The sequence below is a fragment of the Rhinolophus ferrumequinum genome, chromosome 3 (genome assembly GCF_004115265.2).
Source record: "Rhinolophus ferrumequinum isolate MPI-CBG mRhiFer1 chromosome 3, mRhiFer1_v1.p, whole genome shotgun sequence".
Lineage (NCBI taxonomy): Eukaryota > Metazoa > Chordata > Mammalia > Chiroptera > Rhinolophidae > Rhinolophus > Rhinolophus ferrumequinum.
This window is the reverse complement of record NC_046286.1, coordinates 39356133-39426959: the sequence shown is the minus strand read 5'-3', so window position 1 is coordinate 39426959 and position 70827 is coordinate 39356133. Positions and strand designations below refer to the sequence as shown.

The 70827-nt window shown below is 36.6% G+C and overlaps 1 protein-coding gene and 1 pseudogene across 1 annotated transcript; one reads left to right on the top strand and one right to left on the bottom strand.

Annotated features, from left to right (window-relative positions):
- Window positions 1-5754: 5754 nt before the first annotated feature.
- Window positions 5755-8256, bottom strand: LOC117020293 (annexin A3-like; annotated as a pseudogene).
- A 2754-nt stretch (window positions 8257-11010) lies between these two features.
- Window positions 11011-42034, top strand: ELOVL4 (ELOVL fatty acid elongase 4). Its single transcript, XM_033103175.1, has 6 exons — window positions 11011-11410; window positions 31790-31977; window positions 33145-33225; window positions 36432-36603; window positions 37534-37661; window positions 39961-42034. Exons 1-6 carry the CDS (start codon window positions 11311-11313, stop codon window positions 40231-40233), a joined length of 942 nt encoding a protein of 313 aa, XP_032959066.1. The 5' UTR covers window positions 11011-11310; the 3' UTR covers window positions 40234-42034.
- The last annotated feature ends 28793 nt before the right edge of the window (window positions 42035-70827 follow it).

Genomic DNA, 70827 nt, shown 5'->3' with positions numbered 1-70827 from the left:
TTCTTGCCACTCAAAAAATTTTAATACATATTATTATGTTCATATTTTAGAATATGGAATCCAGCAATGTTTTGTGGTTTATTAAGAATATTTTAATTTATAGATTTGATCTGTATAAGTTTATTAAGAATACTTTAATTGACAGGTTGTTCCATAAGAGTACTCAGTTAACCTATAAAAGACAAACAGAACAAAGTAGTTTTTTGGTCTCTGGGATCACACACATATTTACATTCCATGAGTCTACAGGGGTTAGGCTTGGCTAGGAGGCTGAGATGGCTGGTCTCTCTTTCCATGTGGTCTTTCATCTTCAAGGAAGCTAAATGGGATTCTTCATGAGACCATAGCAGTGGTCTAAGAATTCGATGAGTGGCAAGGCCAGAGCATGAGTGCATGGATATCGTTGGCAGACTGTGAAAACTTGGAATGCACGTTAAGTGCTGCTAATCTTAAAAATTTTCCAAAGTAGCCAAATATCTAGATACAAATTGCAGATTCTTTTAGTTATTATTATTATTTTTATTCTGACTTGACAGTTAGAGATATTTGTGGTATTTCAGTAAATTAGGCTATTTGGTGACCTAAAGGCACAATGTACGAATCCTTAACAAGCATCTGTTTGTACCATGTTGGCTGATGTCCCATTGGCCAAAGCTGACACCTGGCCAAATCAAGTGTGAACTTGGAAGAGGATCCACAAGGGCATGGATGCTAGGAGGAATGATTTATGGGGTATTAATGTGACAATCCACCACAAGGTCTTTGAAAATTGTAATATATAATTATTTGACATAATTATTTGCATTTAATTATATTATTCCCATTTATTATCAATATTATTTTGTGTTTCATTGAATTTATAGATTTCTGTTAAAGCAGCATTGTTTTTTTCTTTTCTTACATTACTCTGCTTCAGGATTTCATTAAATGTAAGCAAGTAATTTAACAGTATAATCATAACAATTGCATGGTGAGTCAAATGTTTTAGTCCTTTAAAAATTTTTCGTTAGTAAAGAAAGTTATTCATGTCAAGAGATCAAGGAAAGTATAATATTTTAAAACAACTTTTATGGGCAAGGTCCTAATTTTAAAATACTATGTCAAAAATAGAAAACAAACAACTGCATATGCCACACTAATCACATCTATAGACTAAACTGGGCCTAGGAGCTTTCAGTTTGCAAACTCTGGCTCCAAATAAAAGTAAATGCTAAAATTAGTATTTTAGCATAACAAGCCAAATTTGCTCCAGATAGGTCTTAAAAGAGTTTAGGATATTAATGTTTTCCACCATCTGCCACTTTCAAAATGAAATTCTCAATATAATTTGGAAAAAAGATCACCATATAGCAGACTGTTACAGAATCATATACATATTCATTAGTGATAAGCATAAAATTGGTTTGATTTAGTTATACAGTTAAAAGCTATTCAAGAAAACTTGAATGCAAGTGTTTTAGCCAGAATGATTATAATTTAGTGCCAATTGATTAAAGTTGGCTAAATCAGGCCTGTTTCATGATTACTGGTAATCACTTTGTTTGTGGAGGTAGAAATGGGATGTGGAGGACCCTGCTACTCATAAGTAAGGTCTGCAGACCAACATTAGCATTACCTAGGAACTTGTTAAAAATGTGAAATCTTAGGCACCATGCCAGACATACTAAATTGGAATCTGTCAATACATTTTGCTGAAACTGACTCCCAAAACTTTTACCAGCATTTCATTTTTGGATTCGACCCAATAGTTTCTCTGAAAGCCTTGTGAAAAGGAACTATGTAGTAGCTTTCTGCTTGCCCTTTCTGACTGCATCACTTCAGGAGGCACATGACATCAGTTTGTCCCTTTATTGGTTATGTTAACTTGATCATTTGGTTAAGATACCATCTGTCAACATTCCGTTGTGAAACTTCCTTTTCTCCTTTGTAATTGATTTGATCTGTGGAGTGATGCTTCAGATTATGTGAATATCCTGTTCCTTAACAATGCGTTGGCCAAAAATTTTAGCATTCATTGACAATTCTAGCCAGAATCACTACAGTGGTTGGAAAATCATGGCTTTTTCACTCTTATTCCATCTACATTTGTTGGTAATCATTTGCGTCAAAAGATACAAATATGGTACTCATTTACATTATTTTTATAGAAGTTATGGAAACTTGCTACCTCTAATGTAAGCTACTTCCATTTATTCATATCTTCTTATTGCATAATAAAGTCTGTGATGTAGGAAGCACTAATTTGGAAATACCAAAATACTGGGTATGGTGCCATTAGCTTCTTTTCTTACTACTCAGTTGCAGCTACTCACATGCCATTTCTGTTGCATGATATCAAGCAGAACAGATGCTTTAACATTCATATTCAGTCAGGGCATAAAAAGTATATTTCAGAACTTGCACATTTCAAGCAATCATTTCCTGGTTCTAGTTGTTTTGTAGTCACAATGTTTTGTTTTTTGCCTACTTATCCTTTTTGACTTTGTTTTTATTCAGCTTTCCTCTTTAGCTCCCACTTTCCTACTTAGAGGAAATAAATGTCTGCTCATTTACATCCGTAATGGTACAAAATTTTAAATCAAATTTTTATGTATCAATTATAGTGAATAAAGATTTTTATTAATATCCATCACACCCTATAATCTACTATTTCTTAGCAAGTAAATTAACAAAACTTAGTGAATTGTAAATAGCAACCTTTATGGTGCTTTGGCTTATTGATTTTTGCCAAAGGATTATCAGGAGAGTGGAGACTGGTACTAGTAATTGGACAAAAGATACAAAGCCTCGTGTGTGTATGTGTAGCGCCTGGACATTATTTCCACCTGACCCTCAATCCTGCCAAGTTAATAGGCTTTCCAGGTGATGCATGCTTTAGTCTATATTTTCTAAATAAATCTATGATATTTACTTATCCATCCATCCATCTATCCATCCAACATTTGCTACCTATATTGAATATCTACTCATTCCCAGACACTGTTCTTAGTACCAAAGATACAAAGATGACTATGATACACTCTCTACCCTTAAATAACTCTTATTCCTGTCTAGGAATAAACTCACCTCTAAGGCAATCTCCTCTCTTTTCTTTCCCAATTATTTCTTCTAAAATGTGAGCATCTGCTTGCCTTTTTCTCCTCAATGCTGGTGCAGATCAAGGCTCATTTTGAGAACTGTTATTCATGTCTGCTGCTTCTGGGAAGCTGAAAATTGCTGTGCAACACCTCGTGAGCTCTCCTATTAAGACCACTTGTTAGAGCAGCTACCATCCAAAGAACACTTTGTAGGTCCTACCAGGTGGCCCCAGGTTGGATACAGATAGTGGCTGACCATAGCCTTTGCTGGAGCCCCTGCCAAGAGGCCCCAGAACCAATACACCAGGTGGCCAACTTCAGATCACACCAGAGTATAACCCAATTAGCGCCACAAATGACACACCCAAAGAGTGGATTCAGTAAGTACCTGAGCCCTGCTAAAGTAAATCTTACTCCATAGGGTCAGCCCCTGCAGAATAGCTTGTCCAATGAAGTCATGGCTAGTCCTCACAGCCAGTCAGCCTGAGGGTCAGTCCCACCCACTAACGTACCAATAGCTATCAAGGCTCAACTACAACAGGATATCACACACAACTCACACAAGGGACACCCCTGGAGCACCTGGCTCCAGTGAACAGGGAGTTGCACTACTGAGCCCACAGAACACCTACTACATAAGGCCACACTGCCAAGACTGGGAGACATAGTAGATCTACCTAGTACATAGAAACAAACAGGGAGGCAGCCAAAATGAGGAAAAAATGAAACATGTCCCAAATGAAAGAATGGGAGAAAATTCCAGAAAAAGAACTAAATGAAATGGAGGCAAGCAATCTATAAGATACAGACTTCAAAACACTGGTTATAAGGATGTTCAAGGAACTTAGGATATGAATAGATGAACTCAGTGAGAACTTCAATGAAGAGATAGGAAACATAAAAAAGGAGATAGAAAACATGGGGGAAAAACACTCAGAAATTAAGACTACAATAATTGAAATGAAGAATACAGTAGATGGAATCAACAGCAGATTAGCCAAAGCAGAGGGTCGAATCAGTGATTTGGAAGACAAGGTAGTAGAAATCACCCAAGCAGAACAGTAAAAAGAAAAAAAGAATTTTTAAAAATTAGGATATTTTAAGGGATCTCTGGTACAACATCAAGCATAACAACATTTGCAGCATAGGGGTACTCAAAGGAGAAGAGAAACAGCAAGGGATTGAAAACCTATTTGAAGAAATAGTGACTGAAAACATCCCTAAGCTGGTGAAGGAAATAGACACACAAGACCAGGAAGTGCAGAGAGGCCCAAACAAGATGAATCCAAAGAGGCCCACACCCAAACGCGTCATAATTAAAATGTCAAAGTTTAAAGATAAAGAGAGCATCAATCCTAAAAGCAGCAAGAGAAAGGCAGCTAGTTACTTACAAGGGAGCTCCCATAAGACTGTCAGCTGATCTCAACAAAAACTTTGCTGGCCAGAAGGGATTGGAAAAAATATAAAGTGATGAAAAGTAAGGACCTACCGCCAAGACTACACTACTCAGTAAGGCTATCATTTACGATTGACAGAGAGAGAGACAAAGAGCTTCCCAGACAAGAAAAAGCTGAAGGAGTTGATCACCACTGAACTAGTATTACAAGGAATCTTAGAGGGACTTCTTTAAGATGAGAAAAAAAATATGAATAATAAAATGACAATAACTACATATCTATCAACAATTACTTTCCATATAAATGGATTAAATGCTCCAATCAAAAGACATAAGGGGTTGAATGCATAAGAAAACAAGACCCTTACCTATGCTACCTACAAGAGACTCATTTCAGATTGCAAGACACACAGAGACTGATAGCAAAATGTTAGAAAAATATATTTCATGAAAATGGAAACAAACAAAAAAAGCTAGGGTAACAATACTTATACCAGACAAAACAGACTTTAAAACAAAGACTATAACAAGAGACAAAGAAGGACCTAGTAATCCCATTTCTGGGTATTTATCTAAAGAAACCCAAAACACTACTGTGAGAGGATGTGCTCATCCATATGTTGATTGCAGGATTATTTACATCAAACAAGATATGAAGCCAACCTGGGTGTTCCTGAATGGATGAATGGATAAAGAAGAGATGGTACACATATACAATGGAATATTATTCAGCCATAAAAAAGAATGAAATCTTGCCATCTGCAATGACATGGATGGACCTAGAGGGTATTGTGCTGAGTGTATTAAGTCAGACAGCAAAAGACAAATGTCATTTGATTTCACTTATAAAGTTGAAGGGATTAAGAAATACAAATTGGTAGTTATAAAATAGTCATGGGAATGTAAAGTGAAGCATAAGGAATATAGTCAATAATATGGTAATAACTATGGATAGTGACAGGTGGGTACTAGTCAGGGGGATAACCTTGTAAATTATATAAATGTCTAACCACTATGATGTACACCTGAAACTAATATAAAATAATATTGAGTATCAAGTCTGATTGAAACATTTTAAAGGGGGAAAAGAAAAAAAAAGAACTAGATGTATTGGCATTCCAAAAATATAACCCAAAATGAAAATATTAGACATGACAAAGGAAGAATACACTGGCAAAAGGTAGAAACATTTTAATGAATTTTTATGCACCTAGATAGTAATATACAAAGTCAAAATTGTTAGAGGAATAAAGAAGTATTAACAAATCAATGTCATAGTGGAAAACTTTAACCTAATCAACAAATCATGCAGGGCAATCATAGTAAAAATCTACAGAATATTTACAAAAATTGATCCAATGATCCTCAAGGGAAAAAAACTCCATAAATTCTGAAAAGTAAATATCAGAGTGTTTATTCTCTGGTCATAATGTAACAAAACTAAAAAGTGACAATCAAAAAGAGCCAAAAAAAAAAATCCCCTGCACAGAAAATATTTTAATACTTCCTTTTAAATAACTTGAATATCAAAGGATATCAAACCTAAAATCTTATACTGTTTTCAAAAGTTCTAGCAGGCAGCAAAATTAGAAAATGTTATCATCTTAGCTAACGGAAATTAAGAAAAACTGGATAAGAAATACTGAAAACAACATAACTTACCATCAGGTAAAAGAAGGAACAAAAAGAACAAAATAATCTGATAGAAAATAAAATAAGTAAATTTCATCTTAAAAAACAAAAACAAAAACAAAACTCCCTGACCCTAAAATTTCCCTTGTAGAAATTTATGCCAAGAAAATAATTAGACAAGTTCACAAAATTGTGTAGACAGGAATATTAATAGTCAAAAAGATGTAACAGCTCAAATTGAAATAATGTAAATGCCCATATACCTATATTGTAGTGGCTAAATAAATTATGGTATATCCTTATAATGGAATATTAAGTAGTTGTTATTCTTACATTGAGAAGTGCTCCTGATCTATTGTTAAGTTTTTTTTAAATTAATTTTTTTTTAACAAAGGCAACAACTTTTATTACCTTGCTTTTGCATTTAATGTTTTAGAACCATACAAAGATTCTCACTTCCTAAACAGAAATATCATTTGGATAATATTAGCAGATGCTTTATACATACCATTTTAAATTTTCATTTATAAACTACTACATTATGATGAGGTGCTCTAACATAATCACTTTGTTGTTGTTATGGAACAATGAAAATTTCAGTTAGGAAAACAGGTTGCTGCTTACACTTGCTTGTACATTTAAATCCGGTGAGAAAGAAGTAAGCAGAACTGTTGGAAAAGTCCATCATGGGAGCAAGCAACCTTTGGAGATGAAATTCTTGACTCAGTCATCTTCTCCACAGATCTTTAAGAGTGTGATTTCACAGTTTCCAGAAGCATCAGATTTATTGCTGAATGTAGGGAATAGCCACACCACTTTTTAAACTCTGCTCCAAAATCCAAAAGATCAATTTCTGATCTGGAAACCATGATTCAGTTCAGAGTAAACTCATCAGTCCCAGCACCCTTCAAAGCTTATGCAGTCTTTCAGCTAAAAAGGCAGGGATGTTCCTTGAACAATGAACTATGGCCATTGGTAAGTCTTCAAAATGCCCAGATAATGCTCCTTTTATGCTGTCCTCAATGTCCTTCTGGCTAATATTTCCGTATTCATCAAATGTTAGTTTTAGTTGAGGAAAGCACCTTAAACACAGGATCTCAGTGAATTTATCTTTGTCTGGGCCCCAACCCTTCACACCAGCATTATAGAGAATCTGGGCCTCCTTTTTGGCCAGATGCTCATCCACTTGCAGGCTTTCATCTCTTCTACCATCTGCGAGTCAACAGAACTTTCTGGAAGTCATCGGATGTTTCAGAACTAATGTCATCACCAAGACGCTTCTTATATACTGTGTAGTAGGCTTGAGAGAACTCCTTCATCTGTCTGCTTGTCCTGGTGGTTAAGATTTCAATCAATGCATCTTCATTTGTTACAGTACCCTTCAAGGATTTCTTCAGCTGCTTCGCATCAAACACTGCTGGAGGAGTCACAAGGGCCACCATGAGATTGCCCTTCAAGAAAATGTTTCAGTTTCTTCCCATATGCTGTTTGATATTCCCTAACAATCAGCAGCCGCTATGCATGCAACCTCTCAGTCAGAATGCTGATGAGCGTATTCTCATCAGTTCCAGTTCCTCTGATTGCCTTAAGAATTGCTTCAGCATCCCCTGATGGGCTAAGGCCTGGATGATCTCGCACTGTCCCTCTGTGTCCAACCCAGAGAGATGTCATGATATCCCTCCCACCTTTGCCTTAAGCTCAGATCATACTAACCCTGAAGCGCCACCGCCCGGACTGGTGTGCCAAAGAACCATGAGCCAGGTGTGCGCACCGCCTTTGGAGCTTGGAGCTCATTCCATATTGTTAAGTTTTTTAAAAGCAGGCTATAGAATAGCACTATAGTAAGTCACCATTTGTGTAAAGAAAAAAGGAGTTCACAAAAGCAAGTAAAAATCTGGAAAAATACTCTCTATTAGGAATGAAAGATGAGATTATGGGGGATTTTCACTTCATTGGATTATTACTTTTCCAATACTCATGAATTATCAGGAGACTATCCATTTACTATAATAAAAATAATTGTTTATGAGGTAACAAAAAAGTAAACATATAAAATATTTTTTAATTAAAGATGGCTGAAGGCAAAGATTGTATTTCCTGTATTATATCATGGATACTACATATTTTTCATCTTTGTGGAGTGATGGGAAGAGTGGTGAAGGGAATAAAAAGACTGGAAATAATAGGGAGCAATTAGTACTACAAATGATTTTCTCCATTTTTTGTAAGTATTATCCACTTAGCAAAATTTACTTCTGTAAGATTTAGGGTTTTCTACAGCTCTTTTTATCAGACTACTTCCTTTCACTCATAATTCAACAGATTTCTAGGTTCATTTTTCTTGGAAAGCATAGATTACTGATAATATTGACAATGTGGAAAGGTGGAAACACTAAGGGAAAAAAATCAATAGCTTGATTTATAGTTAGTTCTGTCTGGGCTGTAAGGCATTTAATTTTTTTGTTTTTATATAAAATCATTTTTTATTATATTAATAATATACTCTCCCTTGGTTTTTGCAGATAACTGTATCTTATTTGTACTCAATCCACAACAAAGAACTCTCTGTCCTCAAAAGTTTTGAAAATACTACAGACGCTTGTATTTGATTTGTTCTGTCACGATGCCACCAAGATCTTGGTTAAATGGCTGCCACTCCAGCTGAGTGGACATGCAAATCTCCTTCTCTTTGCACAAACAGGCTAGGCGGGCTTTGGTTTTGGTCAGTCAGTGGTATTTGTAAACCACTTGTAAATTGAGTACTGGACTTTCAGTCTCCACACTAGGTAAAGGGGCTCCAGAGTGGATAAGTTCTAGGGCTGTAGCTTTTGTGTATGTTTGGAAATCTCATCAATGGAAATAAACATACTACTCTCCAGGTAGAGTATGGAGGAGATGTAAGTGCCATTCCTGGTTTAAATTTATCACTTGTCTAGGATTTTCTATGTGACAGGCGCCCCCTAGTGAACAGTGGGACTTAAACGTTGGCCTGCATTATAAAAGAGGCTGGAGAGATATCTGAAGCTGTTTTAACAATTTCACATTTATAAAACAAGTACAGATGTTGAAGTTTTGTGTGTGTGAACTAGGGTGAGGGTGGAGATATGTTCTCCATAAAAAACTTCCAGGATTTCAGAATATAGGAGCAATAATCAATTTTCTAGATGAAGCTCAAACTAATCAGAACTTTGCTAGGTCATCAAAATACGACATGAATAGATCATTGATCTTTATCCACTCTCCAAATGTAGACTTGACTGGATTTCTTTTTTTAATGTAGCTACTAGAATCTGACTGATACACCTAACTAGGGGTTGAGACTTGGGAAACCATAATTTCAATCCAAAAAATTTTAATCTGGTAAATATATTTGATAAATTATATTTTGTTTGATTAGTTTCAAGAACAGAACACTTAATGAAGACTGGTTGCTTAAATGATACAATAGATTATTTTTAATCACCTCTTCTCTTTCTAAAGCTCTTGCCACTTATAACAGACTTTATTATGTTCTGAAAAAGGTACAATTTTGACATCATCATAAATATTTATTAATTATTACAGCACTGGGTAAAGTCCTCAATAAAGAACCCAAAATAATTCTTATCGTCTAGGATGCTTCCAATATAAAATAAAGTCAAAAAATATATAACTGGGTCAACTGGAAGATAAATCAAATAACTGATAAAAGATAATATCCACGCTGTTTTAACAGTGTCAAAGAGCAGCAATCACACACTTGACTCAGTAACCTTTAAATGGAACATCCTACACCAACAATTGGAGAAAAGGTAAAACAAAAAGTAGGTGACAGGTTTAAATAACTAGTTGAAAAGGTTATTGGACTATTCTCAAAGGTCTTGTTTGATGTCAGAAATTATTAAACTATCAACTATATGTAGTGTACCTTTGTTACCTTTCAGGGGTTCACTTTTCTGAGGTAGATTATCTTGTTGCCTCCCACCTTATTATCTAAATTTTTCAAAATAAAAAAATTACTTTTTCTTCTTTTGCCTAGATTGTCCGGTCTCCTAAGCAATTATATTTTTAGATTCACCTCATTTCCTTCAGATCCTAACTGTAAGGCCCTCTCTTCCTCCTCCTTCGTCTCTGAATTCCTAATGGCTTAATTTACCACAATTATATCTCTGATTATTCCATGTGTATCAAAAGGCTCTACAAAACACATGCAAGCATTCATTCAAATTACAGTTGACCATGGAACAACACCTGGGGTTGGCGGGGGGTGTGGTTAGGGGCGCAGACCACCCACGCAGTAAAAAATCCGTGTATTAAGTCTCCACTCTGTATAGGCGGATTCCCACCGACGATGGAAAACGTGTATCTGTTAATTTGTTAATGAGTAGACCCCAAAATCCATTCTTCATCACTACAGCGTCACTAATTTTGAAGGATAACTTGTGCATTTCCCTTGTCATAGTGACAAACATGTGCTTGTGGGAGTGAAGAAAACAGAACCCAAGGGAAATCACCAAGTGAATGACAGATAAGGACCAAAGCTCCTGGCCTACCTCATCCTTGCCCACAAAATGCCCATTCTTCCTCGTCGCGTTTCCTAAGATGTATCCGGGGCGGATGCGAGGTGACCGGTGGGAAAGCGGTGTACTCCTCCTCAGGGCCTGATGCCGAGGAGGGAGGAGTGGAAGGAGCACCCGAAGACTCGCGGGAGAGGGCGGCAAGGAGCGACCCAGGAGTCACGCTCCCGCGCAAGCAGGAAAAGGGGTAGGGACGAGGGGTGCGGTACAACACGCGCCTGCGCGGACCTGGCTTCCAGCGCCCCCAGAACGCAGCATCCCTGCTCCCGAGTCCCTGCGCGGGGGCGGGAGGAGGGGCGCGCCGGTCCTCCGCCCCACGCGCGCCCACGTGACGCCAGCCTAGGAGATTGGAGCGGCGGCGGCGGGAGGCGGCAGAGTGGTGCAGCGCTCGGCGCTCGCGGCAGGAGCTCATCTTCCTCCTCTTGGGAGCCTTGACGGTACCATCTCCTCTGCCCGGCTCGCCGCCGCCGCCGCCACCGCATCCGTGCCCCTGCGGCGCCCCGAGAAGGAGGAAAAGACGCTGCTGGGCCGCCGCCGCTAGAGGGGTCCCCGGCTGCAGCTCGCCCCCTCGGCCGTCGCCTTCGGTTGACCCTCTCGCGGGGTCTGTGCTTTCTCCTCCCGCCGCCGCCTGCTTGCGCTGACCGCCGCGATGGGGCTCCTGGACTCGGAGCCGGGCAGTGTCCTGAACATGGTGTCCACGGCGCTCAACGACACGGTGGAGTTCTACCGCTGGACCTGGTCCATCACAGGTAACGCCGCTCGCTGGCTTCCCCATCCTCGCCCGGCCCTGCGGGAGATACCAGCCCCCGGCTTCCGAGCGCCCCGGCACGGGCCATAGAGCCCCTGTCCACTGCGGCTGTTGGGATGCTACGGATCCGAGATGCCGGGGCGGGGGACCGCTGTTAATCGGGCACTGGTTAATCTGATCCGAACCTTAGGGCCTCCCCCTCCCCGCGACGCTCGCACGGTTTCCCTCTGAGCCTCCACCATCTCTCATCAGCTTCTCGGATGCTGGAGGTGACACATCAGATGGAGCCTGTGCTGCTGAGAGTTCATCGCTGAAACCGCCCCACCCTATATTCCCATATCTCCCTATCTCATCTGACAGTTCTAATGTATGCAGATGATTGGTTTTAACATTTAGTAATATTCTGTATGGAGAGATGGATGGGGGAGGAGGGACTCCGATGGTAGTTGTCCTTTTGCTTCGGCCTCCTCGTTGCTTTGACACAACCTGCTAACCTGCTACTATTTTGTCTAGCTTGTCCACCTATAGTATAATTTGGAATGAAAAGTAAAAAGCCACCGTTTGGCATCTTGAACCTTGAAGAATGTTAGTTTACGGGGCTTTTTCAACAACAATTATGTTTGAAGTGATTGTCTATAATGGATTTGCGCAGTGCAGTCACGGGGAGGGGAAGGCTAAAACACCGGGAAATAAATGTCTTTAGGAAGGGGGTCTCTACAGCAGCACCTAGAGGCTGCCCCAGAAGTCTACATATATAGTTTTCTTAAATCAGCAAACTTTTCCCTTTAGTTGTTACAGTTTGACAGGACCGGCAATTGGTTGAGTTATGCAGCTCTCCTAGCAGAAGCAAGGGTGATGTTATTTTTACATTGTACCATTATTTTCTTCAGTTGCTTGGGTTGCTTTTGGTTTAAGGCATTTAAAAGTTTTTGAAATAAAAATTAGGTGAACAGGATTTTAGAAATTATGTTATGATTTAAGTTTTTTAATCCTTTTGCAGTATTGCATTGCATTCCAGCAGGGGAGAAAATTAAGGTACCAGTTGTGACTCTGCCTTCCTTCCCTAGAAATGAAAATATATTCCGGTAGTTTTTGTTTGTTGTTAGAGTAAATGGAGTAGTGGTTACAGCATGAATACCGTATAATGCATGGCATATATGTTGTGGAGAAAATGTGTTGCTGGAATTATTTCTGGGTGAGACAAAATGATTCTTTGACATTGAGGTGGTTTTAACTTCTTTAGAAAAGTGTGTTCTTTTTCAGAAGCTCTCACATTAAATACTGAGAAGTAAGCTATTTAATTAGCCATTGCAACTGAAAATGGTTGAAAGACAGTTTTTAATACAGGTTTTCCTTTTTAAGTCTTTCTTCTATGTACTGTTACACTGAAGTTTTACTGTACCTACAAAAGCTGGGAAAGATGCCCTTTCCTTCATCTCTGAAGTAATTTTTGGTTATTTAAACATCGCATCAGTGTTTGCAATTACACAGTTGTGCAGAGCTGAACATCAGACAAGCTCTTTGGCAGGTAATTAATTGCACTCTGCATAGTTAAGAGTTCAGACATTGTCAAGATCCTCCAATCTCCATATAGCCAGAACCACACCCAGGAGTTCTCATTCGTATCTGTCATTCCCTTCCTGGCTCAGAGCTTTCTCACTTCTTGAGTCTCAAAGAGAATTTAGAGCAAAGATAGAGTACACCTTTCTGTGATGCTTAATTCCTTTCTAATGATGTTTGTGTAAAATACATCACGAATGAAATAGGGAACTTGTGCGGTTGCTTTATGTGAAAGCTTGCTACTTTCCTGTGAAGGCATATAAAATAATATAATATTGTGGGCCAAGCCTGAGAAGTGGGAGTAGCCACCAGGACACAAGTGACCTCTCACTAGCAGGTCGGAGGGCAGGCATTCACCCATACTCTGGCTATCCACTTACGAAACCTGAGACTGCTTCCCTGCTTTCTTAATGAGCTAGCTACCCAGCGTAGGTAGATGGTATTTCTTAACTAACGTAGAGGCTTAGTGGGATATAGTCTGTTCTGCCTTGCTGCTGTGTGAGGAGGAATGTTTTTTAGATTCAGGCAGAACAGACCTGACGCCTATGGTGTCCTATTTCCTTTCACTGCCTCACCCCCTCCTTTCCATGCTCCCCAGGTACCTTTTCTTGGACTCATTCACACACTGCTCCAGTTCCAAGAGGATCTCTTCTCACTATAACTTCATGAAAATCTGGGTGAAGGAGTTTCAAAGTAGAAAAGTCGCTTATTAGATGAGCTGAAGAAAATGTTGATGAGTCAGATGTTTGGAAAGAAGGGGGAAATAAAAATGGGTGGAGAGATAGATGGTCTTGAGAAATAGTGGTGAGTGTCGTGAATGGATACAAATTATTCACGGAGAACAAGAATTGAGCGAGGCTCTGTGCCCTTGAGTGCTTTCATTCCCAGGACTATCTTTCTGTTTTATTTGTTCATTAAATATTTCTTTCCACTGAGGTTTCTGAGTGTAAATAGCCAGAATCTACTTTGGACTGTCATGACAGGAATAGTTACAGATTTGTAGAGTATATTTGATGATTCGAGATATTTTTGTCCTAGGGCAAATAGTTACTGCAAAAATATCACTTTGAGCTATTGTATCAAATGGTGCTATTTAATAAAACATGTCCAAAGCACTGTATACAAACAGAGCTTTTCAACAGCATGCCTCTAGCAAATACAGAATATGGCCCATAGTATATTAACACAGAAAATGTTACTTTTAATTTGTATATTGGAATTAAAACTTTGGAAGAACTATATTTTTAGGCAAACAATAAAACATTTTCCACTTTCCTATATTATATTTTTAGATATTTGGAACAAGTTAGTTAATCTTGGTTGATATTATTAATACATAGGAAAGTATAGACTGATATGGGACTTTGTACCAGTTGGTGAGGTAAGAGTAGGTACTTTAATGTCATTGTGTTTATTTTTTTCTTCTGTTCTTTTACTTTATGAGTACATTAAAATTATTAGGACTGGCATCCTAGACTCAAAGTGAATAGCTAATCAAGAAAAGTTGTATGTAAATTTTTTAAACTGATGAATCTAAATAGTCCCCAATCTGTAAATACTCAATTTATCTGCATCATCCATTGCGTTCATTTATTATTTTAACAAATGATTATCAGTAGCCTTTTGTGTAACTAACATGTAGCATGAAAACATCCTGAAGAGTTTATAGCCAGCATGCCCATAGTAAGGCCAGATGTGTTCTGAGCCACCATATTTCTTTTTGATTCCATATGTTTAAATGGCCATTTTTTGTGGAGCATGTATGCACATGCATGTGTATATGTGTGCAGGTGGTTGGCCTTGCTCTCTGTTCACAGATATAGTACCTCACATTTTGGTGAAAAATTTGTGTCTACTTGGGAGTTGAACTTAGAGCATAAAAGGCCAGCCTAGCTGGGTCCTTAAATTCACTTCGGAAGGGGCAGAAGGGAAAAGGTAGTGAATGGTACAAGAGAAAGAAGGATGGTGATGAAATGTGGGATTTAGGCTCATATAATCATTTGGTCTTTCCACATGACTTGCCATGTACAGGCACAGTACTGGGCTCTGGAGAGAGAATGAGGACACTTTGTCATTGACCCCATGCAGCTTATGAAGTCTAAAGAAAAATGACCATGGTCTGAGGGCAATGTGATCTGTCAGTCAAGCCTAGCTTGGGAGTAGGGAAGGTTAGAAAAGCCCTTCTCTACTCTCCTCATCTCTGTTTCCACCTCTACTGCAGTCTCGAGTTGTGCCAAGAATATACCAGCCCTGATTTTAGAATATTTTAGCTGTTTCATCATGTGAAGATGATGTGGATACTATTGGAGAGTACTTCGATAAATAGACTAAGGAAAAGGGTGTCAAAGACTGAAAATCTACAGAAACTGGGAATGTGCTTAAAGGCCAGTGAGCTGTCTGTTTTGCTGAAACTGGGGGCTTGTGGCGGGGAGGTGAGGGGACATTTAACTCAACTCCAATAAGCTGGGCTAAAAGCGGTTCCAGAGATTTCTAGGCCCCTAAGGAGCATGTATGTTAAACATTGTATAGTATATTTATATTAGCTTTATTATTTGTCACAGTTAATGTATAGATTTTTCATTTATGTTATTGTCTAAAATTGGTTTTGTTTGTTTGGATTAGCCTGGGAAACCAGTCATTATTTTTAATATTTCTCTGAGAAAAGACATTTCAAGCTCTAGGCAATTAATGACAAATAAGTGGACCATTACCAGTTCCTAACATGGGATCTCCTTTGGTCAGTGTTTTTAATGAGGTTCTAGAGTTATCCTTCTCTGATAACCTCTCTGGAGCCCCTAAGAGATCCATGCCATTTTATGGTGTTTTATGTTTGTTTTTTGGTTTGTTTTGTTCTTGTTTTTTCCTTCATCACAGTCTGGATTTTGTTTTTGTTTTGTTTTGTTTTTTTGTGGCAGACTCCTGGACTTGAATAGCTGATGTTCTTGTCCATTTCCAAGAGCATATAGCAGAAATCCTATTGCAGATGGAATTCCAAGAGGGTAAAACAATGCCGACTCTAAAACTGGTGTCAGGACACTTTTATACAGTTAGGTTCTTTGATTTAGGGAGAAAAGATTTTAAGAATGACCCAGATAATTATATCAGACATTGCATTTGTAATCTTAAGAGCCACAAAGAAGTTGGTCATCCTTTTAAAATTCAATTTGCTTTTTTCCCCTCAAGTCACATAATGACATTAGTAAATGCTTTAATATTGTTAACGTAAGTATTATTTTGAATTTGAGTCACTTATTATATTGAATTAAACATATATTAGCACATATAGAAGAGCTATGTAACAGAATTTGTCTTTTCTCACTTTAGATGACTCTTTTTTCCTTCTCATTATCAAGACATTTCTCCTGTTTAACAAATCAAGGTGCTATTGTTTTATTTTCCCTCGGAATGAGATTGTATTATATTTTTAAAAATCATGTGAGTTTGGACTTTTAGAAAAGAGAAGAAAGGAAATACATGGCTTTTCAAAACCAAATTTCCTTTCTAACCTGGTCAGTCAGTATTTCCCTGCTCACAGACCTGCAGTCCTAGCAAACTTGGAAAGCTCACCCTTGAGTAAAATATGACTGTGTCTAACTTTGTGTTTCATATCACACTGTTGCCTTTGCCTTTACCCTTCTGTCCCCCACCCCTCTTCCCCCACCATGTACTCTACAGATGGCCTTTCACCAGAGTCCAGTGCAGTTTCCCTTCTTCATGAAACCTTTCTTGGCCGTGGTACCCTGGAACCTTCATTCTTTCATCTGATCTCATTGCCTTTAGCAATTGCTCATGTACTTCCTTGTGCCATTATTTCTGTGATTCTATTGTTGTGAACTGTTTAAACCGTTATTATTTACCTTTTCACATCTCTGTATTTTTCTCCCCAACACTGAGGAGTGGCACAGGTATTTGTTGATATGATATGTATCAAGAGATGACCCCCTTAATCTAGCATAAGTTCAAACAGTGATGTATTTTGTTTACTAAATACTAATAAGGTTTTGGACCACACTAAATTACAGGAAAATATATTTGGTAATTTTTATCACCTTAGCCATAAATTCAATTGATGTTGACTATATGTAATGAAGGAATCAAACTATCAAATTATTAATTAGCAAAAAACAGGGCTGTGGGTGCTTATGCTGTGTCCGTGCAAGTGCATCGATTGTAACAAATGTACCACTTTGGTGTGTGATTCTGATAGTGAGGGAGGCTGTGCATCGTGGGGTAAGGTTGCGGAAGTGGACAGGTGGTATATGCTAACTCTCCACTTTCCACTCAATTTTGCTGTGAAAATTGCTCTAAAAATAAAGTCTATTTAAAAGCAAAAACAAACAAACAAACAACAACAAAACACTTACTTTCAAGAGTTTTAAAATCAGACATAATTCTTCTCCCTTCATTGCCTATGCGGCATTGGGATACATGTGGACGTGAGGCGGGGTAGCATGATACAGAGAATGGGAAGAACACTGGACTTGGATTTAGATGACCGAGGCGTTGGCCCTGGATTTCCCGCTAATTAGCTTTGAGAGTTTGGGCAAGTCCATTTGCTTTTCCAACCTCAACTTTTTTCATCTGTACATTGAGAGACTTGAAGTACGTCATCTCTAAGGTCTCTCCTGGCTCTAAAATTCTAGACAGAGGTGCAACTTTTAAAAATTCTTTAGATAGATAAAGCAATTTCACATCAACGCACATTGATCAATAATTTAAAAACCTCATTCTATGTAATAGTTCCAATTTTTTCCAGCAAAACTGTTATCAGTGCTGCCCAAATATAAAAAAAATTAGATTCCTTTTTTATCTTTTTTACTTTCTCTTTTCTGCTCCATAAGAAATAGGCAAAAGAATAGAAAAACAAAGGGATACAGATATTTAAGCACCTGCTTTGACATAGCACTGTGTTGTTATAAAACTCTATTTATCTAAATGTTCCTTGAGTTAACTATTTTGTCAAAAGTAGTAGCAATAACATTAAAGAATAAGTTTACTATACATTATATACAGAGGGTGCCAAAAAACTGTATACACATTTTAAGAAAGTAAAAAACTATTAAAATTGTAATACTCAATATATACTGATAACAAGAGACGAATACAAGTCATGAATATACATTTTTTTGGCAACCCCGTATAATATGCCACTTCAAGGATGGCTTGTTACATGGTTTTGGGCAAATTATTCATGGTCCTTTAGGTCTTACTTTTATACCAGTGCTGTGAGTGGATTGAAACTACATGATCTCAAAAAGAAATAGAAACTACGTGATCTCTTAAGGCCACTTTATTGAATCTTCATATCTCCTAAAGCAATGGCTTCCATAGACTAAACTTAATCTTTATATTCTATAAAAATGCAAAACTTTATGTATCATTACAAAAAATTTTTAATTGTAGGCATTTTATCTGTGAGCATTTCTAATTTAAATTTAAAAATATTTGTAAAGTTGCTAGAAATTTGTAGGTCTTAGAATATGGGGAAAACAAAAGAAACTAAATGGTTTTGGTGTGTGTTCCTTAACTCAAAGGCTAATTTTAAAAACCTTATTTTTATCATATCTTTTTCTTGGAATATTGTCATTCTTAAATAAATACCTCAATATGGTATTTTATTTGTTTTACATTTTAATTAGAATATAAATCTTGGAATTTGAAAGGCAAATGAATTAATCCACTTGAGGAGTCAATTTCGGTTAGGTGTCCTCACATAAAGGCTTTTATGATTTTGAACGGGAGTAGCCAAAGAGTAAGCTTCTCTGTTTTCATTTTTATTTCTTTGTCAAATGAAAACTTAGGCACAAGATATATATTGTTAAAGAATTTCATATATTTTAGCACACTCATGTTCATAGCAGCACTATTTATAGTAGCCAAGAGGGGGAAGCAACCCAGATGTCCACTGATGGGTGAATGGATAAACAAGATGAGGTATATACATACGATGGAATATTATTCGGCCTTAAAAGGAATGAAATGCTGACCTTGAGGATGTTATGCTAGGTGAAATAAGAGAGTCACAAGAATACAAATATTGATAATTCCACTTATATCAGGTCTCTAAGGGGCTAGAAAGTAGCAGATAACAAGGAAGGCAAACTTGCCTTTGTATTTTATTTTACAGTTTTTACCAAGAACTTCACAACAATCGTGGGAGATAGGCCTGACAAGCATTATTTCCATATGTTTAGAAGTTCCTGAGTGTCACAAAAGCTAAATAACTTGCAGATGAACACGATAATGGAAATGGGCCTAAACAGGTTGTTTTTTTGTTCCCCCATTACACTAGCCAAGCAAGAAAGCAATAATCAATACTCCAATCTATGTATCTTCTCTTATTTTACCTTATCTTATACTGCTATCTTATCTACATAGTATCACTGTTTAGAATACTAATTCTGAACAGTCATAATACCACCAGAGATAATCTAAAGACATTTGAAATGATCAAAGGGAGTGTAAGGGCTGTTGTATGAGATTAAACTAAAGAGTGATATTTATTTATATACATTTATTTATTCATACAATATATATGAATATATAATTTACATATAAAATATAAAAAGGGCTATTTAGCTTGAGAAGATGAAGTCGACCTCCATATGATGGAATGGGCTACCACCAGAAAAAAAGTATATTCAAAGTGAATTATAAAAGTGTTTACCAAATTTCATAATACAAGAACTGAAAACTATTGTTACTTAGTGTAAAGGAATAAATTCACTGTTATAGAACAAAAGAAAATATTTTGGCCAAAGTTCCCATTAAAACACACATGCACACTCTGTATCCTCAGTCTTCTTCTTCTTCTTCTTCTTCTTTTTTTTTTTTTTTTGCCAAAGGAAACACCATTTCAATTTTTTTAAAGCCTTAAGATCATTGGCAGCACCAAAGGGGGTGTTTGGACTCTGAACTTCCAGGGATGAAGTTTTATGAATGCTTTTTCTGAGAAGCCCAGAAAAATATGAAAACTGGGTGAGAAGGAAACTACTTACCAGCATTCTATCTTGGCTTCCAGGATATGAGGCATTATTCTTTTGTAACAACATTTTATATATATATACACATATATGTATATATGTGTATCTATCTATCTATATATATATAGATAGATACACATATATGTATATATATATACATGCACATATATACATATATATTAATAAAAATATATGTAATAAAAAATATATCTAAATAAAATATGTTCCCCCAGACCTCTTCTTGCTCCATCACCCCATTGGTATTGTTTCCCTTTTCCCTATGAACTGGCTTTTATGAATAAGTCATTGTTTTTAAAACCATGAATTTAGATACCATCTACACATGGTGAAACTCACAGCTATTTACTGAGCTTCTAGTAGGACCATTATGGATTATAAAATGCTGTAATATGCCTTTTATATACGTTATGTTATTTGATGTTCATAGCATCCCTATAACGTAGGTATTACTTAACCATTCTATGATGAAGAAATAGAGTTAAAAATACACGGCTAGAAAAGAACAGATCTAGGATGATTCAAGATCTTTCTCCTTCCCACATGAGTGACCTTTTCCTACAGCAGTACAGCCTCCCTATTCATCCAGCAAATAATGTTTTATTGCTCAGTAATAATAGTGAACCTTTATGGCATGCTTACTGAGTATCAGGCACTGTGTCCAATGCTTTCTATGTATTATCATTTAATTTTCATTTTCCTTTGGGCTAGGCACTAGTATCCTCACTTTCCAAATACTGAAAATTTAGAAAAATATTCTAAAATAATTTAGAAAATATTTTTTTCCTAAATACTGATTTTCCCTGGATCTTATTCATCTAGTACTAACCATCCCCAAATCAATCTCAGAGTAATCAGTTTTCAGCTTGAGTTACACATTGATTTCCTCACCTCATCTATGTTACTGTCTTTTTTCCTTTGCAGTCTCTGACTCCATCCCTATTTACTTTTCTTTCTATGGGAAATTCTGTAATTTCTCTCACTTTCTACCTTTATCATGATCTCTGTTTAGGCAAACTTGGAACCAAAATTATTTTTTCCTCTGCTTTTTAACATCTTCATTCTTTCAGGGTCTTGGGTGACTATGGTACAACTGAGTTACATAAAACATTTTTGCTCTCTTGTTCCCAACCCTGCCCCAGACTCTGAGGCCATTTGTTCTCTCATACCTTCAGACACCGTAGCTTACCCTGGCCTTGCTGGTGAAGGTCTCCATTCCTTCCTGCCTGCTCATCACACTCTGACCTCTTCGTCATTTTTTAACCCAGTTTCTGGCTAGTTCACTTCTGCATTCTGCAAGAACTGACCTTTTCTTATTTTCATCCAGGCTCTCTTCCAAGCTCAAACCATCATTCTCTTTCCTGAGTACATTGGTGGTTAAAGCAGAAATTCCCCATGCTCATCAGCCTGATTCAACAGGAAACTGATCTCTCATTTATCCACCACATTCAGAACCTGCATTTTATTTTTAGAGTGTATCTCAGATCGTTCGCTGTATCATTGTACTGAGTTGTGTGATCCTTTCTTCTCTACTTTTGCCTTTTTCACCTCACTGATACCCACGCTGTTAATTGGCTTGGAGAATATGTGAAGCACCATAATTTAGGCTGGAACCTGGAAGAGGCCTGATGGTATTATTTAGTTTATCCCATTCCCAGAGATAAGATCTTTCTTAAACTTTTCTTAACAGTTATCTACATTTTTCATTAAAAATTTCTTTTAACAAAAGTTTAAGGCTGCTTATATACTAGGTAGGTATTGTTATAGAGACACAGCAAGGACTTTGGCCCTGGTCCTCACCATACTTACAATAAATGGAGGAAGACATGACTACCTCCTTAAGGAAAGGACTGCAGTTTACCTTTGGGGTGCTTTTAGTGTACAATATGGCATTGAGTAACCATTATTTTTGTGTGATCAGTAAAGGCAAATGGATTTTTAACAACACCACTTGTACATTAGTGATTAGTGGCTCAGCGTGAAGAAAAGATGGAGTTGATTTGCCACTGTTGGTGCTAACTTACTAAAGAAGGATGAATCATTTTAGAAACTAATATGTCGTACATACTTCTTGATGTCTTGAATATACTCTGAAGCTGCTCACTATCTCTAGTTGGTTGTTAGGCTTGTATTTTTCTTTTGTTTATGGTAGGTTAAATAGATGTAGGTGTTGTTAGAAGAGAAACAAGTGGCTGATTTATTCAGGTAGATTCTAGGAACAAATTCGTCAAACTTTCATGACTTGACTATGTGTTATGTAAAGTAGGCCCCCATTTCTGAGCAGACTAGAGCAGTTCTTAGATTTTAAATGTGTAAATCACTTGGGAATCTTATTAAAATACAGATTCTGGCTTAGTAAATCTGGAGTGAGGCCTGAGATTCTGCATTTCTAGTGAAATTCCAGGAGACGCTTTTCTGCTGGTGCCTGGACCACACTTTGAATAGCAAGTGAATGGAGTATTCCTAACTTCTTTGATAATCTGCTACTGTGTACTACTATGGAAAAAGAAGAATTTAAAAATGATCTTCAGCTGTTGACTTTAAAATTTATTTAAGAAAATCAAACAATGACATGGCTTTTGTAGAACATTTCATTGTTTTTTACCCCAACAGAGACTTATATATCCTTTAGAACCATATTGATCAATAACTGTTGCTTTTTTTACCTGAATCAAAAGGGCAGTTTTGAAATGTCCTGAATGTGTATAGTTGCAGCAGCTATACATAGTAAATTTATTTTCTAAATACTTTGTGATTTTCATTCAGTCTGCTAGGCCTCAGTTGAGTGCATCCATTTGCTGAGTGCATACACTGTGCAAGTTTGTGCTGTAGAGATAAGGGATACAGCCTCTTCCCAGTCAGTTGTGGGACACAATTAAGCAAACAGTGATGGGATAGGTGCATGGTATGACAGATGTAAACACTTTCAAGTGAGCTTTAAAAGTTTTACAAAAAGTCCATATTTAATACTTTCAAGGACAAAAAGAGTTCACGTTGGAGGGGCTTCCTTCAGAGGGTTTTCAATTTGAGCCTCAGAACAACTCCTGTGGCTTGGTAATCTTATTATCGCCCTTCCCCCCATCTTACCTAGGAGGAAATTGTGGCTCAGAGTTTCAGGTTCACAATCTTTGGGCTCGGAAATGACTGATAGAGCTGGAATCCAGTTGTTCTTCCATCGGGTCCTGTTCCTTGCCCCTGTGCCACACTCCTTCTGCTCCACGTGACTTCCCAAGTCCTCACCCAACTAGAATTATTTCCTACTGTAATCTTATGCTCTTTCTTGTTAATTCTAGGAATTTTTAATTTGGAAAATTAAAAATTTTATTAATTTTTTTGAGGGGAGACGCTGACCAGTTTAGACCAATTGGGGAAGAAGGCTCATGATGACGGGTGGAAATCCTGAGTTCTAAAAAATGTTAAAAGATATCAGACTTTCAAAAAAAAAAAAAAGAGGTCTATTTAGAGACTTTTAAGGACATTGCTTTAATGTACCTAGTGGTAACTTTTTTTTAAATTAAAATTTATTGGGGTGACAATGGTTAGTAAAATTACATAGGTTTCAAGGGTACAATTCATTTATATATCCCATTGTGTGTTCACCACCCAGAGTCAGTTCTCCTTCCATCACCATATATTTGACCCTGTTCACTGTCTTCTACCTCCCCCCTTACCCTCTGGTAACCACTAAACTATTGTCTGTGTCTGCAAGTTTTTGTTTGATTGTTTGTCTTGTTCCTTTGTTGCTTTCAGTTTTATATCCCACGTATCAGTGAAATCATATGGTTCTGGACTTTTTTCTGTGTGACTAATTTCACATAGCATAATAATCTCAAGATCCATCCATTTTGTTGCAAATAGCACTATTTCATCTTTTCTTATGGCAGAGTAGTGTTCCATTGTGTATATACATAGTGGTAATTTGTTGTAAGAATTATAGTTGTTTGTATGTAAGTAGAGGTTTCTAAAAGACTTGCACTACTTTAAAACTATCAGATGGATTACAAGTATTATTTATTAAAATCTGGTTTACATTTTCTGTAAAAAGAGGTTTTTTTCCCAAGCCTCTCTGAGTAATTCAAAATTCAGAGTTAGACTTGTTATGTATTTGCTCTCATGAATATATTATAAAATGTGCGTGTCTTCTCAGTAGGTAAGTTATAAAATGTTCTGTCTTCTCAGTTTAAACTCTTTCCCTAAGATTAATTATTGATGGTAGTTTTTCTTTAATTTGGTTTAACTCTTGGAAGAGAGCAGGATTTAGTGGTTGGATAATTATCAGTAATATTTGACAATGCCAACATTTGTTGAGCTTTTATTCTGTCAGACACTGTATATATAGCATCTTATTCCTCCCAACAACCTCCTTTTATCATCTATAAGATCAAAGAGACTAAATAACTTGCTCAGGTTTATTCAGGTAAATGAGGGAGCCAGGATTCTAATTCTGGTAGTCTGATGCGAGAGAGTCCATATTCAGAACCTAGAGAACTCCTCTAGATCAGGAAGAAAAGGTCTAGAAGACATCGAAGGGCTTGATTTTTAATGGGAGGGGCTCAGATTATTCCTGACATGAGACATTTGTGTGAAGATTTAGACTGGAGAGGGAATAGCAGAAGTAATGACTTTGTGGCATCCATGTGTGCTAGAAACTTTCACATTTAATCGTCACACATCAACCCTATCAGATATTATTTCCTCATTAAAAAGGAACAGTTGATTCTCCATCTATAGAATCTGTTGCCTACCCCATCATTTTGGAAACACCTTACTCCCTTGGTCTTCATGACCTCATTTTCTATTTTCTCTTCTTTCCTCTCTGGCTGCTTTGTTGCCATTTCTCCCATTCTTCCTGTAAGTGGTCCCCAGGGTTCAGTCCTTGCTCATTTTATTCTCTCATTCTATGTGCTCTTCCCCTTATGACCTCCAACTCTGACGTGGTTTTCATTGCCAGTGACTCCTCTGTGTTTCTGCAGCGCTGGCAGCCCTCTGCAGCTGAGCCTACTGGCTACCTCCACCCAGCTGTCCCACAAGTACTTCAAACCTAAGATGTTTAAAAATTCACCTGGTCATCTCCTTCTAGATCTGCTCCTCTTCCTTTATGCTCTGTCCTGGATCATGACTTCACCATCTGTGCCACCAGCCAAGCTAGAAATCTGGGAGTTCTCCTGAACATTTCTTTCACTCTCACCCCTTACATCTAAGTCTGTAGATTTACTTTTGTAACTTTCATATTGCCCATCTGTTCCATCACCAGTAGAGCCCCCTGAATCCAGGTTTCCATCATTTCTTGCAATCTAGTGGTCTCCAACTCTGGCTGCCCATCAGAATCACCAGGGCACTTTGAAATCATAGTGTTGGGCCCCACGCACAGAGATTCTGATTCAGTAGATCTGGGGTAGATTCAGTAGATCTGGGGCCTAGGAGTTTATTTTTTAATAAGCAGGTGATGCTTATGTGGGCAGCCTCGCAACAGACAGATGTTTGAGAACCACTGATCCGACTGATCCCTCCCTCTTGACATGTCCTCTTCAGTACTTCTTCCACTGCCTCCACCATGAACTTTTAAAAGCCAAATGTGATCCCCTATTTTTAACCAATTAAGTATCTCCCTATTACCTACAGGATAAATTCCAACCTCTTCACCATGGTTTGTAAGACTCTCCCAGTTCTGATCTGACTTATAAATCTTTAGTAATTCTTGCCATCTTTCATTGTATATCTCTTTCTCTTTAGGCCTCCTTGGTTTCTAAAATAAGTGTTTTATTTTTTGCTTTGGGGCTATTTATACATACCTATGGTTCTCTCAGGTAAGAGGGAGGGCCTTCCTCCCTCCTTGTCTGCTTGGCAAATTCCTCTTTTATTTTGCAAGAAACAGTTAAAAGGTCTGTTCTTAAAGTCTGCCTTCTCTCTTCTCTCCTGTCCTAACATTGTTCTTAAGACTGGCCTCTGATTTTGCACTCCTTTTCCTGCAAAGCGAATGATTTTTTCATGTCTGTCTTCTCCTCTAATAGACAAGAAGTTTTGAGAGGTTAGGGACAAAATAACCTGCCCCAAATCACTTAGATCAGAAGAGGTAAAGAGTCTGACTGTTCTATCTACCACGCTATGTGATTTTAAGATACAAATCAGGTTAAGAATAAAAACCTATTGGTGGAGGGTGTTCAAGACCAGCCCCACTTTAGGTGGACGATTTTTCTTCCCATTTTTTATAAAGGTATAATTTATACATATAAAATTAACTATTTTTAGGGAATTGTTTGTGAGTTTTGACAAACACATATAGTTGTGTAAACAATACATGGCCTTTTAATACAGATAAAATTGCGGGCTTGCTGACCAAACTAATGTTTGTAAATACATCAGTCCTACTTGGCATGAGCTTTATGAAACAGTCAAAATGTTCTAAATGGAAACTATTTTCCAAGAAAGAGTTAACCCTTAAGGGTCTAGAGGATTAAGGTAATGTGTCTTGGTAATTATTATTAAAATAAAGTCTCTGGCTCCTGAACTTGATTTGCTTTGATATTTAGCTTTAGATTTGCTTAAATTTAATTTAAAACTAGGATAGGGAATTCATTTTGAAAAAGACAGCTCTTTCTGCTTACACAGCTCTTTCTGCTAAAGAAAGACCCAGTGGTTAGAAATTTTCTGAATTTAGATATGATTTACCTCCCCAAAACTTCTTTTCGTTGATTCTAATAATATACTCCAGAAATAGAGAATAAATTGGATCTTTCTTTAGGTCTATTAGTATTTGATGAGGCCTCTTTCTTTTTTCCAGGCTAAACATCCTTAGTCCTTTCCCACAACTCCTTGTGTCATGGTTTCCAAAGTATTCATGATCCTAGAATAGGTCTGCCAGATACAGCACCTAAGGAAGTGTGAAACTTGGTTTGTTTGAATATCTCTTGTCCTTTTTTCTGCTAAAGAAACTTCTGTAGGTCTCTCTTATTTTCTTTCCCTTGCAGGAACATGATTGATAGTCACAATTCTATTTTAAAGTACCATTTGTACCTATAATTTAAGAAGAAATTGGGACATTTTTCTCCCTTAAAATTAATAGACATGGTGACTGAGTGGTACTGGAATAGTGGCTAGGATACATAAAGCAATTGTTCTACCTTCCTGGGCAAGTCTCTATGAATCTCATTTTAAAATAAAGGGATCATTTCTAAATCTAAAATTCTATAACTCTAGTTTAGATAAAGGTTTACATGCAACATGAGAGACTTAATTAAATAGGTTCAAAATAAGAGCAAAATCACTAACATACGAAGGCATAAACATATTAATAATACACAAAGAAGACAATTTGACAAACAGTTCTACTAGAATCAATTTATATCTGTGCCATATTGATCCCCTCCAAAAAAGCTTTTCAAGCAGAGAATTTTCAAGAATGTTACATAAAACCCATTTGAATCTTGGTATTCCTTCATGACAGAATTTGACTCTAGTGGTGGCAGGAAGGATAGGGTTTTAATAGAATGTTCTCTCTCTCTCTCTCTCTGTCTCTCTCTCTCTCAATAGATTAATGGTATGTATTCCCACCCATACCTGTGTACAATTAGGATGTTGAAAACATACTTGAAATGTATTTTCTCCTACTCTAACATGCATAATCTACTTTTAGATTCAGTGCAACTGAAATGAATAGGGCATTTAATTTACTTTTAAAATGTTATTAAAAAACAACAACAACACTCAAACAGAAAGAGATCAGACTTGTGGTTACCAGAAGTGGAGGGTGAGGAAATGTGAAATTGAAGGAAGATGGTCAAAGGTACAAACTTCCAGTTATAAGATAAATAAATACTAATGATGTAGTGTAGGAAAGTTAAGAGAGTAAATCCTGAGTTCTCATCACAAGGAGAAAGTTTTTTTGTATCTATATGAGAGGATAGACATTAGCTGAACTTACTGTGCTAATCATTTCACTATACATATATAAATCAAACCATCTTTTTGTATTCCTTAAATGTATACAGTGAAATATCTCAGTTATTTCTCATTAAAACTAGGGGGGAAAGCAAAAAAACAAAACAAAACAAAAAACACAAGCAAATGCACACATCTTTCTTAGAAGGAAGGCAACATACAAAGTTATTTTAACAAGTGCATCAATGAAAAACTGGATAATCATTATTTTAAGGTTTTATAAATTATGTAAAGCTTCAGTACTCATGATTTCCATTTGCTGTTCTAATCCCTCACTTTTTTTTCATTCAAGACTTGGGTAGGGGGACCTGTTTAGTAATGGTGAATTTTCATATCATTGTATGACACTATTGTGATGCACTCAGTCCTTTTTAGTGAAAAGAGAACATAGAAAAGAAGTATAGGATATTTGAACCTTGTCAGAAGTACTAAAGGAAATATTACTACAAGTAGTTCAAAAAGACACAAGTAATTGCAAAGAGCTGGAGGAATTCATAGAAATATTTTCACAGGATGGGAGTTATGCTGTGGTTCAGGTCTCTTGACAATTATTTACTACAATTTCCATAAGAATCTCTGTAGGTGGAATTTTTGAGAACACTCTGACCCTTGTAAACTGTAAGGGCTAATTTGAGAAGGGTGTGGTGTGAAATGTGGGCTTCTATAGGCTGAAAACAGGGCTTAGTTTAGTGGCTGCTGAATGAATGCATGACTTGCATTGCTGGGCAAAGAAATGAGGGCATTGCCTTTCTGTCCCTGGAGAAAGCAGTGCATTTAAGACACTGAGCCTAAGAGAGCATACATGTATTCACTAAATACAGGATGAAGTGTCGTTGACTTAGGTTGAAGTTATATCTGAACCAACCCAGAGGAGGATATGGGAAGAAGCTGTAGGAAAGGATTGCTATATACTGAAGAAACCTTGAATATAATAAATGTACTGCTGGATTTCACTGAAGGGATAGAGAATGAAGGACTAATATGAAAAAAAAATTATCCCCTCCTCATTTATTCGTCAAATAAATGTTGAGATACCTAGATAGGCCTTGCAGTACAAGAATGAAAGACCCAGCCCCTGCCTTCAGGGTGATTACATTTTAAAGGAAGGTCGCTGGACAGTGTGATGGGTGCTGCAAGAGAATAGAGACCTATGCAGGTACTCTGGCAACACAAAATGGGTCCCCTGATAAGTGAAAATTGCCTGTTTTTTGGATCCAGTTTCCCTCATTTTCAATTCCATTCTTCCTACTAATTATTATTTGAAAAAGTAACAATTTTCAGAAGTTAAAAAAACACCACCACAAGAAACCTTAGGGATCACCTAGTTTCTTGGTACTGAAAAGGGGGTCCATGGAATATTGTCATAGCATCAGTTGGAGTTTCCAAGAAAATGCAGAATCTTCTTAAAGATGGGCTGTACCCTAGACCTACTGAGTCAGAACCTGCATTTTAACTATGCCCCACCAGTGATTCTTCTTCTCCTTAGAGTTGGAGAAGCACTAACATAATTCACCTTCTCTCTACCAGGTTTTGTAGGGGACGAAGACAGCCTGTGCCCTATGCACAGTAGCAGAGCTGGCATTAAATCTCAGTCCATCTGTTTACTGGTGGTCTTGCATGATTTCTCTGATAATTTGACAATTAGACAAACAGATCTACTAGAATCAATTTATATTTGTGCCATATTGCTCTCCACTTTATCTATTCCCCTCCACTTTTTCTATTCTCTTATTGGTCTCTGTTAGTGTTTCATATTGTCAGATCTTTAGCTTGTTACTCATGTCTCTTTCTCTCTTTGTTAGTTCTCTCTTTCAATTTCTCTGTTGAATGAGAGAATGGCACATTATACGTCAAAAATAATGCATTTTTATTTATTCTTGATTTCAGGGAAATTTTTGGACTTGTTGCTCCAATTTTTTCCTACTTGCTGCTCAGAACTTCCTTTGAAGTTAATAGTAATTCTGTATGTAGTAAAGAGTGACAAATAACTACATGATGTTAGAAATTAGAATCTCCCTACAGATGAATCTATCTTCCTTTTTTTGTTGTTGTTGCATAGATGATCCCTTAAAAGAGTCCTTTTGCTCTTTGTATCAATCTCATGGAAAAAACAGTACCTGCCCTTTGGTTTGTGGACAGGAATCGCATGCCAAGCAACTCCTTCTTTAGTGACCTGAAGTAGAGCAGGGCTTTAAGGTTTAGGGGGTTATGTATCAGCTTGTTTTTTCCTATAATAAAGAAAAATAAAGTAGATAAATAACCCATGTTTTAAGGGGACCTTCAGCGTGGAAAGATAGGGTCATAGAAGTATAATAGGACAACATTAAAGAAAAGTGAACAGCCACTGATGGGATCACAGCGACACAATGCCTTCAACAAAAGCCGGCCACTCCCTCCTTGTGAGAGGTTTACTCTCTCTCCTGTCTTTTAAGTATTTGAGTTTAACTTTGGAATATGTTTTGATTTAAGTGATAGAACCTTAATTTCCATGGATAGATGGATAGAGGGCCTCCTCTGTAAACTATGAAATACAGATAGTTTTTCCGTTTTTCATGTCCTCATACATGTTTTTCTTTCAAGTCACTATCCCCCCTTTCTAACAACTTTGATTTCATAGAAATCAGAGTTATTATGTCACTTCCTGACTTTGGAGATTATGTGATTAAATATTGTTCTACTTGTGCTTCATGTCTTTAGATTCTATTTTTTGTTGACAATATACAGAAACAGATTGATTTATTTTTAAGTAAAGTATTTTGAGACACAATTATCTAATCCAGAGCTATTTTGCATTTATAGTTTTAGTAACAGTGTCAGTTTAAGTAGGGAGACCTTGTAATGAGCAATTAAGTGAAATTTATTTAGGCTAGGTTTAGGAACTGGCTGAAAAGTAGAACATTTTTTTTCTATTTTTACTATTTTAAAAACATATGATATTCCTCAAAATAGAACATACAGATGTTTTGCATTACCAAGAATAAACTAGACATCAGATTCACAACCTTTTAAATGCTGATTAGCTTTTAGAGATATAAAATTTAATTTCAATATCTTTTTGTAATGTATTTTTGTTATCCCCATATTTCATTTTCATGCTTCTCTTAGAAATGTTTTACTTGTGACAAAATTCTATTATAAAATTGATTCATGGTTGCATATTTGAATATTAAAGATAGTTGGTTCATTTTAAATGAAATAATGTATTGCTATATATATATTTACATATATGTAAGGTGAAGGATATATGCTTGAGAGAAAAAGCACATTAATTGGTTATATTCTTGGGTAAAAAATAAATAGACTCATGTTCTCGAGGAAAAAGTTAGAAAAATGTGTTGAATGTGGTGATTACCATTTAAATAAATCACAGAACCGTAATGATCTCTAACATAATCCCCAAAATATAACTGTGCTCTTGTCTTCAGTATCCAGAAATATCCCAGGAAATGGCTTCCATTGCCCCTCCCTCTTCAGTGTATTGATTCATTTCTGCTTTAGGCATAGGTAGGAGGGAGCAGGTTCCAAACTGCGCTGAAATATTTCACATGCTTAATATGGAAGACAGGTTTCTCCTTACAATAATATCTATGGAATCTTTCCTCCCAAGCTTGTCCTGAGTTGTTTTAGTGAGCTGTATTTGTTGTCTTTACTCTCTGGGTTCTCTGTAAACATCATGTATGCCATATGTAATGAAACTTCATTTTCAAAAACTACTCACAAGAATTGGTCTCGTTTCTTTGGTTTTTATGCCGTGCATTTTTGTTGGGACTCAAAAGTCAATGATCTGTACTTGGTCAAACTAGGAAAAATAAGTTGAAATGTTCATTTTGTAAAACATGTATTGTTTAATGAAATTTTATGTTATTTTGTTCTCTCTGTAGATAAACGTGTGGAAAATTGGCCTCTGATGCAGTCTCCATGGCCTACACTTTGTATAAGTACACTTTATCTCCTGTTCGTATGGCTGGGTCCAAAATGGATGAAGGCCCGAGAAGCTTTTCAGATGCGCTTAGTGCTCATTCTCTATAATTTTGGGATGGTTTTGCTTAACCTTTTTATCTTCAGAGAGGTAGGTAATTCCCCAGGGTTATTGGAAATTAAAAAATGAGAATATGTAAAACCAGCAATGTAATAGTGTACCCTAAGATAACTGTTAGCTACTCTAAAGGTAAGTTTTATATTATTGACATTTTTCATTTTTGGATAACAAAAATATGAAACATACATCAAGTATAGGACGGTTTAAAATGGAATTTGAAGCAGACAGATTGGATTCTAAAATAACCCTTATTAGCTGTTCTGATATTGGAAGTTGACTTTTCTGAGACTCATTTCCCTCCACAAAACGGGATAATACCTATCTTGTTAGGATATCAAAGATAAAGGTGAGATAATTTTTGCATAGTGTTTAGCACATATTAAGCACTCAGTAAAAGGTTGCAGCTATTTATTTATAATTCCTATTCAGAAGTTTCAGGTTTGTAAATGATCTACTTATGCAGATGTAAAATACCAATTTCAAGTTAAATCTTATTACATAATGTATTGGGGTTGGAAGTAAAATGAGTTAGCTGTTATACAACCGGTGCTACGAGTCATCATATAGTTTTCTGGGCACCAGCAAATTTTCCGTGATATTTCGTAAGGAAATCCTAAGGCTAGATTGACACAGCCATATTTTCAGTTAAGAATGAAAGGCATTTGTTTCCCAAAGACTCCTCATTAACATTCTGTATGTTAGTGCACCAGAGAACTGCACTGACGATGCCAGGAAAATAAATAGTATTCTCTTTTAAAAAAAAGTTCTTTAATTGTCATCTTAGCCTACAGAATCTTAACTTGGTAAAAACAAACAAACAAACAAAAACTTCTATTTATTTGAAAACTTTTACCTAATTTGTTAGATGCAAACTACTCTGGATCAAGAATAGAAATCAATGCAACTCCTATATCTGAGTCATGGTCAATCAAAATTTCTCCTAATATTGTGAAGTAGATAGAGCTTATGTCTCAGTACAAAAGTTAAATGTGATTTTTAATTTAAAATAAATTGACACATTTAAAAATAAATTGACACAGTACATTTTAGAAATTCCAACACATTAAATGTTTAATGCATTTGAAATTTTTGAAGATAATATTGCTTTTTAAAATAATCTGAAAGATTGCGTATTATATTTAGCATTTTTAAATGCTGTATCTATTTTACTCTAAATATTATTCCCTTTTTTTCCAGTTATTCTCAGCATCATATAAAGCAGGATATAGCTATATTTGTCAGAGTGTGGATTATTCTGATAATGTCAATGAAGTCAGGGTAAGTACATTAAAAATATTCTTAATTAGTCGAAGTGGGTTTAATTTTATGGTCCCCGATCTGTGAAAAATGTACTTTAATATAGTGGTAAGAATGTACTGGATTGTTTTGAGTCAGTAAAACTACGCTTTTTAAAAAAGCACATAATTGAAAATCTGTTTTCATACATGAAATCTGTCTTTCATGTGATGGTGTGAGAGTGAATATGTGTTGGATTACTAGAATGCAGTACTTAAAAAAAAGTTCAATGTTGAGTGTAAATATGATATTTTATATTTTTGTTGTTTTGGGTCAAGAATTGAAATTCAGAAAGAGAGTCTAATTCATTTGTTAAGAAAGTGTGAGGGAAAGCACATTTTATAAACTATATAATGTTTCTTAAATTAAGTATAGCACAATTTGTATAGGTGTAGTGTCAATTTTTATTATATTTGCAGAAAAAGAAATCACTAGTAACGTAATGGTATCATATTTTACCTGCCAGTCACCTATATTAGTAAAATTACCATTTTACTCAGGTGGAAGAAAAAATAAATTACCTTATTTTATTAAGTATGTATTGAACTCCTCTTGTGTACTGTGGTTCATATTAAAAATTATATACACATAAAATATATATAACATATATATGTCTTTTGTTACATGTACTATACATATAGTAATAATATAATATGTATTAGCTACCCTTGAAAAAAAATAGCCTTTTGGGTTGGACAATATAAATACCGTGTTTCTTATTGTACTATAATATAAGACCGGGTGTTATCTAACATAATATAATACAAGACCGGGTCTTATATTAATTTGTGCTCCAAAAGACGCAGGAGAGCTGATTGTTCGGCTAGGTCTCAGTTTCGGGGAAACACGGTAGCAATGTTCATCAAAACCCAAGACCAACAACCTGCCTTAATGTACTTACGATTGTACGTCTTCACTTCCCTATTAGCTTATGTGCTGATGAGCAAAGTCACTCTTTTGGTTGACATACTGGTTTTATTCATTCACTGTATATGTACTGAACATCAGTCATAAGCAGATAGCGTGAGGGGCACTGGGGACACAGGTGAAAAGACAGAGGAGATCCCTGTCTTTGTGGAGCTGACATTCTAGTGAAGGGTCAGAGAGGCAGACAATAGTCATATAAACAAATGGTTAACAAGAAAATAAAATGTGTGATATGACCAAGAGAGAACGAGAGGACTACTTTATTCAGATTTGCTGGCTAGGAGAAATTTTCTTCTGATAACCATATGGTCCGAGAACCTCCTCAGTGAAGAACTGACTTCTGTGGTCTCACTTGGTTTGGGGAGAGGAAAAGGAAAAAGTGTTTAACTTGCTTTCTTTTATGGGACTGCACTTAGAAAAAACCCTTGGGTGAAACAACATACTAATGTTTTTAGGATAAAGTTTTAAAAACACCACTCTGGTAATTGAGAACCTACCCTCCTGGCATGCATAAACAGTCAGTTCTTTAAAAAATTAGCTATTGTGAGAATTGTAATCTAGGAGAAGAAAGAACCAGAGATTCACAACAGATTACATTTGAAATTTTCATCCCTTTGTCTTCTCTTCTCTAACATTAGATGTAGTAGAATAAATGACTCAGGACTCATTTTTGTATTCATTATAATAAACAAGAAGTATCACTTTTCACTTTGTTGTAGCTATTTAGATATATCTAATGCAGTTTACAAACAAAAGATAAGAATTATTTATTACTATGCATGAATCATGACTAATTTAGAGGCCCACACGGGGAAAAACATAAGACATCTCTTCTAGATAAAGCTTACTATACCAAAATGGTTATAGTTACTTTATTTTAAAGTATTAACATAATAGTGGATATTAAATACAGTGTTGCTGTGAATAATTAACTATTTCAAGCCTATTTTCAACTTATTTTATCATTTTCAACAATATTATTACCCAAGCAAATTCAGTAAATAATTCTCAACCTGTAAATACAAGACTTTATTTTTTTCTTTGGCCTTTCTCTTTCCTCTTTGCCCATACTTAATATCATTTTGCTTTTTTAAAGCAAAAACTGAAACCAAAACGAACAAAAACCCGTGGTATCCAACATATACAAGTATAAAACGAGGAAGGGATCTATCAGCTCTAAAACATGTAAGCCTGTCTCTGAATGAATCTCTCAAACCCCTGACATACAGAGGTTTCTTCAGATGTGTACTGCCTTCTTTGTTATTTGTACATAGGACATATATGATAGAAAATACTTGACTTAAAGAAGTTCAGTTTAACTTAGTATTACAGTAAGATTCTTGTAAAATACTTTAAACATGTAGGTCACCTCTCACTGGATCCTTGTATCCTTAATCTCAGCACATATAGTAAGTAATCTTTCTGTACCATCTGGTGTCTTAATTAGAGCCCAGGAAAAGAAAAGACTTATTCATGTAAGCAGGATTATATTTATGACCTAGGAAATATTTGTTGTTTTTGTTTGTTTCAGTCTATAATTTTAAAGATTTTACTGCCTAATAAATACTGTGTTTCCCGGAAAATAAGACCTAGCCGGATAATCAGCTCTAATGCATCTTTTGGAACAAAAATTAATATAAGACCCGGTCTTATTTTACTATAAGACCCGGTCTTATCTAACATAATATAATATAATACCGGATCTTATATTAATTTTTGCTCCAAAATACGTATCAGAGCTGATTGTCCAGCTAGGTCTTATTTTTGGGAAACACGGTACAAACTACTGTGATTAGGTATTTACTTTGCTGCACATAATGAAGTGACACAGAGTCACTAACAGAGACCAGTTGCTACACATAAACATGGTTGCAGGAATATCTGAAGTATAATATAAGCTAAACATGAACAACTGAAATACCTTTACAAAGTAAGTGCCTCAGGTTCTCTATGAAATTGGAAAACAGCAGTGAGAATGTGAGAATATATTCTGTATTCAGTAGTTTGGTCTCATGGGAATCCGACTGTATGACAAACCAAAATTTTCTCTAACTTGTTGGTACAGAGTAGATACAGATTTACTCTTTCATTTTTCCCCATGGATAGATGCCTAGGTTTCACACCTACTTAGGCAAAAATGATTCCATGACTCATACATTTTTGTGCAATGAAAATTATTTAGGATTTATTTACAATGGGTTGAAAACTATATGACAGTGTCGTTCTGGTGTTTATAGCATGCTTTTCCTTTCTTTTTACAGATAGCTGGTGCTCTGTGGTGGTACTTTGTATCTAAAGGGATTGAGTACTTGGACACGGTGTTTTTTATTCTGAGGAAGAAAAATAACCAAGTCTCTTTCCTTCATGTATACCATCACTGCACAATGTTTACGTTGTGGTGGATTGGAATTAAGTGGGTCGCAGGGGGACAAGGTGAGCATTTTCAGGAACACATCTGCGTGTTTAAATTATGTAACTGTTATGTGCAAAGTAATGAGAACCTGGGAATTTGACTTGGTTTATAATTTAACTTGCTTTCCTGGTTAATTATTTCCATGTTCATTTCATTTTGAAGAAACTAAAGCTTTAGCTTTTTATCTATGACTACTTTAAAAGCTAAAGGTTTCCCCCAGAGATGAGCATAAACTAACCCTAAATGCAGAGGGTAATATTTTGATGGGGAGCACTTCTAGTGATTCTGATCCAAAGGATACCAAGATAGAACTTCTCAGTCTGAAGGCTCTATCCCCAGTCCCAGCCCAGAGCCCACTCCTGCTCTAAAATAGGCCTTATGTCAGCCTGTTTGTTCTTACTCAAAGGAAATTGTATATAGCCTTGTAGATGTTCAAAATCATCTGAATTCACAGTTGAGGCTCATTCTTTTAAGTTCACCTTGCTACTTTCCATTTAACATTATTTAGAAGCCTAAGAAGTAAGTACTGTTTTGTTGTAGATATGTATATTGGCACATCTAAAGGCAATGAGACATTTACAGATGTACTTAAACAATTATATGTACCATGACATTTTCCCCCAAGAATGATAGAATAAAAAGTAATAGTTCTGTATTAGGACCTACTTAAACCACTGGAGTACCCCATTTAAAAACTTGCCGCTTTGAAAAATTCCCTTGCATTTAAAGAACTGCCCTTTTTATTTATATGTTTAAGAGACTGAATCTGAACTTTAAGCATACCTAGCATGATCTGAAGAGAAGGCTTTTCCTTTAATACTATTTTATAATTTGTATTCCTAATCTGTATTCAAAATTTTTAGAAAATAATATGGATTCATTTATTTCATGTCCAAATGGTTTATTGCCTAATATAGTTTTCTGTATCTTGTAATTCTGTTTTCCTAAAGCATTTTTTGGAGCCCAGATGAATTCTTTCATCCATGTGATTATGTACTCATACTACGGGTTGACTGCATTTGGTCCATGGATTCAGAAGTATCTTTGGTGGAAACGATACTTGACCATGTTGCAGCTAGTAAGTTAAATGCTAAAATTTCTTATGGTATAATACTGAAAATGTTTGAGTTTATTAATTGTGAAGTTCTGAGTCATTTTGGACAATTTTCTATTACAAAGTCGACTATTTCTGTGCTCCAGCTGTGGGAGTTGAGACTGCTTTGCTCTGAGCTACCTGCTCATAGACATAGTTGTCATGGCCACTTGCTTTTTAAACATCCTTAAGAAGCTAGACACAGGTCTTGTCTAAGAGAAACATTCTTTAAAAGTATCTGTGAAGTGGATGAGTAAAGATCTAAGCACACCACAAACTACAGACTCATATGTAACCAGAAAAATAATATAACTTCTTTCTCAGGTGATTTCTTTTTGTTAACTTAAAATATTATTATTACCACCCTTCATCCTGCCCTGGCTTAAATTTTCTGTTTGCTGTTCTATTTTTCAGTCCTTGTTAATAGATCCCATACATTTAGAAAATAAAAGTTGAAGAAAAGGCATAGAGCCAAGAAAGGGGTAGGGTAAAGGAAGGGAAGAAGGACCAGAGAACTCCTCTTAATTTTCTAACACACAGTACTTAAAGAGGAGAGCTAGGTATTTTCAATTGCTAGTCTTTAGAGCAGACGATTTTCATTCAGCACATACCCCTAGCAGGACTTCATGTAGGATTTGGGTGCATCAATGTAACATTCAGAGCTAGGCACTAACCCAGTAATCAAACTGGAAATCCAAAACCAACCTGGTAGCTATTCTTTAAGCCTCGGAATTTATTATAATTTACTTTAATCATAGTGTGTACATAATTTTATCAGTGGAATCACATTTGGAAATATTCATCTCTGCTTTAAGTTGCTAAACAGCTGGCTAACCAGACAGGAAACACAACTTTTGGGGAATGCTAGCTGTGAAGAATTCATTTGTAACTAAAATGTTACAAGAAGCTTCCTCCAGTTTTTGTGTGAGCTGTTTGTAGTTTGTGTAATTCATTTCTCTTAGTAATTAATAAATGGTTCTGAGAAAATGAAGAGATGACAAAAATCACGTGAATTATTTATATCTATTTTGTTGTGTCCTGCACCTGACTCCTTGAGCGATTCCATACGCAATCACACCCACATACACACCCTGTTTTGGTGATGCAGGTTCTAAGAACCATTGTGAAATCCAAAGTTCTTAAAATCTGGATTTTGCCATGGAAAATTTTAAGTTGTTTAGTCAGATATAAATTTGGGGCTTACATGGAATAAATTATTTTAATAATATTCAATATAATAATTAATACTGATAATGCTACCCTAAAGAGAAACCAGAATTGCTCATTCCAAACAAATGTTAAATTTTATGAGAGGTAGTATATTTGCCAAGCCAGAAGTTCTCACAAGTTTATCATGTAAATTAATCTTGTGAAAAGTTAACCCTTGTTAACACCATGGAATTCATAATATTTATTTTGAGACTCATTCATTTATTGACATACTAGAATTTAAACTTATTTGCCTCATTAATTAAAAAGATCTTAATTTTGGCTTTTGTCCTTTAAAAACTCTTAAAGTTAAAAATGATTCTCTCTTTTTGCAGTTATTCTCAAATACCTACTAAATTTTCCCCCAAATCTTAATTTTTAAAGGATAATGTTACTTTAAATGTACATTACCTGTCTACCATTCTGTAAGAAACAAATAGTGAACCATTTTGATAAGTTTATTTTTAAATGTATGTATACCAGCTTACTCACATTTTTGTGGAAACAAATCAGTCTAAAATAGGGGAGGAAAACAAAAATTCAAGAGCCCTTATAATACTGTTTACTCTCTTAGGCCATTGACATTCCTTCTCGTTAGATGATATTATTCAGTATTATCCAACGAATATTAACTGAGTCCAGACGTTGTCCCAAAGACTCAAGAATCATCAGAACAACACAGGGCACTTCCCTTTGGAATTACATTCTAGTGGAGAGATAGGTGATCCAGAACTCACCAAATACAAAAGACAATTTCACATAGTTGTAATTCTTACAAGGAAAAAAACAAAAAACCCATACAAAACAAAGACCCTTTGGTTAAGGGGATTGAGAGGACCCACTGCGTGGAAGTACTTTAGTTCTAGTCATCAGGGTGCCCTTGCTGAGGAGACAGCATTTGAGCAGTGACCTGAAATGAGAAGGAGCCAGGTGTGGGAGCCAGAGAATTATTAAACTTGGGATAATGTGGCAAAATCGGGGCCCATCTTAGCTAGATAGAAGATTCTGATGTTGTTAAAAGTGGTCTAGTATTCCCAATAAACACATCCTGCGTTTTTGTTCGTTTGCTTTTCAGGTTCAGTTCTTCGTGACCATTGGACACACAGCACTGTCTCTCTACACTGATTGCCCCTTCCCCAAATGGATGCACTGGGCTCTAATTGCCTACGCAATCAGCTTCATATTTCTCTTCCTTAACTTCTATATTCGGACATACAACGAGCCTAAGAAATCAAAAACTGGAAAAACAGCTGTGAATGGTATCTCAGCCAATGGTGTGAACAAATCAGAAAAACTAGTGATAGAAAATGGAAAAAAGCAGAAAAATGGAAAAGCAAAAGGAGAGTAAATTGAACTGGGCCTTAACTGTTGTTGACAGTGAGGAAGCTCCCATTTCATATACAATTTCAGGGAAAACAAGCAGATGAGGGTTTGGGAGTGGGGAGAAAAAGGCAAATATGCTCCTATGTATTAGTAACCTTTAGATTGAGTAAAGTGTTAAGTACGGTATCCGGATGTTTTATTTATGAAGTTTTTATTTTAAACATTTTTTTAAAAAATTAGCTTTGTTGTCCAGACCAAAGCAATCATTATGTGACTTTGGAGGCTCTCCCTCTGCTCACAGCCATTTGTCTAACGCATGAGCTTTTTCATGCATCTTATATGCAGTCATTCTTTAGTCTGATGATCACAGAAATATGGTCTTTATGAGTTTTTTGGCTGAATTACTAATTACCTACTGATTAAAATCCGTTACCTTTCATTTTCTGGTCCAAAGCTGGAAATACAGATAATTTAAAATTTGCACATTTGAATTCATTTGCTGACTGGAATGGTTGAATCTCTCCACCTCTAGTCTGAATATACCCTTTTGGTTGTAATTCAATTTTTAAAAATCTCATGATCTCTGTAGAGTTTTAGAGGCTTGATGATGATGGTGTTGGTGAAAATAAGAAAGAATTATGGTAAAATCCTGTCTGGCGACCCAAAGGTCACCATGACTTATGGCACAAATCACTGTGGGAAACAATTTTTAATGAAAAGGCAGCCTTTCAATACTTCTATTACTACCAGAAACATTATGAAAATTAAGATTATTGTCTGATTGGAACATAAAACAACTCATGTCCTTATTAGTAACATCATAAAATAGTTACATTAATGTGCTTTTAGAAGACAATATGTTGATACTTATCAGACTTTCCTTGTTTTGATTTGTGGCTGTTACCGATTTTTCATACGTGGAAATATACCTACCTCTTCTGTTGGAAAGAACATTTAAAATTAAATAAATTTTAATTAAAAAATCAAGGAGTCCTCTAATGTAAATTTTGATATTAACTTTCAAATTCACTAGTTTTTGTTTTTTGCTTTTTTACAAATAGCATACTTTTCTGTGAAACTATCCTTCTCTTTCAATGTGTTTAATTTTGGAATAATATTTTCCTTGTGACAAAGTTGCAAGACCTTATTTATTAATGAGATGTGAAGTGTAAACCCATTTTGGTGCAATATTCTTGACTCCTTGGTGCTAAAGATCATTAAATTCAGTGCTTGGTTGTTACAAGGTGTTAACCGTAAAGACACAAAATGAATAAAAGTGGGAGTAGTCAGAACCAGAAAGTTAAATTTGCTATTTACAAATGAAGTATTTCATGTAATGTAAATGAACAACTGGAAATTCACTAGGAAAGAGAACTTGTACTGTGTCTTATTACATAAGTTAAATTGTTAGGGGATATTGCACAGGGATCATTATAGAAAGAGAAAATGTGACCAAAAAAAAAAAAGAAAAAAAAGCATGAATATTTCTAAGTATCCCAACATGTCAAATCGTCATGTGCAGAATGTATGCTGTTTGTGCAGACCAACTATTTCAGAATATTTTGTAAACTATAAAATATTTATTGTGCATTAAAATTACACACCCTCTCCTCCCCCCCAAAGGCATGCAGTCATGAGGCCTACAGAAAATTTGCGACACATATGTGGTTTGGTCTAAGAGGATTCAGCACCTTTGTTTTTGCTGCACAGTGTGTAATGACTAGAGATTTGTAAATCTTTGTGAATATTCTGTACTAGTTCCCCAGAACTATTCATTCCCTGCTACCTGATTTCAGCACAATAAATATACTACTGCAGTGGGAAAATGATATTTTTGTTAATCAGTTTATTATAACGTAAATTATCTGCTAGATGCTTATTTATTCGATTCAGTTGTTAATACTCTAAATTCTGCTGCTAATTTCTAATATAAAAAAGAAATTAAATGAGAACTTGGGTGTCTACAATTTCTGGTAAAAATTTATTTTTTTATGGTAGCATATTTTTACTTCAAATATTAGTTGCCTTTGGAAGAACTTTTGAGTCCAAACACAAAACATACCATTTTCTTCTATTCTTACATTTGTCATTTCAAATGTAAGCTTTAACACTTTTTAATGTTGTGCTTTTTTTTGTTGTTCTAAAAATAAAGTGGGGGAGCTCTTGTGTTCTTATGTTTAAATCATTCAGTCCTCACTGTACCTAAGGTTCTTTATCAAAGATGATTTTAAGATGATAAATGTAGCCTTTTCTAGTAGCTTTCATAATTTCTCTATCATCACACTAAGTTGCATGCCTCAGACCTAAAAATTCAGTGAAGTAGGATGGCATCCACTTTTTCATAAAACTTTGTCACTAAAGAAAAATTTTCTTAACATAGAAAACAGGGACTTCATTAAATATTTGCAATGACCAAAAATACCTAAGGTATGTAACAGTGCATTTTCCAATAGAATCGAAGACTGTAACTCTTCTTTTTTCCTCTTTTCTGTGTTACTCTTGACTCTGTTTTGCTGATGGACACTGACTGATGACTAGTGTCAGTATTAGCATTATTACTTTAGTCATTCTCTTTTTCTCTCCACACACTCTCTAGGTATTCAAAAGTATTTTCACATGGATTATTATACTCACATTTTAGAGCATAGAGTCTAGCTGTGTTTTATAGATTATTAGGAATATTTTGATTTGCAGTTTTGTTTCATATATGCAACTCAGTTACCCTATAAATAAGAAAGAGAACCTAGAGGTAGAAGTGATTTTTGCTATCTTATCCATTTGATGATAATTTAACAATTCAGGCATTATGTATTGACCATTGGGGCTGAACTTTTGAATCTCATTATCATTAGAATGCAACATCACGCTGAGCTGTTCACACTCTCGCAGCTCTTTCCTCGTTATAGCCTTAATTTCAGCCAGCCATGTTCATAACACTGTCCTTACTGAGAAAAAGACGATTGCAGATGTACGGAGTGTACAGTGGACACCCAGTACAGACCTGTCCCCCACCTGGGGGACTTAGGTGTAACATCCTGCTGGATGGTAAATAGAGCTGCAGACTTGACAGGCCCTGTAATGCTGATCTCCGTACACAGGAGCCCAGCACCTGAGCAGTAACCACAAAACCTGCGGAATGAGATTGGTCACCTGCCACTCAGCATGCAAGCAATTTTGACAAGTAACCGTGGAAAGCAAGTGCCTGATAGTGTGTTTTGGAATCCATGTTACATCTTAGGTATTTTACTAGACATATGACATCTGAACATTAGCTGTGAAAAGGAAGGAAAATAGACACAGATTCCTTGTTTCAAAACTCAATAAATCAAGTAAGTATTAGAAGTTAGTTTTCCTAATATAAAGTACAAAGGGAAGGCACAACTATGAATAAAAAGACACAGCTTTTTAGTATTTTTCAAGTTTTTAAAATAGGAGGGTGGAACATAACTCTACGTTCCTTAAGGAGATTGATACATAATTAATACATAGAATGACTACCAGAATAAGACAGATTATAGAATATATCACTAAAACAGCATTGTGACTTTATGAAGAAGGTGGTCAAAACTGTCTTTAGATGATGATTAATTAACAGGAATTTTAGGTAGGCAAGGAGTGATCTGAGTTATCCCTTGGAGTTCTTTTAGACTTACAGGTCTAGGTTTTGCTGTATCCTTTGAGAAATTAAATGTTTTTTCTACCTATTAAAAAAAAAAAAAAAGCCCAGGTCTTAAGTCTTCTTTTTTTCTTTGTCTTTTTCATTTTACCACATAAAGCCATGTTTACATGTTCACATGTGAACAAATTTTTCTTCATACTTTTGTTCTTTGGAGATCCATCTGATCTTAAATAGAAATTCAACTACAATTTTATTCTTCCCATTCTCATAGGTGAGGTTTTCCCAGGGAATGTGTCCTTCAAGTGGTATCTCCTTTGAGAATAAATACATACTGAACCCACACCACTTGATATCTATCTACCTAATTATGATAATCTAATGAGCTCTCAGAAGGTCACATTGTAATCGAACATCTACACAGAGACTGTCTAAATTCAAAGACATTCTATAACTAAAAAATCTTGGAAGGTTTAAATAATATAGCCATTTCTAAAAAGATTGGGTCTTGAAATTATTGGATATGTCCCAATTTAAGTACAAGACTGTGAGTTAAAGAGTATTTTGTCTGTCCATATACTCCGTCAGTCTCCAGGTATCCTTGAATCCTCTTCTGCAATTGAGAGAAGCCAGTTATGTTGTTCCTTTTCTTAGTCGTATAATTTTTCTTTGAATTTGCCAGGGGGAAACAGGAAACCATCTAGTTGAAATTCCTTCTTTGTCATCCCTGATGCACTATAGTAAAACTGAGTTTCTCCTCCCTGTGAGGAAGCTCTCCTAAGAACCAGTCTTTCAAGAATAATGATTACCTAGCTATTTGGTAATGAGAGGGTGGGTAGGTTATGAGTCTTGCATGGCAGGTAGCATTATGTTAGTGACATTCACGCCTCAGCTTTGAATGTGGCTTGTGTTCTAATTTCATTAATCTGGGAATGAAATACAACATTTACATTTTAATAAGCATACTATATAGTTAGGATTTATCAGCTGAACACAAACAGTTGGATTTCAAATATTTTCTGAGTTCAGTTCTCCTAGTGAATAATAAAGATGTTATACGGTCACAAAAGAACAAATAAATGCTCATGAAAACTATTTAACAACAAATGCTTGAAACTACAGGTACTACTGAACCCTATATATACTGGTTTTTCCTATACACACATATCTATGACAGTTTAATTTATAGATTAGGCACAATAAGAGGTTAACAACAACTAATAATAAAGTAGAACAATTATAGAAATATACTGTAATAAAAGTTATGTGAATGTGCTTTCTCCTGTAATTTTTCTATTTTTCAGTTCAAACCTATACCTAACTTTTAGCTTTACCTGCAGTAAATGGCTTGGTGTCACTCGTTTCAGGGAATCCCTTGCTGAAGTCTTTCTATAGGCTCAATGCTTTCTTGCTCAACACGTCATCAATCACATGTTTTCTATTCATGTCTTCCACAGATTTAATGCCTTTTGCTTCTTCACTAAGCACTTATCATTCACTGTGGCCGTAACTTTTGCAGTTTGGTGTGTGACAGCAAAACTAGCAGGAATTTATTTTTCTTCCCAATTTCACAGATGGAAGATTCATTTTTACCACAGATCTTAGCAACCTCAGCGTATGATTTTTTTTTTCTTTCCTTAATTAGAGAACTTTCACCCTTTTACTTAAAGGAATCACCTTACAGCTTTTCTTTTCCATATCTAAATTGCCCAGCCTCGCTACTCTCACTTTGCGATCATTAAGGAAAACAAGGTTTGTTTGAACACAAGTACCCCGATAGCATGACAGGCAGTTTGATAATCGGGAGGGCTACTAAGTAATTAACAAGGTGGGGAGCATGTACAGCATGGATACACTGGGCAAAGGGATGGTTCACGTTCTGGGCAGGCGGAGTTGACTGTGTGAGATTTCATTATGCTACTCAGAATGGCGTGCAATTTAAAATTTATGAAATGGTTATTTCTGGAATTTTCCATTTGATATTTTTGGACCATAGCTGACAATGGGTAACTGAAAGGGCTGAAAGTGAAACCGTGGATAAAGGGGGACTACTATAGCTATTGAAACTAAAGCTTTTGACAGATCAAGTGGCTGCTGCATTATAGTATTGCGATGGAAATGAAGACTATAAAGCCTTGAGTGAGATGGCTGGTTCTGGTTGCCCCGCAGAGCTTACAGAAAGAAAATTAGCTTCTGTTTGAAATTCTTGGCTACCCTAAGAGGCCCAGTTCTATCTCGTTGCTACCGATCTGAAATGTCTTAAAACAAGGTCCAAAGTTTGATCCAAAGTAGCTTGCAGAATTACAACTTAAGTTCACAGCCTCAATAATTTGCTAAGTGAAAGTTGTGGCATTAATTGGGAAAGGATGGGACACAAAGAATTGGAATGGGGACACTTTGGGTAGATTTGGACAAATCTGAGAACCTGAATCTCTAAATCCTATTGAATATCCCTAGCCAAGAAAAGCAGCCCTCTTCCCTTATCAGATGTCATTAATCCTTTGTTGCTTGAGATCCTATAATGACTTCAATCAAGGTAGCTACCTTCCAAAGGGAGTCTGATCTTCCTTACGCCTGCCTTTTACCTTACAATACCATCAAGTCTGTAAGGAGAATTAGACCACAGCATGCCCCAGGGGAACAAGTGCAAAATCTGCCCTGAGAGGCCATAACTTAGAATTACAGAATTTGACTAATTTTTACCTGTAGAAATGTGTAGGAATAGAGTCTAAAAGTGCTAAGAAAGCAGAAAGAAACATCTCTAGTTGGACTAAAATTATTAATAGAGGTGCTCTTACGAGAAATTCTCAATTTGAGGATATAGAACTACAGTGAGGAATAGCTTTAATGATTTGTAAGTTGTTCAACTAAAACCTGGACTCACTGGTGACCTACATTAAATTGAGATATAATTTAGAAATTCCTTGAAATAATGGGGAGGGGAGATCCAAAGGCTTAGGGAGTTAGGAATGTTGGAGATGATTTATCACGTGCACCTCAGTTGATGAGCCCCTCACTGTTTTGAGAAATGCATTGATGAATGTACGTTGGTAATTCATCCTTGAAAAATTCTGTAGTGGATATTTTCTGCAGGTTAGGGTTGCTAGAGGCATTTTTCTCTACCGTCTTAGGTTTGTAACCGAAACCTGAATTAAATCTTAACCGAATTAAATTGTAACCGAAATCAGTGAATTAAACTGATAAAATACAGATTACCAGGAAGAAAGTTTGTAACCTTTATTGATGTTAATATTTTTATTTTTACATACATGGCGGCTTCACGGAAAAGAAGTGAAAACCCAAAGAAGTGGTTAGACTCACAGGTATATATACCATTTTAATAAAAGGCAATAAATTGTGGCAAAGTGACTACAGACAAAAGTAAAGGAAGTCTGGGCTTCTAGGGCTGATAAAGTGCGGGAAAGTAAGTAGGAAATATAGGGGGGAAACTAATGGTAGATAAGGGTTATTTCACAAGTTTTATTTATGCAGACTCAGTGCCATTTCCATTGCTAGTGACAAGGGGAGGGGAACAGCTAGCTCCACAAGGAAAATTTATGCCCTTCTGTTAGGCCTTTTAATGGCAGGGCAGAGAGCTCTTCCTGTACCTCTTTTTTATCAATTGCTCAAAGTAATCTTTATGTCAAAGTGGCATATTTTGGGGTGACACATTCTGACCCCCTTCGGGATGATGAGGGAAGAAGGATGCTGTCTCTGACATGGGTTCCCTGACTTCAGTAGGAATGATGGTATTACAGATTGCCAGAGGGCAAAGGGCAGTGCTGAAATGCCAGAGACACAGTGCATATGGTTACAGTAATAAGCAGCAGAGTCAGAGTGGTTATTAGATTGGCTTAATCCATGAGTATTTATGGTGGTGGCTAATTTATTACGATGTCTCTAGGACTGAAATGGATAGGCAACTTACTTAAGGCCTACTGGATCTGACTCTAAAGTTAGTGAACACAGGCCTGGCTTGAGTCACCACAATAGAGAAGCATAGCCCCTCACCAATTTCCATATCGAAGTCAGTTCATAGACCCAGAGCTCCTTAAATAAATGAAATCTTGGGCTCCCTTGAGGAAATTCCCTGGGAAAATGTCGCAAGAATCTACTATAAATCCTCCTCTTAGCTTTCACCAAAAGGAAAGGAACATAAGCAGACTATGAAGGGATGCTGATTTCATGCTCATCATTGGGCACTCAAATTGCTATTGTGGTCACCTTCAAAATGGGTGCATATATCGGCTAGATGATAAATGCAGTTTGGACAGAGTCCATTGCACAGTGGGCCCAGTGGGTCCCCAAACCTACCCTCTCCAATTCCTGAATGTAGAGTTGGATTAGACAAACTCAGCCTCTGGCCGAATCTCCATATTGGTTTCTTATAGAATGAGGGCTATTATGATATGAAGGCCCAAGTCAAAGCTCCTAACATATCTCCTCCTTTTTGAAACAGTGGATCGAAAGTAATGTCACATTTCTGGGTGAATGTCAGAGGTTCATGCCAGCATCAAAAACATGAACGATTCAGGGGTGATGTCTTTTTTTAATCGTATACCCATTTAACTCCTGTTTGACCTGAGCAGAAATTGGAGAGTCTTGGAGAATGACAGTGGATTATCGTTTACTTAATCATGTAACTCCAAGTTTAATGGCCGTTCCAGATTTTTTCAATTAACTGAAGCAAATCAACATAATTTTGGTATCTGATATTCAGCTATCAATTTGCTAAACGTTTTTCTTTTCCTATTCAATAAAGCGATAACAGAACAGTTTCTGTCACCTGTATTCCTTCAGTCTTACCTCAGGATAATGTCAATTATGCAATATTCTGCAATGATCTAGGAATCTTGTTTGTCTCATCATGACATAAAATATTGCTTTGGTCCATCATGTTGATCGGATGTGGTGAGTAGGAGGTAGCAAGTACCACAGATTCCTTGGTAAGGAACATGTGTGCCAAAGAGTGGGAGGGAAAAACAACAACAATGTAAATTCCAGGGTTGTGACTTGGTAGTCCAGTCGTCTGCAGTGGGTTGCGATTTTTCCTCCTCAGTGAAAGACAATTGCTACCTTTTGTCACCCATCATTAAAGAGGTGAATGATTGGTAAATCTCACTGGACTTTGGAAACATATATATATATATATATATTATATATACATGAGAGTGCTGTACTGACCCACTCACCAAGTAGCTGATAAGGCTGCCAGTTCTGAATGGGACCAGAGTAAAAGAAGGCTTTGTTACTACTGTGGACTGCAGTGCAAGTTACTCTGTTATTTGAACCTTAAGATGCAAGAGATCAAATGGTGCTTGAAGTGTCTAGCAGAAAGCAATCCATTTAGGGGGCCTCTGGTAAGCCTTGATTTAGAATTACAGTGCAGTCCTCTAGGGTTTTAGAGCAAAGCCATGACATATTCTCCAAATAATTATTCTTTTAATAAACAGATCCTGGATTGCTTCTGCACCATGGTAGAAATGTGTCATGCAGGGTGTCATGTGGGGTCTCTGGTTCCACTCCCCACATAAGAACAAAGGACACGGTGAGGCCAAAAAGGAACACCCACGGAGCCATAGGTAGGGGAGTCATATCTCTGTACTCTCGCTGGTGGCTGGGTTGGAGACACAGGAACCAGGAGCAACACAATTCTCAACCCTCACTGTGCCGCTTGCAGGCTCAGCCACCATCTTCTTGCTAGCTCCTATTTTCTGCTAGCCTAGCCACGGCAGTTATATTAGTGCCCAATGGCTCACTGGTTACAGCTGATGGCCAACTAGCCACAGCTGATGGCCATTTGATCACAGTCGATGGCCATTTACTACCTGAGCCAGCACCTTTCTGTGTGAGGCCGAGAGCCTGGAAACTGCTTTTTAGGGCTCTGTCCCCACACTCCACTCCTACAGGGTTTCGCCTCACAATCTACGCGACAAGCGTCTTCCGCGAGGGGCCCTGTGCGAGGAGCTTGGAGGTGAATGCTATTTCCTGGACACAGCCATGCTCTCTGGTCACAGCCGGAGTTTCTCAGGGCACCACCAGTACTTCTGGGCACAGCCAGACTTCCTGGGCTTCTTAGGGTACCACTAGTCTCCCTGGGCACAGCCAGGGTTTCTCAGGGCACCACCAGTACTTCTGGGCACAGCCAGACTTCCTGGGCTTCTTAGGGTACCACTAGTCTCCCAGGCACAGCCAGTTTTTCTAAGGGCACCACCAGTACTTCTGGGCACAGCCAGACTTCCTGGGCTTCTTAGGGTACCACTAGTCTCCCTGGGCACAGCCAGGGTTTCTCAGGGCACCACCAGTACTTCTGGGCACAGCCAGACTTCCTGGACTTCTTAGGGTACCACTAGTCTCCCCGGGCACAGTCCCGGTTTCTCAGGGCACCACCAGTACTTCTGGGCACAGCCAGACTTCCTGGGCTTCTTAGGGTACCACTAGTCTCCCAGGCACAGCCAGTTTTTCTAAGGGCACCACCAGTACTTCTGGGCACAGCCAGACTTCCTGGACTTCTTAGGGTACCACCAGTCTCCCCGGGCACACGAGGGCCTCTCAGGGCACTGCTACTCTCTTTGGGCACAGCCAGACTTCCTGGACACAGCCAGGGCTCTCAGGGCACTGCCACTCTCTCTGGGCTCAGCCAGACTTCCTGGACACAGCCAGGGCTCTCAGGGCACTGCCACTCTCTCTGGACACAGCCAGACTTCCTGGACTCAGCCAGGGCTCTCAGGGCACTGCCCCTCTCTCTGGGCTCAGCCAGACTTCCTGGGCTCAGCCAGGGCTCTCAGGGCACTGCCACTCTCTCTGGGCCTCTCAGGGTACCGTGCTGGAACAACAGCGGCTCACAGTCAATGTGCTTACATATTCTTGATGGCGGCCGGTCAAGACACAAAAGCAAACATCCGCCAGTTCCACTACATGGTGGTATGTTCCCAAACAGTCAAGTGGTCCATTAAATTAGGGATGGAAGGCAATTCCCCATAGTCCATAGTCATTCGCCAGGGCTGTCCTGGGGGGTGAGGGATGACCTTGACCTCACCCTCAGCTCCCACGGAGGACTCAGCAAGCCTTTCCTCCTGGGACTACAAGTCCTGCATCCCGGCTGCCTCAGCAAGCACTTTCCAGCTCACAGGGCCGCAAGGACCTTCGCTTTCTCCAGCCTCCGCTGGTTGGGGAACCGTCCATGTCTTCCCACCCCTCCACGGGGGTCCAGCTCTCAGGCAGCTGCTTCTCCTAGTCTTCTTGCAACTGAGTGTTCATAAGCACAAACTGCTCCACCGTCCTTCGGAGAGCTTTGGCTGACACCGTACCCTGCTCGCTGCGCCATGTGTCGTGCAGGGGATCCTGCCGACTTCGCCATGTGTCATGTGGGGCGGCCTGCAGGGTCTCAGCTCCCCACACAAGAATGCAGGACATGGTGAGGCCAAAAAGGAACACCCACGGAGCCATAGGTAGGGGAGTCACACCACTATACTCTCGCTGGCAGCTGGGTTGGAGAAACAGGAAACAGGAGCAACACAATTCTCAACCCTCACTGCGCCGCTTGCAGGCTCAGCCACCATCTTCTTGCCAGCCCCCCTTTTTCTGCTAGCCTAGCCACGGCAGTTATATTAGTGCCCAATGGCTCACTGGTTACAGCTGACGGCCAACTAGCCACAGCTGATGGCCATTTGATCACAGTCGATGGCCATTTACTACCTGAGCCAGCACCTTTCTGTGTGAGGCCGAGAGTCTGGAAACTGCTTTTTGGGGCTCTGTCCCCACAGGAGTCACACCACTATAGTCTCGCTGGCGGCTGGGTTGGAGATACAGAAAGCAAGAGCCACATTATCCACAACCTGCCATCCGCTTGTCTGCGATCCGCAATCCACACTCTGCCGCCCTTGCTAGCTCAGCCACAGCAGTTATATTAGTGGCTAATGGCTGACTGGTAACAGCTGATGGCCAACTAGCCACAGCTGATAACCATCTACTACCTGAGCCAGCACTTTTCCACGTGAGGCCGAGAGCCTGGAAACTGCTCTCTGGGACTCTGTCCCCACAAAATGTATGTTCTGACCATGGAATATCAAATGATCATATAAGTTGATCTGCCTGCCATGGATTCGGTATTATCTGATCCACCATGTCATAAACTACGATGTGCACAGCAGCATTCCTCTATCAAGTGGAAGGTTACGAATGCACAATTAAGTGACATGAGCAGTACTTCAGACTACCATTGCATCACTCCTGCTACATCACCACTTCTTCCTCAATCCACATCTTTGATCTCTTCAAAGTTCCTATGACTTGTTAGCCGATTGTGTCTGTACACTTCTGATCCACTGTGCCTTGTTTGTGTCCTAGGATCTTGACCCACTCGGGCACTGCATTGCCTTGGCTCTGTTGCCAGCTGGCTTCCAGTTGGGTCTAATCAATAGGAGATCAACAGGTGGATGAAGAGAGTGAGTACAACATCTCTTTCATGCTCTCTCCCTACTTTAGTGTTGCATCTCTGACCCTAGCTATCTGTCTCCATAACCACAGGCCCTGCTGGAAAGACTTTCATCCATTGTTTTAATTCTTACTGAACTCCAGGAACACTGTTTTCTTCTCTTGTATCTTCCCTTCTAGGGGGATAAGAGCATCGCACTCTTGCTAGTGTCTGGGTAACTCACCATCCTCTGTTCCTTTAACCTTACCTATACTCTAAAAGCAATCTCTTTATTAAAAGCTCTTCATTTAAATCACCTGGGATGAAATTTTAATTCCATGACTGGGAAACTGAAAGAAAATAATTGAGCCTGGTTTATAAACTATTTCACATAATATGCAAACAGAAGCTGGAAATGGACTGTGGCAGCATTATAGCTTCCCTTACGAGTGGCCCTGAAAGCTGTGTGGAAGGAAAATCTTCCCAATGAAAGCACTGTGGGAAGTACATCTGGTTGCCCACTTTTACTGGAAATTTATAATGGTTTGGCCAGATGTTCAAGGATTTGGAAGGAGTAAAATTGAGGATTGGTGACAAGAAGTTCTGAGAAGCTCTGAATATGACATTTTTGTGTTCCATGAAAATGTCCACCAAAGGCACCCACTGTAGAACAGGCTTTCAATAAACAGAGGAACAGCATGACCCATTCTGTGGATATTAGTCAGACTCTTTTCCTAACCATCCCATGTTTGCTCAATGGGTTGATAAACAAAACGAGCAAGATGGAATGTAATGGGTTGAATGGTGGCCCCAAATCAGGGCCTAATGCCTGATCCTATAAATGTTACCCTATTTGTAAAATGGGTCTTTGTAGATGTGATTAAGTTGAGGATCTTGAGAAGATAACCCTGCATTATCTAGGTGGGTCCTAAATGCCATTACAAGTGTTCTAATAATTTGGAGCTAAAAGACACACAAAGAGGAGAACGTGATGTGAAGACAGAAGCAGAGATTGGAGTGACACAGGTCAGGAATGATGACAGCAACTAGAAGCTAAATGGAGGCAAGGAATGGATTCTTCCCTAGAACCTCCAGAGGGAAAATGGTCCTGCCAACACCTTGATTTCAGAATTGAAAGAAAAAATGTTTGTTGTTTTAAGCTAACAGGATTGTGGTCATTTTTTCCAGCAGCCACAGGAAAATAATATACACAGAGAGGGAGTTTAAACAGGGGCTCAAACAATACAGACGTCTCATCAAAGCTGATCTGGCTAAGGCCAACAGCAGAAACAAATACTGACCTTGTAATATGGAACCATGCTTGGAACAGCTAGTCACTTGGTAACTCCTGTTATGAAGAGGGCATTAGTTTGTTCCTACTAGAGTAACACTTACTCTGAAATGGATTTTCCAGCAACACCATCCATTTGTGGACTTACAGAATGCTGTATTAAACAGCATGGTATGCCATAGAACATTGCTTCTGATCTGGAAAATAACTTTACAATAAAAGAAATGGAGCAATTGGTTTACACCCATGGGTTTTAATTATATATCCATGTATTAGTCAGGATAGGCTAACTACTGTAAAAAAAAACAACAAAACAAGTGAAATGGTTTAATATAATAAACACAATAAGTTGATAATTTTTAAAATTCTACTTCAGATGCACTTCACAGTTCAATAGAGGTCCACAGGGCAAAATGGAAGGCTTTGCTCCATGCAGTCATTCAGGGATCCCAAGTCAACTTTGTGCTGTGTTGGTTTAGAGATCTTAGTTCCCAAAGAAGGAAAGTTTCCACTGGGGGATACAATAATGGTTTCCCTGAAGTTAAAGTTGATACTGCCACCTGGAATTTGGGGATTGTTGTACCATTGCACAAATAGGCAAAGAAGAGAACACAGTACTAGCTGGGGTAATTGTTGCTTGGAGGAACAAAATGGAGGAAGATAGGTATATGTCTGTAACCGAGACCCTCTTTGGTGCCTCCAAGTATCACATGGTCAGTGATAAAATTTAATGGATGCCTTTAGCAATCCCAAAGAGACAGGACTATACCTTTCAGCAACGAAGGTTCTGGTTACACCACCATGTAAAGAACCTTGTGCAGTTTAAGTTATGACTGAAGCAAAACACAGAATGAGCTGTGGAAAATTAAGTTAACCACGCTATTTATGGTTTTATGACTGGTTGCAGGAACATGATCTGAGATCATTTTGCATATTTTTTCTTGCTTTTTGTTTATATTTGTATAACTTAACCTAAAATGTCCCCCTTTCTCTTTCCCTTCCTATTTGATATAAAGCATATCAATGGTGGTGAAATTTATGATTTATTCTTTAAAGGATATCAAAGTGGGATTATAACTGAACTGGAAGAGAAATGAACAGTATCACTAGATGCAGTGAATAGACTTTGAATCTTTTCTTTTCGGAGAGAGTGAACACATTTTTGTTTATATGAAGGATAATTGTATTATGCAAGATTGGGAGCATGTTATTTTTGCTCTGGTTTTTGTTTGGAAGATAAACACGGGCAGAAGATTATGGATCCTGGGTAGAGACACAGCAGACTGTGCCTGATATTGTCTATTGTCATGTTCACCCCTTTCTTATTCCATCTCCCAGAACACAGATTGCACGGGGTGGAGTGCTAAAAGCCACATTTCCAGACTTCCTTGAAGCTAGAGTCCTGGATCTGGCTAATATTATGCCAATGAATTGCATTTAAGTGATTTTTTTGGAGAGAGAAGGCAGCCAAAACAGCTCAGCCTTAACAATGAAAGCAGCTGGATCCCATGTTCCGTCATTTATCATCAGCCTCCTTAGTGTGGCGTAGCTGTGATGTCATTGATGGTGGCAGCAATGGCAGAAGCAGTTTCCTGACCTCTGACTCCCAGCCACAGTAGTGGTTCATTAAATTACAAAATATTTGGTGGCTTCTTGATTTCTGTTCTTCCAGATCTACACCATTATGTAAGTACACAATTTCCTCTACTAAAACCCTTCTGTTTGGAAACATTAGTTTCTGTTTCCTGCATGGAACCCTGAACAGTACAGATGAATACTAAGAAATTTCACAGGCACCTAAATTAAGTACAATATGATATAAAATAGTATTATTCTAAGAAAGCAATGGCAGTAAAATGTCATATGGCTCTAGCATTCTAACACGATCATTCTTATCTTTGATATGCTTTTTTCCCTTCCTTTGCCCAGGCATTCTTCTAACTAAATATTGAAGAAACGTTTCTCTATACTTGAAGGGGTACCAAATAATTGGTCTGACTTGGGCACACACAGCCCTGATTTTTAGACTTCTTGTGCCTTATTTTGGGAGTTTCTTTAAGATCCTAAGACAAGGTCTTGGATGCAGTTAATTTGAGCATTGATTCCAGGAAGCTGGAGTAAAAATGGGAAGAGAGTAAGATAGGGAAAGAGGGAAAGCCAATAAAGGGTATATTTTAGTTTAGTTACCACGGGGGCAACTGAAATACAATTCTGTTGGGAACTCTCTGACAAAGCATAAAAAAATGCTAGAATTTTGTGTCTGGAAAATGGAAGACTGAGGTAACCATCTAAGATTTCTGTCTCTTACTATTTACCCTGGGGAGTATTAACTGTATCTGCACCTTCCACCCCTGACTTCTGGGATATTCCTGTTCTTAGGCCAAGCAGCCCTGAGACAGAAGATGAAGAGAAGCAGCGAAAGCACTTGAAATGGGACACTGCCAGTTTTCATGGGACTCTGTTACAGCGCTGAAATGAGAGGTAGGTTGAGGGAATGTGGTTCTGAGCAACAAACACTTGTACATGTGACTTGGCTCTCAAGAACCTTCCCTTCTTTTTAAAGATTACTCTCTGTTTACAGTATTACTTTAGCATGTAAAGTTGTTCACAATATTCTCTAGGCACACAATTCATTGTGTAATCCAGGGTGCTTTTTTAGAGTTACATAGTGATGTTATGATTAGCTGATTGCTTAGAGAATTTTTATAACTCTAATTTGTTTCTTGTCAAGAGTAGTAATCTGGTAGAATCGAATACTTAAAATTTTCTAAGATATAAGTGTGCACATATAAAAATAAAAAAGTATCCAGAATCTTATAATGGAAATCATCAACAGTCTTTCTCACTCCATTCCTCTCCAGCCTCATTTGTGTTCTCCAGAAGCAACCATTTTTAACTCTTTCCGGTTTGATTTCTTCTGCTAGTCTCTTATTTGTAGTTCTAAATATCCTCTATCTTCTGGTAGTCTCTTATATATATTTCTAAATAATAAATACCTGTTTCCTGCTGTTTCTAGATTTGCCAACTGGAGGTGTTATATATTGAGTTCTGCTACCGTAAATGAGAATTCAACTCAGTTATACCACACCCACCTTGCTTAAGTCTAAACGATATACTTGTACCTCTACTTTTCCCATGAGCTACAAAAAGTGTCTTTTCATCTCACACTTTGTAAGATGCTAATATAAATGCTCCCATATTTCTTTTCTTTCCATCCCTCCTTTCAGTTTGTATTCTTTATGTGTATTTTTAAATTCAATCCTGTAAATAGTGATACTATTACATTCTATTCAGTCATCATAATTGTCATCTATACTTTGTTTTCAAGATTATTCTAAACGTTGACAAATCAACAGAAGGCATTTGCACTGTTTAGACTATGTAAATTCTGTGATCTTCAGAACCAAGTACTGGGCCCTGATTTTTCCTTTCTTGGACAGTTGTTGTTTTTCTTAGATTTTTGGATTGTCTTTCTGTTTCTTGATTTTTCTCTCTATTTTTCAATGACTCAAGTATACTATAAAATCTGTAGAATCTCCTTTTCTCACACTTTCAAATATGAAGAGTGTGTTGCTCTCTAGGCCTGTTGTACAGCTGTCATTCTAGTAATTCCCTTCATTTTTCATAGCAATTGTAACTGCTACTTTAGTCATAGGTTCTTCTTTATTCTCTAGTTTTTCTGCTTTATTCCTTGCTTTATTCTCTAGTTTTTCTGGATTATATCTTTTCCTAAGACGAGTTACATGGGTGGTATATTTTCTGAGTACTTACAACACACAAACTGTCTATTCATGTGCTTCATAATTTGGCTAAGGGCACAATTTTAGGTTGAAAGTCAATATTTTTTTCTTAGAAATTTTTGGGAAAAAATATCATTATCTTCACATGACTAATGTTGTTTAGGGAAAATTGAATGCCAGTCTGAATTTTATTCCTTTGTTAGTGACCTGTTTTCTCTTGTCTGTTTTCTTCAGGTTTTTGAAATTTCACATTGATTTCTCTAGCTATAGTTATTTTTTCATGTATTCTTCTACACACATGGAAATCTCTTTTAATTTAAAAAAATAGGTCTTTCTTTAATTCTCTTCTATATTCCTACAATTCCTTCCCCTTTTATTTTCTCGGACCTTTCTTTCCAAAAATACCATTATTTGAACATTATAGTACCTGAATTGGTCCTCGGAATCCCTTATTTTTTCACTAATATTTTTTTGTCTTTTATTTCATAATTCCACAACCTGGGAAACTTTCTTGACGCTATATATTCCAATGCATCTGTTGCATTGTTTTTTTATCAATCACATTTTAACTTTCTAAGGATATTCATATTCTCTGATTTTTATTTTCCCCAAAGAATCTTATTTTTGACTTATGGGTGCAGCATATTCTCAAATATTTCTAACATTCTTATTTAGAGAATTTTTCAAAATTATTTTTGTTCCCTGAATTACCTTTGTTTCCTTTAGGGTCAAATTTTCATGTACTGTTGGTCTTTCAATCTCAGAGCTGTGTAACCATGATTGCCATTTATATTTGAAAATGGCATAAGACAAAGGCTAATTTGCAGCTATTTCTAAAATGGTTTTGCTATAGTTAGAAAATGGTAGAGCCTTTCTTGTGAATTGATTATATTAAACATTATTGAGATAACATAATACACTGTATCTATTAATTGCTTAGAAAAGGATTCAGTGCATTGTTACTTCTACAGCATAGCTAGCATATTATGATTTATCACAAACCAGTTACAGTGATGCTCTGAATTTGGGTCCCTTTTGGAAAATATTTATAGTGAGATACAAGTAAAATCTCCAATGCAGACGGAAACCTTCCAATTAAAGAGTTTTGGGGGGTATTAATTGTACCTCTGCTGTCGTGATACTGTTGATTGTGGATTAATATACTATAATTTGAATTCAGACAAAGAATAAAGGAACCAGCATGACTTCTTAATCAGGTACTGAAGCACTTCAAAGTTCATTTAATAGCACAATAAATTTAAAGAGCTTTCTATGTTACCTCTTATTGTTTCATATTATGAATTAATTTGCACTTGTTATTAGACAGTCAGTGCTAGAGTGCTCTGGTTAGAATAGAAGGAGAGATAATCAGATTTAGGGCTCATGATGAGACACTGTGACAATAATAGAAATTAATGACTTTAAATCCAGAGGGGTCTGCCATGGGTCCTTAGATCAAAGTACAGTACTAATACTATGTCCATCCTAGTATACATCTATAAATCTCCTATAGTTTGAAAGTACATGTAATTACAAATAAAGCTACTATAAACATCCATGTGCAGGTTTTTGTGTAGACATAAGTTTCCAACTCTTTTGGCTAAAAACCTAGGAGCAAATTTGAATTATTTGGTAGGAGTATGTTTGCTTTTGTACGAAACTGCCAAAGTGTCTTCCGAAATTGTTGTACCATTTTGCATTTCCCCACCAGCAATGACTGAGAGTTCCTGCTGTTCCACATCCTGTCAGCATTTGGTATTGTCAGTGTTTTGGATTTGGGCCATTCTAATAGGTGTGTAGTGGTATTTCATTGTTGTTTTAATTTGCAGTTCCCTAATGACACGATGTGGAGCATCTTTTCATATCTTTATTTGCCATCTGTATATCTTCTTTGGTGAACTGTCTGTTCAAGAATTTTCCCCATTTTTAAAAATCAGGTGTTTCTTTCTGTTTTTTTTTTTTTGGGGGGGGGGGTATTTCCTTATTATTGAGTTTTAAAAGTGCTTTGTATGTTTTGAATAGCATACATGTCCGCAAATATTTCCTCTCAATCTGTGGCTTGTCTTCTGTCTTGATAAATCGTATCTTTTTGATTAAGTAATTTATCATTCTTTGGGGCATACAAACTGGAACAAATATATCCCCAAATTGTTTCATTCTTGTTTGTTAGAGATAAATTGTGATTTTATAAATATATTGTCATAGACTGTTATTAAGGCAATATCACTTGCTTGTCAGAATAATCAGTCACAGACATTTGAAATTAATTACTTACGTTTCTCATGTGTACAATTTGTTTCATTTATATACTTGTTTCATTTATATATATCATTTTTATTCCATTAATGTGCTGTAGACTGAACAGAGAAAGGAGAAGGAGGAATTCTTTTTTCGAATGAGAAACTTAGTTCACCCCATATTTCATTTCTGTATTTAAAATTCACATCAGTTTGCCCACTTCTCTGTCATAATTGAGTGGCCAGGTTTTCGTGAGGATTCAAGGAGATACTGCTTAAAAGCACTTAGCCTAGGGCCTGGCACATATTAAATATTTAATAAATAGTCAGTATTATCTCAGGGTTTCCATTATATTATTGTCACAATAGTAATCCTTATTATTATCATCATATAATTGTCATATAATTATAATGCAACATATTAGTTATTTTGACTTATAACTGGTCTCATTTTAATTTATATTTATCAACAATCTTGGGAAGCAGTGCTTACTGCTATGGAGTTCACAGCATCACATGTTCAGCTCAGTTCAGGAAAGGGCTTGCCTTCATTGTACCCTGGACTGGAGCTTATTTTAGGCAGCAGCCTCAAGAACAATTAGTAAGCAAATCATATGCAACTGGAAGAAAGATCTGGTTTTCCTATTTATGGAATTATAGAGAGTGGATCACCATGACCTAATGGGATTTCTTACCACTGTGGGTGTGGAATATTAACTATTTTCTATAGTGTGACATGAAGAGAAATAAAAAGTTAAGGCAGATATTCAGGTTATGTGATACTTTTCTCATAGATTTACTAAATACTTAGTATATATTAATACCTTCGATTTTGGTCTGAAAGTTTTATTTACATATAAATTAAATCTTGATTTGAAAGTTTCATTTATGTATATATAGTTGACCTTTGAGCAACATGGGTTTGAACTGTGTAGGTTCACTTATAAGCGGATTTTTTTTCAACAAATACTGTAGATTCCTTTTCTTATCCTTATGATTTTCTTAATAACATTTTCTTCTGTCTAGCTTACTTTATTGTAAGAGTACAGTATATAATACATATAACATAAAAATATGTGTTAATCAACTATGTCATCAGTAGGCTATTAGTAATTAAATTTGGGTGGAGTTATGATAAATTTATGCGTAAATTTTTGACTTCATGCTGGATCAGCACCCCTAACTCCTGCATTGATCAAGGGGAAACTGTATAAAAAATTGTGGTGTAAGTGCTTCTTAAGATACCTAGACATGGCTATGGAATTGTACCACCACCTGAAATTAACTGTCTTTCAAAGACTTAATTTTAAACATCTTCAGCGATGATTAAAATTACAATAACTTATAAAGTTTGTAAAGTTTTTATAAAGGTTATAAAGGTTAAAATTACAACAATTTATGCATTCTTTACCCTTTCACATTCAGATTTTAAGTCAGAGGTTTCCTAATTGTAACTATAATTTATGTAAACATTTGGGGGACAGTAGTGTAATTCTGCAAACAAGACATTTCCTTGTCAAGAAGTAGTGTGATTATACAAAGAGAAAATACAAAGAGAGCTTTGCCTATCATTTTTATGGTAATTATACTTCTGTCCTCTTAGACTACTGTTGAATATATTCATTCGACTAATATTTAATTAAGTCTTTCTATGTACCAATTATTGTGCTAGCCTCAGGGGGATAATAACATACATTCCAAGCTGGTGTGCCAATAACTTGCGGGGAAGAGGGGCAAAGAAACAAATAATTATAAAAAGTGTGAAAATTAAGGTCTAGACAAAGATGAGAGAGAGAGTTAGAATTACTTCATAAAAGCTTACTTCTAATTTGTAAAGAGCTTTATGGAATAGTGTTTTTGTGTCTAGACTTGCATAGACTTGCCCTTAGCCTTTTTAGTATCCAATGCTGTCTTAGATGTGACACTACAGAGGGTGCCAAAAAAATGTATACACATTTTAAGAAAGGGAAAAGCTTTATTAAAATTCTAATATTCGATATATAACAAAAGATGAATACAAGTCGCATTTGATTTCTGCAATTACAAGAGGTGCTCAAAGTGGTTACCATCAGCATAATTTTAATACAGTGTTTTCCCTTCTTAAAATGTGTATACATTTTTTTGGCACCCTCTGTATATTAGAAACTCTTGATACAGTGTAAATAGAGCATACGACTTCTCTGTACATTGACTGAAGAATTCATTTCTGAAACATGTGCTATGGAAACATGAGTCTGGGAAGATGTTTAATTTAAAAAGTACCTTATTTTGACTATGCATATAAAAATAATCAAGATACAAACTAGAAAAATTTGACCAAATTCTTATAGCCACCCAGAACCTGAACTAGAATCCAAGTTTCCTCTTTTCTATTTTATACTGTCATCGTTAGCAGTTAGAAGCCATTAGAATATGTGAAAGAGGTACATAAAATAATAAGCTCAGAGAAGTAGATGATTTGTGGATTTTTACTATTACTTATAAATTTCTAGAGTTAACGTTGCACATATAAGATTGTTAATGTAGTGCTGGAGAGTGCACTAAATTTTAATCCATTTCTTTAACAAGTAGATGTGGTAAAATGGACAAATGCCAACATATCACTAGAAGAGAATACATAATAAATACTCAACATTAAGGAAATTCTTAAACATGTTAAAAATAAGAGCTAGTTGAGACCAAGTTGAGCCAGTTCACGTTGTAATTATTAATTTATGCAATAGTAACTAACTAGATGTTTATTACTCATAAAAATGATGACGGAGTTTGCCTTGCTAAATAAGTTTGAATTCATCACTACCAGTGTAAGTAGATACTCTGGGAATGTTCCCTAGACATAGTGATGTTACACAATGTACTGAACATCTATATCGGTAGTTACCCAGTTATTATTCAGTTGTGTTTCTTGTACTGCATTGGTGGTATAGTGGTGAGCACAGCTGCCTTCCAAAATGTGTTGATCATTCATTTGTTTGGCCCTCCAGCTGAAACAATGTCATACACAGGTATTAAACCTCAGGCCTACTCACAGGGCCACTTGGACTTAAAGTTCATCTGGAATAAAAAGTTGTATTTGAAACCTAACCCTCAAGTAAATCAGCAGTATTTACCTGGGAAAAGGCTTTCAGAGTTCTGAGTAGAGGTGCTATTTCCATGGCTGACATCTCCACCACAAAGGAAGCAATGAGCTCCAAGCTATTGCTGGCAGCTCTAACAGCTGAGAGAAGGACCAACAAAGGCCAAGGGCTGAGGGTAGAGGACCGGGAGGCAGGGAGGAAACAGGTCAATGGGAGATAAACACCTCCCCAGCATGGCCAGTGCTTTGAGGGCGGAGACAATATCTTGTTTGACTTTGAATGAATATTTCAAGACTTAGGGTTTGGAAAAAGTAGGCATTTAAAAACAGCTGTTGTCATTTGTCTAGCAGTGGCTCAAGTCATTAATATACAGTTCATCCCAGGAGTGATAGCTTGGACTGTATCCATGGACTAAAAGAAAATTAGGCATCCCATTTACAGAAAGCTTCAGATCTTGGAAATAAAAATCAACGTTTCCTGAAACACAGTGAATAGTCAGTAAACACTAACTATTCTTATTATTTCTACTGATTGAATACCTGCTGTGGCCCTTTGCAATGCACCTCTAATAACTCTGCCTATCCCAGCAATTTCAAATTGTCCCCATAATTTAGCATTTCCTTTTATAAATATCCCAGTTAAATAAATACTTCTTTCAGACCAATACATATCTGTTGTTAATTTCCTTGGTAAAAAAATGCTGCCTAGAGAGTAGGTATGTTCAGCCAGTGAAACCCAAAACTGCTGGTATAGGTATGTTTGGCTGCAAGTAAGAAAAAACACAATAGTGGCTTAAATGAATTGCTTTATTTTTTTTCTCACATTATCCGAAGTCTCAAAGCAGAGAGTACAGATTTGGTGCAGTAGCCATTTTTAGCATGTTGAAGAATAAAATTCAAATAATTTTTATCCTTTTTTTCTCTACCGATCTCATCTTTATTTAAAATTCTGATGTTTTGTTCATGGATTTTTTTGAATTGTGCTGATTTCTTAAAATATTGCATTAAAATATTAATTTTGATTACTGGGGGTTTTTTGGGGTGGGGGTGGGGGTGGGGGCTTTAGTATACTCTTGAATTTTGTCCCTGAAAAAAGAGCATCACTTGCCTTACCCCAGTCCTGGCCCTGCCTATTTCAACTACTATAACAATCGTAAAAGATATACATTCCTTACTTTTAAAATCTATCCCTTGGATTACTATTAACTGTTCTGAAGCTTCAGACAAGTGAATATATTTTAGAAATAAAATCAAATAAACTGGAGTTTGTGTTTTCAACTATTAGAAATGAGACCAGAAGGGCCCAACCTTCTTGAAGTGTTATGCACTGGAGTGTCATAAAATGTAGCTGCATGCAACAGGGGACTATTAACTAAAAGACGGTTTTTTGGCCCTTAGAAGCTGTGAGCCAATAAGTCCCAATTCTCTATTGGCCTCAGTTTCTTCATCCCTAAAATGAAGATAATAAAATCTGCGTTGCCTATCCCTCAGAGTTGCAATAAAGATCTAATGAGATCAAGAGTGTGAAAAGGCTTTTTAATCTGTAAAGGTATGAAAGAACTTTGTAAACCGTAAAGCACCCCTTGAGGAGGTGAGGTTGGGACCGTGTAAAAGCAAACAACTAGAGAATCAGAGGCATAGAATGAGGGCCACAATGAGGCCAGCCCTCTCATTCTGATTGTGGGGAAAGTGAGGACAGAGAGCGCACACCTCTCACCTACTTCAGACAGATCAATACTGACAGAGATGGAGCAGGGCCCAGACCTCCCAAGCCTGGTCCAGGTCCTGGGCTCTTTCTCTTACTCTAATTATTAGGTTGGTGCAAAAGTAATTGCCGTTTAAAGGGTTAAAAATAATTTCAAAAACCACAATTACTTTTGCACCAACCTAATATGATCTCAAAGACATCAGATTCAAGATAGAATCAGGACAGATCCTTCTAGAAAAGGAGAGACCAAAGTCGTGCCCTTAACGAGAGAGGAAAGTATTATACAAGGCACACAGGGAGAGAGGAAAGAGATGGGAGATGAGAGGTTCCATTTCTGAGGTGTGGATAATTTCGACTGGGACTAGCAAAACTGGCATTTCCAGACTCCCACTGTGAGGTGTGGCCACACAGACAAACCACAATGAGTTAGACTGAATGGTTTTTCAATCTGGTTGGTTTTGCCTGTGATACATAGACAGTAGCTTAACAAAGAGGCAGAAATAAAAAAGGAAAACCATGATGTAAGAATTAGTCATTTCTGTTTACAAATAAACTATCTCTGAAAATTACATTAAAATATTATGGCTCTTATACTAGTAATTTACCTTAGAAATTAAAGAAAACACGTGGGAAATGATCCATGGGGGCTCGGAGTGGGTAATAAACAAAATCCCTTCTCTAAATTTCTTCATTCTCATGAAATTAAAAATTTGCTAAGCTCCACCCAATTCTTCATTGCTCTGTACCTGACTCATCAAACTAATTATTAGCTTTTACATCGTACAACACGCACTCTAATGGTATAACAAGTGAGTTTTTATTGACATTAGTCTTAAATAAAAAAAAGAAATTATGAGAGGAGAGAATACAACAACCAAAGTTTTAACAATTATGTCTCATAGAACACAAATAAATGGTTCAAAAATCAAGGATAAATGACATCATGTCACTATTGGGATCAATGATTTCTAAGGGAACAAAAAAAAATTATCTGCATCTTCTCTAAGTCATTCCTAAAATCGCCTTGTTCCTTGAAAGTATAACATGCCAAAAAGCACTCAAACTGTTTTCTGGTTAGTGTAAACATTTAGCTTGTTTCAGCGGGACTCCTCCCAAAAGACCAATTAAATTCTAGTGACCTGTTTGAAATGATTATGTTAAGCCTCCAGAAAAATTACTACATCTTACATTCTTACATACAGTCTTAGCAATGTCAAATTTCCTAAAGCCTGACTACTCCTCATGAAAATATTAGGAATCCTATGTAAATTGTTTTGTCACAGATTAGTAGCCACTATTCTTCATTCCTGGAAAGGGTGGGTGCACTCCATGTGAAGGGAAGTGCTAGGATCTATGCTCGTAAGATAATGGCTCATATGCATTCTGAAATTTAAAAAGAGAGATGTATGCATCTTCTGCAGTCATAAGATGGGACTTTTTAAAGATGGTAATATTGCAGAAAACACACTCACACAAGACTATTTTAAAAGTAATGTTTTCTGAGAAGGTGTGTTCATGGTTGCAATGGTCCTACATCAAACATGGATAGAGGATTCCCCAGTGAAATGGACAGCCTTATTTTTCTTCCTCAGAGCTTGGGAATCTAATACAAGAAAAGCGTCACTCTGTGGAAGAAATATTTAAGCCATAATACAATGTTGGTGGTGGTAGTAATCTTTGGACGAGGAATCGAGGAGGAAGGGAAGAGCAAACAAACTAGGTGCAATTGAAAGATAATCTTGGTTACCCAGTTCAATGCTGGATTTAAATTGTATTTAAAAGAATTGTTTATATTCTCCATTCATATGAAATGAGAAGTAGATGAGGGTAAATGGGATCAAATTTATGGTGATACTGACTCTGGGTGAGTGAACATACAATGTGATATAGAGATGATGTATTACTGAATTGTACACTTGAAACCTATGCAATTTGACTAATCATTGTCACCCAACAAATTTTAATTAAAAAAAGAAAGGAAAAATAAAGTAAAAATAAGCATAAAATATTATCCTTTAGGAGGAAGATGGAATCATACCTCCTATAAACTCCATCCTACACTTTCCACCTCTTTCTTTCTCATTCCCTGAGCCTAACATTCAGACCCCACACACCTATTGCTTATCTAAAGGGAACACTGGCCCAGTTAATAGAAAAACAAGCTGAGCTAGAAAGGGGAATAGGTTAGAGCAGTGGTTGTCAGACTGTAGCATGTATAAGAATGACCTGGAGAAATGTTTGAACACCGACGTTGGGCTCTACCCCAAGAGAATGATTCGGTGTAGGTCTAGGTGGGGCCAATGAGTTTCCATTTTTGATGAGTTTCCAAGTGACGCTGATGCTTCCAGTCAGTAAATTCACTTTAAGTAGTGGGTGGTTAGAGAGTCACCCTGAGACCAGGAGACTTTACTGTAACTTACACAGATTTGGCCATTTCCACTCTATAACATTTTCCCTTGCCATCATTCCATGATTACCTTTCAAATCTTTTAGGGGGAACCAGATCTACTGTAGAGGCTCAGATATCCAGTAGGAAGAGCAGTGTTGCTACTGAGGATGTAAATAGAAAGGAGGAAAAAGGTCACTAGGCCAGGTCAAGTCGGATCAGGTATCTGGTGTAACAGAATTAATTAAAGCTGATTTAACTATTATGTCTTTATGATGTTTAATGTCAAGTAGTTAATAAGTCCCTCTTATGAACTCTTTAAAAATATATTGGCCCCTCTTTGCTCATTTACCTTGTTATCTTGTAAATCCATTATTCAGAGCTTTCACTTTATCTATTTTCTAAACAAGATGCAATTGTCATGGCAATTTCTATATTAACCCAAAATTGATTTGAGTGATTTTAGATCTCTATGAATGGCTGTTTTTCTACTGTTGTTAAATATTTTGTTACTAATTTCTGACCGTTTGAATTGTAATCAGAGAATGTGGTCTGAGCAACTTCTCTAAATTTTTCTAAAATTGCCATGATGTTTGAAATCAATGTATTTTCTCTAGTGTATAAAATTAAATATTAATTGAATCAGACTGTTAATTATATTATTCAAAATTTTAAAATCCTTACTTATCACTTAATTATTACCTCTTGATTCTGTTTAGTGTTTGTAGTCTTTGGATCCTATTTTATCTCCTGCTAGTTTGCTCCCTCTTCTTTTCCTTTCTTGATTTTTCTTTACATATCCTGTAATATTTAAGCATTAAGCATCGTATTTATTTTTACTATGTCTTATGGAAATGATATTTACTTAGATTTGGTATTCTGATCCAACCTGAAAGCCTTTAATTTTAATAAAATATTTTAGTCTATTTACATTAATCATCAATTATCAGAAATATCAAAACTGATATTTGTTGTTAATTTTTATAATTTCTGTATTTTATGCTTTCTCTCTATTTCCATTTTCTCTGCCCTTTTAAATATTATTTTATGATTTTAAAATTCTAATATTTTGAAAAGTGTGCTGCTAATTTTATTTTATTAGTGTTTAGCTTCCGATTTTTAAAAACCTACTTGCCCCTATTTTACTCAAGATTTTAACTTCAAGTATGAAAAATAGTTAATTTGTCCTTTAGTTAAAAAAAGCAAACAACTATCTTTAGCATACTTTCACCCCCTCAGAACACTCTTACCATCACCCACTGCTTTTCAGTATTTGTTACAGCAATCTTCGATTTTAGATCCCAGTTGTTGTTAAGGTTCTCTTCTAGGGATTATTTTTCCCATTATCAATTAAGTCTTGTAGCTATATCACAACAATAGTTTGCCTTTAATAGGGTTTATTGACCACCTTGGTTCTTGTATACAATAAGTACCACATTCTTCAGTTTCTTATTTTAATTCATATCACAGTGAACTGAAACACATCTCTGAGTTTTTTTTTTTCAATAAGTCTGTAGGTATTGATAGACTTTTTTAGCCCCTACGTACTTGTATCTAAAATTATCTTTCTGTTGCCCTCACCATATTCAGTTAACAAATTGATTGAGTCTCAAATTCTTGGGTCACACTTTTTCCCCTCAACACACACACTTCATTGTCTTTTTCCCCTCAACACACTTCATTGTCTTTTGTATCTCATTGTTACAGAAAAGAAACCTGAGAGTAAAGGGATATTTATATTCCTGTCCCTGAAATTTAGAAAGTCCAACAAAATATAGCAAGGCATTCATTATTCAATAAATATTTGTTTTATTTGATGAAACTTTTAAACATGCTGACTTGCAGTTTTAATTCAGGAAATTTTCTTTAATTATGTCTTCGGCTTCACCTCTTCTCTTTTTCTAAGATTTCAAATTAAAACATTAGATTTCTAGGATCTTTTCTCTATATCTTTTGTCCCTTTTTTCATCATTTTTTATCTTTTATTCCTTTATTGAGTTATAGTTATATATAGGGTGAAATCACATCTTCTTTGTCTTCACTGTGATTTAAAATTATTGTTGAACTTTACTGAAACATGATTTACATAAATAAATGAATCCATTTTAAGTGTGCAGTTTGTCAAAGTTTCACGCTATATTCACTCATATGCCTACACTATAATCAAGATATAAAATATTTTCATCAGCCCAAAGCGTTCCTCTGAGCCTTTTACCACCCCACATTGGCCCCAAGTGACCACCGATTTGCTTTGTCACTATAGATTATTTTTTTCCTAGAGTTTCAGATAAATAAAATAATGTATTTTGTACTTATTTGTGTCTACCTTTTTTTGCATAGCATCTTTTAGAGAGGTATTCTTCTTCTTGTGTATCAATAGTTTTTTTTTTCTATTACTGAGTAGAATTCCACTGAATGGATATATCACAATTTATCTATTCACCTGTTGATGGACATTTGGATTGTTTCTAGTTTTTGACTTTATAAATAAAACTGTTATAAACATTCATGTACAAGTCTTTGTGTGAATATATATTTTCATCTTTCTTGACTAAATACCTAAGAGCAGAATTTCTAGGTTGCGTGGTAATTGCGTGTTCAATTTTTAAGAAACTGCTCAACTGTTTTCCAGAGTGATTATACCATTTTATCTTCCCACTAGCAAAGTCTGAGAATAACAGTTATTCCATGTCTTCATAAACAGTATTATCAGTGTTTTTTTTCGTGAATTTTGATTGTTAATTTTAGGGCATTCTAATGGGTATGCAGTGGTATCTCATATTGGTTTTAATTTGTATTTTCCTGATGCTAACAATGTTGCACATCTTTCATCTGTTTCTCTTGTAAAGTGTCTGTTCAAATCTTTTGCCTATTTTTACACTGGGTTGTTTCCCTTCTTATTAATGAGTTTTAAGTGTACTTTTATATTCCAGATACAAGTTTTTGTCAGATATGTGTGTTGCAAATATTTTCTCTCAGTCTACGACTTCTGAAGAGCAGAAGTTTTTAATTTTGATGTTCATTTTATTGATTTTTTTTCCTTCTATGCTTAATGCTTTTAGTGTCCTGCATAGGAAATCTTTTCACAACAAAGGGTCACACATATTTTCTCCTGTATTTTCTTTTAATGTTTGTGGCTATTCTAGGTCCTTTGATTTACCAGATAAATTTTAGAATTATGTTATCAGTTACTACAAACAATCTTGCTTGGGATTATGTTGAATCTATAGATCAAATTTAGGATAATGCCAACTGACATTTTAACAATATTGAATCATCTGATCCACAAATATTCTGTATCTCTCCATATAAATCATTAGATGTTTTTAATTTTTCAAGCACCAAACTTTACTGATTTCAGATTGTTCTTTCTTCATAACTGCTCACCCTGATTTTATATATACAATTTTGTCTGAAATTAGAAATTTTCTAAAATTAACTTTTTTTATAAGAAAATCTATTCAGAAGAAAGACATTTCAATTTTATCCAAAGCCTTTCTCTTCCTCAATAAATCTAGTAGTTTTTCTGTTTTCTCATCCGAAACAAAGCCCCACTATGCTAACTTTCTGTTGGTTATAGCCACGTATTCTAGGAGAGGAAAGGGGTTTTCTCCTTGATGTTAGATTTTTGTTTGTTGTTTCTTCTGCTCCACCACACCAAATTTCTGGGTTTTTTTTTACACTGCCCTTATGCCCTTGAGCCTCATACAAAACTATTTATGAGTGGAATCACGTGGTATCTAGTGCTTGCTTTGCAATAATCCATGTGTGTGGGAAAGTGGGTGGAGATGTAGACAAAACAAAATTGACGATGAGTTGATAGTGGTTCAAGATGGGTGCTGGGTACATGGGGGTTCATTGTACTTTTCTCTCTCTACTTTCGCATATGCTTAAAATTTTCCATAATTAAAAGTTTAAAGGGAATTGGTCTGTGTTACAAAAAACAAGAGCCAGGTTAGATCTCTGTTCTTCTACTATTGAGCTTATTTTACATTCGTATTCTACGATGTGTGTTTGTAGAGTGACTTTCCTTTTACACAGGTAGTATCACCCACATCCCAGACATCAGGGTTTTGGATTATTTTCATGCTGGTCTTCCCCAAGCATGGCTGAAAGAAGTGAATTCTCATCCTACCTGACCTCTCAGAC

Excerpts from the sequence above, each read along its gene's own strand:
- ELOVL4 (XM_033103175.1), top strand. The coding sequence starts at position 11,311 with ATGGGGCTCCTGGACTCGGAGCCGGGCAGTGTCCTGAACATGGTGTCC. Across the intron at positions 33,226-36,431 it reads ATAATGTCAATGAAGTCAGG|ATAGCTGGTGCTCTGTGGTG; the intron begins GTAAGTACATTA and ends TTCTTTTTACAG. Across the intron at positions 36,604-37,533 it reads GTGGGTCGCAGGGGGACAAG|CATTTTTTGGAGCCCAGATG; the intron begins GTGAGCATTTTC and ends GTTTTCCTAAAG.